The sequence below is a fragment of the Nyctereutes procyonoides genome, unplaced genomic scaffold, assembly GCF_905146905.1.
Source record: "Nyctereutes procyonoides isolate TBG_1078 unplaced genomic scaffold, NYPRO_anot_genome, whole genome shotgun sequence".
NCBI classification, from domain to species: domain Eukaryota; kingdom Metazoa; phylum Chordata; class Mammalia; order Carnivora; family Canidae; genus Nyctereutes; species Nyctereutes procyonoides.
The window spans coordinates 7,916,341-7,988,429 of NW_026575045.1; positions in this window are offsets into that span (position 1 = coordinate 7,916,341).

Consider the following 72,089-nt stretch of genomic DNA (forward strand, 5'->3'; position numbering starts at 1 on the left):
TATGCCTTGTGGTTTTTATTGTGTGATTTTTGCACAACAGAGTAATTTTAGAAATACATATTTTCCAGTATAGTAAACTGGCTGTTCTATACGTATACTCTGTTTCTTTATCTATGCATCCATCCACCATCTATCTGATTTCTCACAGAGAATTCAAAGTTTTGTTGTAGTAGTTTTAAGATTTTATTTATTTATTCATGAGAGACACACACACAGAGAGAGAGAGAGAGAGGCAGAGACACAGGCAGAGGGAGAAGTAAGCTCCATGCAGGGAGCCCGACGTGGGACTCGATCTGGAGTCTCAGGATCACGCCCTGGACTGAAGGCGGCACTAAACTGCTGAGCCACCCGGGCTGCCCGAGAATTCAAAGTTTAACAAGTACTTTAATCAAAGAATGTATCATACAATGGATTCGCATAATGTTCAAATTAATGACTCTTCGGAGATCCCTGGGTGGCTCAGCGGTTTGGCGCCTGCCTTGGGCCTGGGGCGTGATCCTGGAGTCCTGGGATCAAGTCCTGCATTGGGCTCCCTGCATGGAGCCTGCTTCTCCCTCTGCCTCTCTCTTTCTCTCATGAATAAATAAATAAAATATTTTTTAAAAAATGACTCTTCAGTACAGCTATTTTTTTTCAATAATGTTCATGATTATTATATTAAAGGCACATTTCAAAGTAAATACATATATTTTTAGATTTGTTTATTGGAGCACCTGGTGGCTCAGTTGATTAAGTATCCGCCTCTGGCACAGATCATGATCCCAGAATCCTGGGATCAAGCCCCACATCTGCTTCTCCCTTTCCTCCCTACTCATGCTTTCTCTCACAAGAGAGAGAGAGAGAGAGAGAGAGAGAATGCAAGTGATTGAGGGTGGGTAGAGGGATAGGGAGTGAGCAAATCTTAAGTAGACTCCATGCTGAGTGTGGAGCCCAACATGGGGCTTGATCTCATGACCTGGAAATTATGACTTGAGCAGAAACCAAGAGTCTGATGCTTAACCAACTTAGCTACCCAGGTGCTCCTGAAGGTAAATATTTTTAAAATTTCCTATTAGACTAAAACTTTTAGAATTTATGGATTTTTTTAAGGAAATTCTCAATGTTGGATATTCCAAATTTTTTGAAGCACCAGTTTGGAACAAATATGTCTCCAATTTCTTCAAGTAGCAATGTTTTAATCAACATGTTTTTAAGCATGGTCATCTGTCTAGTTGTACCATTGTGAAGATATAAAATCAGCTTTCCTATGAATTATATCATGGAAGCCTACTGTAGGTAATCTTCAGTATCCTGAGAAGAGTGTCTAAAAAAGTCTGAACACTGAGATTTTGCAGACTTGTCAAATTCAAAGGAAAAAAGTACAGAATATTTTTGTTAAAATATTTTTAACGTGAGCTAACTTTGTATTAAATTAATTAATGAAACATGTTTCCCTTAGTGCACAGCATGTTTAAACTGATTAGTTGTCTCTTTTTTATTCTGATTACAAATCAAAAAAGAAAAAAAAAAAGCCAGGCTTCTTATCAGCATTCATTTTATTTTGTGTTCAGTGAATGCTTTTAAAGAATTAAAAGCCATAAATACATCTACATCCTCAATCAACTTAGTACTTTATATAGATAAATTATTATTAGAACTAGAGGTGTTAGCTGACCTGACAAGCATTATAGTAGGTGGAGTTAATTTTCTGATTCTGTGGAAAGAAACTTTTAAGTTTGGTAATTTTTCAACTGATTGAAGAATATGGAAACAAACTTCAGATTAAATGTATAGTGTTGCTTAGTGAAAGCAGAATTCTTACTAACTACTCTTCAGAGGTGACTGATTTTGCGTATATGTGTGTATATGTACACTTAGTTAAAAAGAAAAAAAATTGGGCTTCAATCAATTTTGATGTGTATTTCCTGGAGTTCCAAAAACCACAGGTTCTAATAGACAGTGTAAAAAATAAGAAGGTGTCTTTATTCAACATACAACCCATAATTTAAAACAATGAATAGACAATTGTGTCAAATATCAGATTTTAAAAATGTACTTTGTTGAGCCCTGGGGTGGCTCAGTGGTTGAGCATTTGCCTTTAGCTCAGGTCATGATCCCTGGGTCCTGGAATGCAGTCCTGCTTCTCCCTCTGCCTATGTCTCTGCCTCTCTCTCTGTCTCCATGAATAAATAAATAAATAAAATATTAATTTTTTTTGCTATGTCTAAAACCATATAGTGTTTCCTTTGAGTATTCTAGGTTCATGAAAAACACAAGTGGTTCTGAGTTTTTAATCAAGTAGCTTTTAATCAAGTTACTTGTATAATGGAGTCAATGAAAGCTCAGAATTTATTAGAATGTAGTGATTTTATTTTGCTTTCCCTCAAAAAAATTATGCTTTTGATTGTTGCAGGGATTAAATTATTAAGTCTAATATTTATTATAACAAATATAATATTTTGAAAAGTAAACACTATTCTTTTAGGTTTAACTTCTCAACAAACTTAATAATATCAAATTAAAAATAAAATAAAGTGATGTTTGCCTGTTTCATATGCTTCATATTCCAGATTTTCTTTCAACTACACTTTTAACATTTTGTTCGTTTGTTTGGGGTTTTGTTGGTAAAGGCTAAAATTAAGAAAAATCTTAAAATCGTTAAATGTATGTGTGCTTACTCTCTCTAGTAAGTACTGTAAAAAAAATAAAACCTCTGTTCGAGTATTGTGATATGCAAGGTATTTTGCATTGTTTACCCTCATAAATGTTAATACAAACAAACAGGAAAGGATATTTGGCTAAACGGTATGGATAGTTATCACATTCCATTTTCAGAATAGAAACTTTTAAACTGAGAGTCAAGCTCATATTTAGTGTTCTTAGACAACTAATTTGTAAATGGCAAAATTTATAAAAGGAAATCAAATTTTTGAATAAGAGATACATGTGAATTAATATAATTTGTTTCATGCAACAGATGGATAATATGTGAAACTAGAAAACAAATCTAATTTACTCAATGATAAAAGGATAATTCAGAAAACAATCTGCCAAAAAACCAGGAATAAATCCAAAGAAATAAAATATAATCTATCAGCTGATGAACATTAATTACAAGAACTGACCCTAGGAAAACCACCATCAGAACTTTCTTGACTTCTGAGGGGTCTGTTGACATATATGTCACCCCTAAACATTTTTTAAGTGTTCCTGAGTGCCTGGCACAGAGACAAAGAACCTAAGTAGAAAAGCAGTGTCCTCAGAAAACTGGAGTAAAAATGCCCTTTTTTCTTTTTCTAATTGTAAAGAAATCATTTTCACTTTAAACTTATTTATAGAGATATCTACAATTTAAAAAATCTATGACTATTATCCAGAAAATGATCTTGAGTAAAAGATTTATCAAGTCCATATTTCTTCTGTTTAAACTAATAAACCATTAATTTGTCCTACCAGCTAGACATTAGAAGGAAATAAACATGTTTACATAACTCTGTTCATTTTCAACTTGGGAAAAATTAGAAAAAAAATTTTGACCATTTTATCAACCAGTAATCATAGAAATCTTATCTGGTTGTAAGAAGGAAAACAAAATTGAAGAACAGGGATTTGAGTAGAGATTAAATGTGTGTGTGTGTATGTGTATGTGTGTGCATGTGCATGTATTTACCAACATAATGCCATGCTGCTTTAATCATCTCTTCTAAAATTTTACATATTTCAAAATGACTCTGATATCTAAATAAAGTAAAATACATTTCATTACTGAGAAGCCTACCAGGGTCTAAATATCTAAAAATTATCTTTTTTTTCATGATTCTGTTTTTATACGTGAATTGGCTGCCACTAAATCCACTCACACATTTATACTAGGGCTTCAGCATCTCTGATTGCCCTTTTCCCCATGTCTCTGCCTTGGCCATTTCTACTAAATCATGTTCCTGCCAACCTTTGTCTACAATGAATGCCCTATTATTTAGTAATTGAATGTTTATGATGAGTTGTAATCCCATACTGCAACAAAGTGAAGTAGCTCTTGTTTTGATGAAGGCCCAGTCTCCATGCCAGAGACCCCAGAGACAAATAACAGCAGCCTTGATTCACAACTCTTTACCACTTTGGGCCCCTTTTACATTCTTTTTGAGTTTCTGATCTAATTATATATCCCATGGACTGTTTGTAGTTGGTATACCATCTTCCTCTTTTGCCTGTCTCTGGCATCTTTCTTTCTTTTTTTCTTTTTCTTTTCTTTCTTTTTTTTTTTTAATGTTCATCCTATTTGGCTCACACTTTAATCCTCCATCGGATTCTTTCTTGTCATTGACAAGTCAGTGCTGATCAAGATGGAACCAGGAGAGGTGAAACCCTGAGAATCCCAAAGTGTCACTTTTCAAAGAGATGGTTCTAGCTTGACAAAGGTTTGGCTATGTTTCTCAAGCTTTAGATTGGTTTTAACAAGTCTCCTTTTCCTATATTGGGACCATAAGTGGGGAAATTTTCTCCTCTCTATTCACTTATGGATCTGGCCTTGACAGGTCTTTCCTGACAACTCCAGGAAAGATTTGTGTATCTAATAGAAATCACTGAGATGCATTCTGTAATAACTGATGGAATCTTAGACATTATTTATGCAATAATTCATAGTATTTATAAAATCTTGGATCTTTCGTCCACTGGCCTCCTGGTTTATCCTTCCCAAATTCTTTTTTTTTAAGATTTTATTTATTTATCTATTCATGAGAGACACAGAGAGAAAGAGGCAGGCAGAGACATAGGCAGTGGGAGAAGCAGGCTCCATGCAGGGAGCAGATGCTGGAACCGTGGGATCACACAGTGAGCCAAAGGCAGATGCTCAACCGCTGAGCTACTCAGGCATCTCTATCCTTTCCAAATTCATGAAAGAGTGATTATCTATCTTCTTCCTTCTTTCTTTCCATTCTATTTTTTTAAAGATTATTATTATTATATTTTTTTATTTATTCAGAGAGAAAGAGAGAGAGAGAGAGAGAGAGAGAGAGAGGCAGAGACACAGGCAGAGAGAGAAGCAGGCTCCATGCAGAGAGCCCAACATGGGACTCGATCCCGGGACCCCAGGATTATACCCTGGGCTGAGGGCAGCGCTAAACTACTGAGCCGCACGGGCTTCCCATCTCCTATTTTTATATATCTATATCTGTATTAGTCTGTTACGTGAAATCTATTTTGATTTTCTTATCAATTTTATGTGACTTTTAGATCTCAAATCCCTGTAGAAGCCCACCAACTGAATTAGTACTTTCTTTGAATACAATTCCAAAAAATATTTTGGCTTTTTAGCATTTAGGTACAGACTTTTAGTATTTTAATTTTTAGTAGGGAATTATTCTTGCTCATAGTATGTGTCCTGGGATAGATACTGAGCTGTGGTTAGCTTTGTCTAGGCAAATGATCTTGGTGATATATATGCTTATATGATGTGGGTTAATTATTTCTCATTCTAATTATACTATTTATTTTATTTATTTTTATTTTTTAAAAAAAGATTTTATTTATTTATTCATGAGAGACATAGAGAGAGAGAGAAACAGAGAGAGAGAGAGGCAGAGACACAGGCAGAGGGAGAAACAGGCTCCGAGCGGGGAGCCTGATGTGGGACTCCATTCCTGGACCCAGGATCATGCCCATAGCCGAAGGTAGATGCCCAACCGCTGAACCACCCAGGCATTCCTGATTTTACAATTTAAAGAATATAAATCATCAAGATCTAAAACAGAGTGAATTGTATCTTCACAATTTCCCAGCCAATTATTAAAATCCAAAACATTATTACCATGAAAAATATCTCATAATATTCAAAATACAGTTTATTTAAACATAGCAGAAATTCAAGGAGAAAATGGATTGCAGTCAACAATATTTTCAAACTGAGCATTATTGGTCATTACAGACTCAAATGAGGTTCATAATATGTGATTGAGTAGTGAAAAGCTCTTTATCCCATTATCAATCCCTTGAGGCAAATGAAAATGATTGGAAAAGGAACCCTAACGCACTATAAATAATATGTGTATATGTGTTCAGGAGTAAGGAGCGATCTAATGTGATTTTGTGGTGGTATATATTAGGGGTTTGCATGGCATATAAAGAGAGTTTAAATTCTGTGGTGTTCACAGATTGTGAACCTTCATAAAATCAGTGGTGCGGGCAGTAGGCACCACAAATGTTTCAAGGGAATTGGTGTACTTATCATAAAGCAGTCACAGATGATAATCTGAAAACTCTAATTACAGGCTTATCGCAGTGTGAAATCTTTCATATTGAAAATAATGCCACAGTATACATTTAGTTGGTATGCGTAAATATCAATGAAAATATCAATAGATGGAACCTGTCCTCTTAATATTCCATATTCATTAGACACTCCAAACCACAGTTCACCTTTTTCTGTAAATGATAACTATTTTTTGTTGTTGGCATGAGGAGCTATAGAAAAATACCTTATTTTAATTATAAACACTCACACATTTCTTTGCTGCAGAAGTAGGTCACACTAGCACCTCAGTGTGGTTAAAAAAATTTTTTTATCCTATGGCTTTTTTTTTTTTTCTAACATGTGTTGGAACTCCTTGGCTACCGTATGGGAGCCTGACATAAGCTGCATTCAAAAAAGCTGCACCTGTATGCCTCTCCCGGCCGACGTTGCATGTTGCATGTGTTCATTTTCCAGAGATACAAATGGTATGGAGCGAAGGGAGCATCACCTTTGGGTATTCATTATTCTGGCGATCACCTGGGGGTGGCCAATTTGAAACCACCTTGGAGGTAAGAAATCAACTAGGTTTGCAGAAGAGGGTGACGGCTGCAGGGCTTCACTTTTGCTGGATGTCATTTAACATGGATGAACTGTAAGTGCCTAAAACGGGGGTGCTTATCATGGAGAAGCACTGGGTTTATATGGCCACACAGAAAGCTCAGTGCAATATTGTTCAGCATAAAAAAGGAGGAAGGGCAGCAAGCAATGCAGAAAGTGACAAACCATTAAGCTAATCCTATAAAGATCTGGCCTGTCAGGCAGCACATTTCCTGAATACTTAGAAAGCATGAGAGAGGCTTATTAATGGTTCATCACAGTTTTTACATTGCTTACATGGCTAATATGCAAACACTGCCCTTTCTTAGTTGGGATTTTCAGCACATCAGGACGTCACTTCCATGGCTACTGTATTTTTTTTTCCTCCTGGGTAATTGAAGCATTACCATAGAAGACAATGATTGATGATGTCTTTAAAGGTCTAAAAAAGCACAGGCTATTTTTGAAACTGTGCCATGTCTATATAAGGAGAGAAGAAGGAACAGTCTGAATTCTACAGTCTGCTAGAGCAACAGCAACAAAGCGCTGAGGCATATGCAGAGCACAGGGCTACTTTCGTTTTTTTGTTCCCACTCTGCACCCTTTCCTTCCCCTTTTTGAGTTACTGCCTGCTGCCCATTAGTGCAGGGATGGTCTGGAGTTTGTCACATGCTCAGAGTAATTAGGCCACCGGTGCCAGGAAAGTGTGACTCCACACCTCATCCTTAGGAGCTGCAAAGCTCTTCTCACCTTTGAAGGCTGCTGGAGTGAGTTGAAAACAAGAAATAGTGGTGGTGCTGGTGGGATTACCATAGTTTTGCATTTAGCACAACAGCTTTCTTTGAGGTATTTACAGCACTTTGAAACTACCACCTTATGTCCACGCATCCCTTCCCCTACTTTTTATTTGTCGTTTTCTTCTCTTCAGCTCTTCTGCCAACCTTTATGGGTGTTGATTCAATCCAGTAAACATTTAGGAGGAATCTGCAACACCTTCCTAGGTACTGAGAATATGAAACTCTTTATGTATGCTTTTATTTAATTCCTGGAAACAGGATTGTAAGATAGGCACACATGGTAACAAATGTCATTTTAAAATCACTGTGTTTTATTTTATTTTTTTCTTTTTTCATCCTTGTACCAATAATGGGTAAAGACACAGAGAGAGGACTTATTTTTGAGGGTTTGGAGAGTGAAAGTTGGGAACTAAACATTGGTTTAGGTTAATTCATCTCTATGCCCTCAAAATTACCTTAAAAGATAGAAAAGCTAGGGCCTCGTTCACTAAACCATTTGAGCTGCTCTCCAGTGTTTGATTTAATACATATTTAGTACTTGTCAAATATATAAGTAAAGTCATAAAACCTAAGGAAAACAATAGGAAGCACACTATTTAAACTGGTTTTTGTTTCTGTTTTTGTTTCCCTCAGAGCAATTCTGGCCATGTCAGTTCGGGCAAGTTACCCAAATTTTCTGGGAATCCAGTCCCTCATTTATACAATGAAAATAATAATACCTGGCTTAAAAAATGTTCAGACTATTAAAAGAGAAAATATAGAGCACAGCGTATGACACACGGTAATGAATTCATATTCCCTTTGAAATTGGGCAGAAACTGTTTTCACTCAGCATTATTTGTGGAAAGATTCTTTTATAATAAATACAGAACTGTATTTTTCCTCCTCTTTTTGACTATGAAACTTCTTACAACCAGGAATGATATATTTTATTTGGGGAGTATTTTTTTAAAAGATTTTATTTATTCATGACAGACAGAGAGAGAGAGAGAGGGGCAGAGACACAGGCAGAGGGAGAAGCAGGCTCCATGCAGAGAGCATGACGTGGGACTCGATTCCAGATCTCCAGGGTCTGGCCCTGGGCTGAAGGTGGCACTAAACCACTGAGCCACCTGGGCTGCCCTATTTAGGGAGTATTTTTCGTTGGTTGACTATTCCATATTCTTCATGCATCATAGAACAAGGAAGTGCCTAATAATATTATAAGTGAAAATTAGGATGCAGATGAAGCAGTTGAAGTGATTTGTTTTGCAGAGAAATTGAGGTAAACAGGATTAGTTGCCTAAAGTCACATTAAAAGATAATGGAAGAGAAGAAAAATAGTAGAATAACAGAAAAAAATTAGAGGACCAGAATAGAGGCTTCAGAACCTCTTCAGCTAGTCAGTATTACTTTTGAGGCTTGACCAATACTTTCACAAAAAAAGGGGGGGAAAGGAGTAGTGTTTGGGTGGCCCAGTTGGTTGAGTGTCCAACTTTTGATTTCAGTTCAGGTCATGATCTCCCAGTCTTGAGATGAAGCACCATGTTGGGCTCTGTGCTTAGCGTGGATTCTGCTTGAGATTCTTTCCCTCTGCCCCTTCCTCTACTCCCTCTCTATCTCTCTCATAAATAAATAAATCTGTAAAAAGAAAAAAGGAAGGAAAATTACTCTTCTCTGAATCATAAAATCCTGTAGCATAGCTTCACCACAAATTAAATCAGCTTACAATGTAATGTATCTAAAAATACCACTTTGTGTTTCCAGTTTTCTTCCTCAACATTGTCTTGTGCTAATGCTCCTTTTCATATTTTTCTTCTTTTCATATTGTTAGCTAGGCCTTCTCCAGCTATGTGCTTATGACTCATTTCAAAAAACGGGTGTATGAGTTCATTTGGAATCCAATACCAGAAGTTAGCCCAAATATTCTCTGACCTTCAGGAAATCAAAGCTAACTAAAAAGAAAAGAAAAAAAGAAAAGTTCTCTTCAGACTCAAACCTAATTCAAATACATATTTAAGTGATTATTATACATTTTTAAGTCTCTGACAGTAGTGACTATGAGAATATTGCCAGCATATTCACATTAATCTCTCAATATGTTTATTTTCTCATCTGGGCTCTAAACCTAAAATTAATTTTTTATGTAATTTTAACCAAGTTGATATCATGCATTCTTTCCATTAATAATTTTATTCAACTGTCAGTATACCATGCTTTACATGGCAATGGAAAGTTAATTTGATTCACTTGTGATATGCTTTTAGGCTCTGAAGTTCTAACATAATGAGGTAGTGTCTCCTCTGCTTCAATGTACTACACTGCAGGGTGATCCTGTGGATACCTCAGCGCTCTTGTTAAAAATGCTTTATCTGTATGCCCCATCCCCAGCATGTGCACATACCAGATGTATCATTAAAACTTCAGAAAAAAATGTTCATGGCACAGGGAAAGAGTCTCCAGGATGCCTTGGGAAGAAGAGCAACATGTATAACAACTGCTGTGTACACTTCAAGCATCAAGATATTTTGGCCATTTGGTGATAGGGGTTGGAGATAGGAAACTTCTTTACAAGTCATTTGAGAGGTTTTTCAATTTCTAGCAATCACATTTTTACAGTGATAGGAATTGGATGACTGTTAGAATCCATCACAAACAGAATAAAAATTAAGCCCAGTAGCTGAAAGAATTTTTGTTTTAATTGATAGAAAGGATTAATGAATAACTAGCTGACTACAAGCTCTCCGGAAATCTGGTTATATCCAAAATAAAATCTTTCTTAGGGCCTGACTTGCATTCCTCCAAATTTCATATGTTGCAGCCCCAAACTTCGGTAGCTCAGCATGTAACTATATTTAGTGTTGGGTCTTTAAACAAGTAAGTAAGTTAAAATGAAGCTGTAGGTGCACCTGGGTGGTTCAGTTGGTTAAGCATCTGCCTTCGGCTCAGATCATGATCCTGAGGTCCTGGGACAGAACCTGTATTGGGCTCCCTGCTTGGCTGAGAGCCTGCTTCTCCCTCTCCTGTTCCCCCTGCTTGTGGTCTTGCTCTCTCTCTCTCTCTTTCTCTCTCTCTGTCAAATTAATAAAATCGGGACACCTAGGTGGCTCAGCGGTTGAGCATCTGCCTTTGGCTCAGGGCCAGGTACTGGGGTCCCAGGATCAAGTCCCACATCAGGCTTGATACATGAAGCCTACTTCTCCCTCTGCCTATGTCTCTCTGTCTCTCTGTCTCTCTGTCTCTCTGTCTCTCTCTCTCTCTCACTCTCTCTCTCTGTGTGTGTGTGTTTCTTATGAATAAATAAATAAAAATCTTAAAGATAAATAAGGAAATAAAAAATAAAATCTTTAAAAATAATAATAAAATGAAGCTGCAAGAGTGGGCTCTAATCCAATTCAACTAGTGTCTATAAAAGAGGAATAGAAAACAAAGAGAGACCCCAAGGGTAGGTTGCACAGAGAGATGACTCTAAGGAGATAGCTAGAGGGTGGGTGGCCATCTGCAAGCCAAGGAGGGAGGCCTCAGAAGAAACCAAACCTGCAGACACCTTGACCTTGCACATCTACATTTCAGAACTATCAGAAAGAAATTTTTGTTGTTTAAAGAAGCCTCTCTATTATGGCAGTTTACCAAGCTAATATAATCAGAAACATGGAATTCTTTTATCTTTTTAAGATTTATTTATTTATTCATGAGAGACACAAAGAGAGAGAGAGAGAGACAGAAACATAGGCATAGGGCAAAGCAGGCTCCCTGCAGGGCCCCCCATGTGGGACTTGATCCCGGATCCCAGGATCACGCCCTGAGCCAAGGGCAGACACTCAACCCCTGAGCCACCCAGGCATCCCAGAAACATGGAATTTTTTATTAACATCTACATGAGTTGTTCAAATTATTTACCATATTCCTTAAACTGTAGCATAGCCCATACAACAATATTGATAAATCTAAAAGCCATTCCTCAACCTTGGTTTCTGTTTCATTTTGCATTACTTTTGACCCGTGGATTTTTTTTTTTTTTTGAACTATTTTCAACCACTGCTATGCAACACTGAATGGCTTTTCAAATTAGTTTTTACTGCAGACTTGATGACTTTTTTTTAATGAATTCAATCTAAAATTACAAGGCAAAAACAGTTCTTATATGCAAAACTTACATTGCTGTAAAGTCATTTTGACAACCCAAGTTTTTTGTTTTGTTTTGTTTGTTTTTATTGAAGTATAATTAACATACAGTGCTATATTAGTTTCAAGAGTACAATATAAAGATTTAACAATTCTGTACATTACTCAGTGCTCACCATGATAAGTGTAGTCACCATCTGTCACCAAACCATCGTATTGACTATATTCCCTATGCCATACTTTCCATCTATGTTTCTAATTTTGTTACTAGTTTGCACCTCTTAATCCCCTTTATCTATTTCACCCATCCCCCATTCCCTTTCTCCTGGCAACCACCAGCTTGGTCTCTGTCTTTAGGAGTCTGAGGTTTTTTTGTCTCTTTCTTTCTTTGTTCATTTGTTTTATTTCTTAAATTCCACAAATTAGTGAAATCATAATGTATTTGCTTTTCTCTGTCTGACTTATTTCATTTAGCCTAATACCCACCAGGTCTATCCATGCTGTTGCAAATGACACGTTATCACTCATTTTTATGGGTGAGTAATATTCCATTGTATTTCTATTCCCTTCACTTCAAGATATGATGTTCTGTATTTTCCAACTTTCACACTGACTTTTTTCTCCCTTTCTTCATTGCAGGTTTGTATTTCTAGGATGTTGTGTTTAACTTTTTTTTTTAATTTATTTATGATAGTCACACACACTGAGAGAGAGGCAGAGACATAGGCAGAGGGAGAAGCAGGCTCCATGCACCGGGAGCCCGACGTGGGACTTGATCCCGGGTCTCCAGGACCGCGCCCTGGGCCAAAGGCAGGCGCCAAACCGCTGCGCCACCCAGGGATCCCGGATGTTGTGTTTATATTCTTTATCTCTCTCTACATTCTCTATCAAGGAAATTTCATATACTCCCACATGCAAAACCTCCAATATTCTATGAATATCAGTGCATTGCCTTACTTCTCTTGTGGTAAAATTAGTTTTTTTTCTTTGCTTTTTAGTAAGAGATATCTTGACAGGATTTATTAGAGTGAAGATGATATTCAAGGAAGGCACTGTTGGTGCTGCTGTCATTAGCTTTGTGGCCAGGAAGGACTCTTCATCCACTGTAAGTGTTTGTTTTAATAAAGACAAGTTGTTAACTCCTCCATAAAAGAAGGGTCCAATGGAATCAACATGCTATGTGGGGAGGGGTGGTTGCTCCTGAAGTAGGGTGTTGTATTAGAAACTCAGGTTTGGTTCAGCTCTGACCAAGCAGTGGCTATATTCTGATTGGTCTTAGAGATGAGAGGTTTATAACATTGGGTCAAATATAATTTTTATGTACCATGGCCATTCTGTTATGTAATCCCATTATAAGCCCTAATGTGATTTTCTATCAAAACCCTGGCAACATTGCTATGATCCTCTCATTGAGACATCAGCAGGCTCCATACAACATTCAGGCACTTCCAGTAACATTGAATCTGCTGAGGTTTAAGAGCAAGGAGTAGAGTCATTCATATTACCATGTAGGTTAGCCAGACAACCATCATGTTCTTTGGATTTCACTAAACTTCAGAAGCATATGGACTAGTTCATCACGAAGTAGGTCTCCTACCTAGTGGAAAAAGTTAACTGGTATAGTAACAAAGAATATTCTATTATGACTCAGACACTGCACCCTAGAAATATCAGATACAAGACAGTACTTCCTGTGTGATTCTATGTACATCAAGCTCAGAATCTGACAAAATAAATGGTTATTGAAGTCAGGATAGTCTTTGTCTTTTGAGAAGATGGGTTATAGTGAATTAGAAGATACACAACATAACATGCAGATGACTAAGTAAAAATATAAAGTGTATTAGTTGGTGAAGAAAAAAGAAAAAATATACAACAATAAGGGAAGATGTGGGTATCAGAGATAGACTACTTAATTTAGATAGGAGCATGGTGAGTCTTTGCTGGGAATGAAACAAATGAGGTCAGAGCATACCATGGTGTGATCTAGAGCAGGATCATTTCTGGAAGAGTAAACAGTGCTTTTACCTGTGACATTTGCTGTGTAATGGTCTATTATCACATCAGATTAAAAAAAGTAAAACAACAACAAAAAACTAGAATTGTCCACTGAATTAAGAAAATCATTTGGCATAATATGATTCCATTTATTATGTTAGGGAGATTTTAAATCCATTTAAATAACAGCTTATTACTAGATTTAAAATTACATTGTGCTCTATTTCATCAGTGATAGTATATTGACATGTTAAAAAGCAAAGTTTTAGAATACCACTCTATCAGCAGAATTCTGAGGAAGTTATTCAAGAATGGCCTGCTGAGATATTTTCCCACAGCAATAGCTCCGTTGCTATGTTCATGAAGAGACCCATTTAAAATTCTTTAAAAATATGCTAAATGTGCTACTTCTTTTTATGTGCCAAAAGGTCATTGATGTACATAATTAATTGATAGATGATTATCCAAATATACAACTAGATTGATATTTTATCATAGTCACATTTATTTTGTAGAATCCATTACAGTTTTGAAAATGATCTTAGGGATCCCTGGGTGGCGCAGCGGTTTGGCGCCTGCCTTTGGCCCAGGGCGCGATCCTGGAGATCCGGGATCGAATCCCGCGTCGGGCTCCCGCTGCATGGAGCCTGCTTCTCCCTCTGCCTGTGTCTCTGCCTCTCTCTCTCTCTCTGTGACTATCATAAATAAAAAATAAACATTTAAAAAAAAAAAGAAAATGATCTTATATATTAGCCTTCTTGATCCTTATATTAATGCTGCAAGTAGACAAAAAGGTGTCTGTGCTTTATACATCTCAAGTAGAAATTCAAAAAAATTGAGGTTTCTCAGCTTGCAGGTAACAGTATCAAAATCAGAGCTAGAAGCACAAGCTTTCACATGCCTCTTGTAGTGTTCTTTCTACAAGTCCTGCTGCTGACATATTTCAGAGCATCCAACAACAGAATTTCCTGATAGGAAAAGAAAAATGAATCCAAGTGAATACATTCTTGTCAGTTGTGAAAATTATGAGGTTTCCATTTTCTTTTTCAATAAAATCTTTGTCTTCGTTAGAAATGTCCTAATTACTGTAAGTAGAAAAATATACAATGTACTATGGCAAAGGGAATGATTTAATAGATTACATAAAAGTGTGATCTCTGGATGACTCAGTGGTTTTGTGTCTGCCTTCAGCCCAGGGCATGGTCCTGGAGTCACGGGATCAAATCCCACATCAGGTTCGCTGCTTGGAGCCTGCTTCTCTCTCTGCCTGTGTCTCTGCCTCTCTCTGTGTGTCTCTCGTGAATAAATAAAATCTTAAAAAAATGTGACATAAAATAATGCATAAACTGTATAAAAATATTTATGACAAATTTATATTTTTATATAATGAATATTTTTAAATGCATGATATGGAATTTAAAAATCTCCTCATATTAAAAAGCAAAAGGAGGGATCCCTGGGTGGCGCAGCGGTTTGGCGCCTGCCTTTGGCCCAGGGCGCGATCCTGGAGACCCGGGATCGAATCCCACATCGGGCTCCCGGTGCATGGAGCCTGCTTCTCCCTCTGCCTATGTCTCTGCGCCTCTCTCTCTCTCTCTCTCTCTGTGATTATCATAAATAAATAAAAATTAAAAAAAAAAGCAAAAGGAATGTGTTCACATATCTATGTTTAAGTGTTATTTTTTTCATCTTGAAATCGCTTTGGAAAATTGTATATCCTTTTTGCCCATTAATGCAAGATGAAAAATTTTGTGTTTGTCTTGCTTGGCTGATGTACAATTTTAGATCTGAAGTCTTAGAGTGATATTTCCTGGGTCTTAGAACAAAAATAATCTCAATACTTCATCAAAAGTCAAATGTGAGTCAAATATATTTTAAAAAATAAATGCAATAGCTTCCGGGTTCAAATTTTAACACAATAAATGGCAGACAAGCATAAATATTTCCAAAGGTTATTAGTGACAGTAGCTAGTAAATTAGCTCCTTGTGGCTACTCTAACACCACAAACTTGATTACTTAAAATTCCAAGAAGAATTTTCTCAGTTTCTGGAAGCCAGAAATCTAAAATCATTTTTACTGAGCCAAAATCAAGGTGTTGACAGGACTGTGCTCTTTCTGAAGGCTTATAGGGAAATCTGTTCCTTGTCCCTTCCAGAATTCTGATGACTGCCAGCTTTGCTTGACTTGTGGTCACAGCAAGCCAATTTCTGCCACCCTGGTCATGTTATCGTTGCTTTTTTTGTGTGTATTAAATCTCCCTCTGCTCAATTTGGTAAGGAATGCCAAATTGGATGTAGAGCTGACCAGAATAATCCAGAATAATCTGGCCATGTCAATATCCCTAACTTAATCACATCCACAAAGACCCTTTTTTTTTTTTTTTTATCCCTTACAAGGTAACCTTTACAGGTTCCAGGTCATGAGACTGGGTATGTTTGGATGGTAAGTATTCAGCTTAATATGAGTAGTCTTAAATTAAAAAAAAAAAAAAACTGTGTAAGAGAATGGAAACAAATTATTACAGGGCAATCTCAGTGTTTCTTTTACTACTATTACTGCAGTAGATGGCAGAATGATAGGAGTGTAGCTCTCTACCACCTTACCAGGGACACCTTAGTCTAAGAAGGAAGGTACTCAATAAAAGAAGATAGTATCTTTTATATAGTCATCAACTGATGATATATTTTAATCACATTTACATTTTTTAATTTTTAATTTTTATTGGAGTTCGATCTGCCAACATAAAGTATAACACCCAGTGCTCATCCCATCAAGTGCCCCCTTCAGTGCCCATCACCCAGTCACCCCGTCGCCCCACCCACCTCTCATTTATAATTTAGAAACTCTGAAAATCAAAACGAGAGTCCAATTTTCATCTATTAACACTTAATAAAATATATGATATTATAAATTATGGCACAACTGCCAGACTTTGCTCACAGCATTTTACATTGGCATAAACTTTTTAAAATATTATAGGTATATGCGTTAAAAAAGTTTATAATTTTTTTAAGATTTATTAATTTATTTGAGAGAGAGAGAAAGAGAGAGCAAGAGCAGAGAGATGGGCAAAAGAGACAGATAGAAGCAGACTCCTCACTGGGCAGGGAGCCCGATGAGGGGCTGGACTACAGGAACCTGGGATCATGGCTTGAGCAGAAGGCAGACATTTAGCCAACTGAACCACCCAGGTACCCTTGTTTAAAATTTTTGACAAACTAATTCACTTCTGGGAATATTTCCTAAAGAAATATCCTTAAATACAGAAAATTATAGATTTTCTGTAGAAAATTATAGATTTTCTGTATTTAAGGATATATACATTTAATAATATTTTATTAATAATGTTTTTATTATTAATATATTTTTAATAATAAAACTTTGGAAACAATCAAATGACTTTAAAATAGAATGTCACTCATGTTATGGTATAACCAGTCAATTGAGTAAAATGATCCATTGAAATTATGGTTTTGAAAATAAGGAAGCAACAAGGAATAGAATAATAATAAAATAGTGAATGTAGTGAGATAGTATAATAACTGACTTTAAAATCTATTTTTATTGTTATGTTTGTATTTTATTACAAAAACATTTTAAATGTATTTGCTTTGTTTACTGATGTCTTATCTTTAACTCACAATTTTTTAGGATCTTCATTACAGTGTTCCTAAAATCATTATTATACATGCATTTTGTTTTGGAAAAGTCATTATTGTATAGATTTTTTTTTCTGGCATCTTTCCATGAAACTATTAGCTCATTTTTTCAGCTCATGTTTTGTCATTACAAGCAGAGAACACTTTCTGTGAATTCCTATGCTCATGTTTAAAGAGGTAGAACTTTCACAAACCAAAGACAGATACAAATTTTCTTTGGAAATCTAGTCCACAGTTAGTAACTGCATACATATTTATTGCATCCATAAGTTTTAAATAATAATTCCAAATATATCCCTTTATGAAATTGTCTTTTTACACAAAATTTTATACAAAATGTTAAATATAAATACAGAATTTTCCTATTTTTGTCCCTATGAATACATTTCGTTATCTTAATGTTATTTTAAAAGTCACTTCATCTATCTAACCATTTTGAGAAATCTGAAATCATTGGTTTATTCATAACTTAATCATGCTATTGATTTTTTTAAATTTGTTTGAAGAAAGTTCTACCCATTAAAGTCATAATCTGGTTTGACATGAACTTTTTCTAAATGACTGTACTAATATTTTTAAATGCCCTTTACAAGTATTTTAGGAGATTTATTCTAGTGTTTGATCATATTCAGACATAGATTCTGGTTTCTTTATATCCTAACTCATATTGAGGGATTCATCTGGGGAGAGAATATTATCTCTTTTTCCTTCCTTTTTTCCTCCATATGGATAGGCCAAATCGCAAATTAACCAAGTAACCCTGAATGATATGGGAATAGGGACAAAGGGGACCCAGACAGCAGAGGTCCCAAGCATTCACTGGCCAGTTTCTCTAGAGTTCTGAAAGTCTTTAAATATTCACACAATCAATGGACTTGAGACTTTAACTGCTGACTGGTATCTAGAGGCTTAGTTTATCCGATTGCTTAATAGCTAATGCCTATACATGTTTCAAATGTCCTTGTCTCTGTACTTGTGTTACATTTAGTTGGCTTGATCCTTACTATTGCTCATGAAATTCTTAGATCAATAAGTTTAACATTATAGCCCTATACAGCTTGCAATTCTGCAGACAGTTGGATTTCTTATGCAAAACAAGTCACCTATAAATAGATCCCATGGCCAAAACTTTAGCCTGGATTCTCAGAAAAGTAATGTTTCATGTAAGTTTCATGTTCCTCAGAGTTTGTATTCACTTTGTCTTCATCATTTATCTGCAGTGTTAGTTTTAAAACAGTAATATATTAAATAGTATGGATTTGATCATTCTTTCTAGGTTGCTCTACCTAATCTATTTCGACAATACAATCTTAATGCATCATCGTAACTTCCCTTAGCTTTAAAGGAAATCTGTCAACATTTTCTCAGAAGAGAAAGCTTCCAAAGTTTCCCTGAAGTAGAAAGTTATTTAAAACTAAATGAGATCCTTAGACATCTCTATTTATGTCTTTTATATTCTTCATAGCACTTGGTTTACTGTTAAGGGTGATAACCAAGTTTATGTATGAAATTATGAACTAAAATGAGCAGAGCTCTTAAAAATATAAAATGAAAAATTGGCACTATTTTAATGATTTCTAATGTCAACATGGAAAAATCATGTACAAAAGAACGTATGGAAAATAATTTTTGTTCAGAGATTGAAGGAGAAAATAAAGATAACTTTGTGGCTTTCTGAAGCTATTCAAACAGCATCAGATAAATTATAGGAGGACCTAGCCCCCTTATTCAGAATTTCATAGATTTTAATTGTGTGCTTTCTTCTCTGCTATCACAATGGCTATTGTATCCTTTAGCTAATGCAGGACCAAGATAATTATTTTAGAGCTTTCTTCTATGTTAATTTTAGAAATTTATGGCTCGAAAGACTACTACTAGCTTTATAATGTATCTCAAGCTACTGCAAAATTCATTTATACTAAAGATTAAAGACACAAAAGATGCATTGTTCTGAGTATATTAAAAGCACTAGATTTTTTAAGAATTACATTTGAGGTTCAAAAAGTTTGATATTTTATGCCATGTAATATAGACTTACTTATTGTGATAAACTGTACAGATGTAGTAGGTAGGTAATAGATGAGAATGCAGATAGAGCAACCAATAGAATATACTTTACTTTCAAAAGACCCATGAGAAAATTTAACACTTATTAATTTGTTTTCCCTGTATTCATATTTTAGGTAAAAAATTTGTATTACTAGAAAAGTAGATGGTTATTTCTAATTAAAACACAAATACAGTAATTACAGTTTATATGCTATTATCCTGAATCTACACTGGATGAGTTTAAACAGCCAAACAGCTATTAATTTTACTGTTCAAAGAAATGCTTGTAATCTTTTTAAAATGTCATATAAAATATTCATTTCTAAATGCCCTACGGTGATTTTTGAATTTATTTAAAGTGGGCTGTTGATAGCTCTTTTTATAAATAAGCAATTACAGTGAATATATCATGGCCCATCACATTATACATTCTATAATTTCATGGATGAAAGGCCTACAGCTGATCTGCATAAACACAGTGCATATCTCAGCAGGTGAAGGGTTTGATTACACAGGATAATCAGTGTTATTATTTATAGTAACTATTTATGTCTGTTATTTATTAAATCTCTACAAATCAGGTATCTATTTCCCTAGAAGATATATTCAAGGAATATATGAAAAAGGTTATAAACCTTTTGAATATTTTACAAAATGGCCTGAATATGGCCTTTTACCTCTGAATTCCCAGTTTCAAGTACTGTTAAGCTGGACATAAAAATTAGCTTTTAAATAATATTGGCTTAAATTAGGTTTTAAATAATATTGGCTCCCCAGGTATTTTAGAACTTAAGTATGTTTTTATGTATTCAATGGCAAGAAGAATTTTCAAATTCAAAATACCTACCTGATTTGATAAGATCAAATTTGGTACTGGTAGAAATCTCACCCCTACTTGTTGTGATAAGTCACATTTCTTTGTGCACTTCCTTTGAGTTGTTTGCTTAATAATATATATGGAGACAGGAGCTGTGCTGCTCACTGATAATGATGTTAAAGAGATAAAAGGACTCCCATTTTTATAACATTTATCTAATTACAGTCATTTTGCATCTTATGAGGAAAAGATACAGTGAGAACAATAGTAGGACTCACATAGGTAGCAAGAGAGTGAGAGAGATCTGAAATATGGGTAAAGACTAGTCAATGTCCAGGGAGGTGGGTGTATATATGTGTGTGTCCAGGGAACTGGAGAGGAAGGAAGAAGATTGGAAGCTCAGGTCATTGCAAAGAGAAAGAGCCTCCTTAGGCTATAATGTAGTCTCATGTTCTCATTCTGTTTCTGTCTTTCTGTGTGTGTATGTGTGTGTGCAGATGTATCTGTGTGTGCACAGGTATGTGTGAGTGTGTGTGTGTGAGTGTATCTCTTTGGTTTGGCAGTATAGCAGGTTAGTGACCCGGGGATACTTTATTTACAAATGTATAGAGCATACTTTTAATGCATTGCTGGGTTTATAAGAAGTAAGGAATACACTCTCCCCAAAACAAACAAAACTTGTAAATTGACACCAGCTGAGAACCTTAAACAAAGCAATATGCTGGTTGCCCTCAAAGCAAATAACAATGTCAGCAACAGCCTGATGAACAAGACTTGATAATGATTTTCACAGTAAACTTGAGACTTCAAAGGAGACTGGCATCCTACTCTACCCATATTGGATTCCCCAGCCCTAGCTCAACTACTCTCTGTAGACAAACAGCTTCAATTTAGAACTTCAAGTCTCCCAAAGTTCAAAAAAATAAGTTTATAAATAAAAATCAATAAATACATGGAAATTTAAGTCACCTTGGATGAGATTCAGTAGAAACAAAACAAAACAGACTTAGACATTCAAGAATATTACAAAATGAAGTTGCCAGTTTAGAAATATGGCCTAACTATGGATTAAATGTTTAAAGTACTAAAGTCAAATGAAATAAATAAATGGATTACTTAGTCATCATGCAAAAAGGTTCTATTAAATAAATGACCAGACAGATTTAAAACAAAACTATAAAGATACAATAAAAACATACAGTATTGAAATAAAAATAAAGCCTTAATAAAGGAGATAAAGACAAATTAGTCCCAGGTGAATGATGCTAGAATATAAGACAATCTCAGAATACAGGAAGAGCAATAAAGAATTGAAAAATAGGAAAGCAATGATAAAAACATAAAAGGTCAGCAGAAGATTTTGTTTATTTATCTATTTATCTATTTATTTATTTATTTTAAAGATTTTATTTTTTAATGAGAGACTCAGAGAAAGAGGCAGAGACATAGGCAGAGGGAGAAGCAGGATCCTTGCAGGGAGCCTGATGCAGGACTCCATCTCAGGACCCCAGGATCACTACCTGAATAAAGGCAGACACTCAACAACTGAGCTACCCAGGCATCCTTCTATCATGTATTTAATTGGAATCCTCAAAGGAAGACATAGAGTGAAGAGAAGAGAGTAATATTTGAAAAGTTAATTTCTGAGACTTTTCCAGACATGTATCTACAGATATAGTAACTGAGTATATACCAAACAGAAAAAAACATTTTAGACTCAGTCACATTTTAGTAAAAATAAAGTACATTAAATCAAAAAGAAGATATTTAAAACAATAATGAGAGAGAAAATAATGAAACAGCTATGAAGGAATAACATGCCACTAGCAGTCTGTACAATATCCACAATAGAGCCATAAAATACAATTACACTTTCTTCAAAATGTTGAAATAAGGTAGCAGTTAACTTAGAATTCACTTAATAACAACAAAGAATCTTTTAAGAGCAAAAGGATATTAAGGACATAGAGATAAATACAGATTGAAAAGACTAACAACAACAGATATTACTAGAAGAATTACATAAGAATGCTCCTCAAGTATAAATATAAGTTATCCTAGTTAAGAAGATGGAAATATAGGACATACATTCAGAAAATGAAAATGTAAACGTTTAAGTAGACCTTAGCAAACCATATAAGTTATAACCAAACTAATAGCTAATAAGGAGCTAAGAAAAGACAGAACAAAAATACAGAACATAAAACTATGTAAATTTGGAGAGGGGTAATTGAAGTAAAAAATGTTTCTTTTTTTATATATTTTTAAAATTTTTATTTATTTATGATTAGCACACAGTGAGAGAGAGAGAGAGGCAGAGACACAGGCAGAAGGAAAAGCAGGCTCCATGCACCGGGAGTCCGACGTGGGATTCGATCCCGGGTCTCCAGGATCGTGCCCTGGGCCAAGGGCAGGCGCCAAACCACTGTGCCACCCAGGGATCAATTCCTCAATTGCTAAGACAGATATGTAACGTAAAAATACTGTTCATTTTTAAAGATTCATTATACTTTTCAAAGTTATCATTATAATTTTAAAAATTAGGCTGCAAATTTTTTAAATGAGAAAAAGGAAAACAGAGAAATGAAATGCCCCCAAATCAAATATAACAAGGCAATAAAAGAGGGGGGGGGGAGACCTAAAAGTTCCACAAAGGAAAACAAAAAGTAAGATAAGAAAAATATACACTGACCATTATAATTAATGCAAATGGGTTAAACTCACCAGTTTAAGGCCAGAGATGTCAGATTAAAAAAAATACATTCAAATATTTCATTAAAGATCCAAAACATGAAAATTAAAGATCTAAAACATGAAAATATGAAAAATAAAACAACAACAAAAAAAAGACAGCAGAATTCTAACCAAAGGAAAATGGAGAAACATAGAGATTTTCACTACATAATGACAAAATTTCTGACTTATCAGTAAGGATATATAACATCTCTAAACGAGTAATCACATAATAAAATTGCCTCAAATTATACTGAACTATATTCCAGAGAAATAGCAAGAAGTTTTTTTTTTAAATACATTATCATACTTAAAGATTTCAATGTAGCTTTCTTATTTATGATCACTTTAAGACAAAAATTATCAAAGACATTTAAAACTTGAACAACGGGACGCCTGGGTGGCTCAGCGGTTGAGCACCTGCCTTCCGCCCAGGGCATGATCCTGGAGTGCTGGGATTGAGTTCCACGTTGGGCTCCTGCATGGAGCCCGCTTCTCTCTCTGCCTGTGCCTCTCTTGTGTCTTTCCTGAATAGGTAAATAAAATCTTAAAAAAATAAATAAATGAAACTTGAACAACATGGCGAATTAGCTTCATTCAGTAGATATATATAACCCAGAAACCAACAATTAACAAATAAATATTGTTTTAAGGAATACATAGTCATAAAAGCCAAATTCTCTATGAAATCAATAAACCAGCAACGTTTGAAACAAATAAAAAAAAATAAGTAGGATGCCAATAAAAAAGAACATACAAAAATATCTCCATGTGTTTGGAGATTACCAATACACATTAGTAAATGTGATCAAGAAGAAATCATAATGGAAATCAAATCTTACTTTGAAATTTTTTTAAGATTTATTTATTTATTTGTTCATGATAGACATAGAGAGAGAGAGAGGCAGAGACACAGGCAGAGGAAGAAGCAGGCTCCCTGCCGGGTGCCCATTGCAGGACTCCGGAGACCCCAGGATCGCGCCCCAGGCCAAAGGCAGGCGCTAAACCACTGAGCCACCTAGGGATCCCCCTTACTTTGAATTTTAATGAAAATAGGATATAAAACTTTGGACTCCGTGAAGGTGGTTCTTTGAGGAAAATCCTCTAGTGTTAGATGGGTTTGTTAAAAAAACAATTTTCTGGGCAGCCCTGGTGGCTCAGCGGTTTAGCGCCGCCTTCAGCCCAGGGCCTGATCCTGGAGACTCGGGATTGAGTCCCACATCAGGCTCCCTGCATGGAACCTGCTTCTCCCTCTGCCTGTCTCTGCTTTTCTCTCTCCGTCTCTGTGTCTCTCATGAATAAATAAATAAAATCTTTAAATAATAATAATAATAATAATAATAATAATAATTTTCTGAAACTGAATGACCTAATTTTTCAACTTAAGAAGTTAGAAAAGAAAAAAAAGAAGATACATATACAAATAAAAAATAATGAAATTTTCAGATATAACAAAAAAGCAAAAAGTTAGTTTTTAGCAAAAATAGAACTAGAAATTTGGGCAAAACTCAGAGAAAAAGAAAGGGAGGAGTATGGGGTTGGGGGGATATTAATAAATTCTATTATAAGTTAAACTGAAGATATAATTATAGCACCTACTAAGAAGTTAATAAGGTAGCTTATATCAATAAACTTGAAAACTTAGATGTAAGAAACAAAATCTAGGAAATATAATTAAAAGTGGAATAAAAAATAGAAAGATTGAATTGAAACTGTCATTTATTTTCCAGAAGGAAAATAGGTCAAAACTGCCTTACAGACAAGCCCAACAATTTTGAAAGGGTATCTCATAGCCAAGTGATACAAACACTTGTGGAGAGAATATTCTCCAAATCATTCTATGAAGATAGCAAAAACCAGTCAAGGACAGTGTAAGAATCAAAAATCACAATTCAAAATTACTCGTATACATTTATTCTAAATCATAAACAAAATATTAGCAATCTAAATCCAGCAATGTAAATTTAAAAAGCGTGATAGATATATATTACTTTCCTCAGGTTCGTATAAATATTGCTTAATCTTAGAAATTCCACAAATATAATTAATAACTTTTACTAATTAAAGGAGAAAAAAGAGATGATATCAAAAATGCAACAAATGCATTTGATAAAATTCTACATCTATAGATGGTACAAACTATATGATCTATAGACTTATAAAGGTTGTTACCAAAACCTACACATCATTAATGTTGAAAATTAGAAATATTCTCTTTAAAAAAAGGAACCAAACAAGGATGTGCATTACTACCACCTTGAAGTGGCATTCTAGTGAAGGTCCTGACTAGTTCAGTAAGATTCAGAGAAGTAGATAAAGGGTTGAAAATGAGGAAGAAAAACTTTATTTACAAAGAATGCATGATTACATAAAAAGAGAATGAGGATCTATAGAAAGAACTAATCTAAATTACTCTGTATACTTAACTTGGAAGACAGATTTCAATGAAGCCTGAGGAAAGTGGAAGGGTGGTATGAGAGTGTCAATTCTTTTGCAAAACTAGGTTGTGAAAGGAATGAGAAGAGATTGGGAAGCAGTTAGAGAGAGCTCAAGTGTTAAGTGTAGATTTTGTGTTCTCGTTTTTCATATTGTTTTGTTTTGCTTTGTTTGAGACTAAAGCATGCTTCTATGCTGAGAGGAAAGATTTGACTGAAATCATGAGCTAGGTTGTAGCCAAGTACCCTAAGCTAGAACTCATGACCAGTGGTTTGTAGTCTAATGCTCTTACCACTCTATTGCTCTGATTTTCCTTATTAGTCATGGTAAACACCTGTATGTTAACATGATTGTTCATATTTCTTTTACATTAATTTTTACCCAACACATCCATCTTTGACTGGAAGTCAGATAATTTGCGGTCATTTTATTAAAATAATCTACAGTATTTCACATATCTTCATTGTATATATGGAAACCTGCAAATAATTTTCTCATTTTATAGAAATAAACTTTTAAATGTACACATTGTAAAATGTAAAACTTAGATATTGGGATCATTTACAACCTTAAGTCTATATCCGGTTACTGTGATCATTGCAATGATTCAACAGAGATATTCGTGTTGCTAAATTCTTTTCTACAGATAGTCTCACATCAAGAATTAAAAATCATTTGGAACTTAGAGAGCTAAATCCACCTGTTATTATCTTTCATCTTAATATTATTTAAAACCATTCTGACTTGTCCAAGAGAAATTTCCAACCCTGCTACTAAATCAGTAGCTCTTGGGTGACAAGAATTGGTTTGTGGGGCTGGCTGTCTTCCCTGCTCACTGTGCTCCTTCTCACTGGTTCACGGTGTAACCTTACTCAGTGTTTACTAACTCCTATCTGCCATCAGTTTAGTGGGGGAACTAAATTTTCTGAAAATGTAAAGAATATTCAGGTAAAATATATAAAATACTCTGGTTTAAAATAAATATATTTTGTCATTTTTTTTCTTTCAGAGTAGACTATTGCCCTCATAGAACAACATGGGAACAGAAATAAAAAGACCCGCTGATAAAAGAAGAAAAATAATTGCCAAAATTAAAGGAAGTATTAAGAGTTGCCATCCAAATTCTGTATCCAGTGAAAATGTCTTTCAAGAATGATGGTAAAATCAAGACAGTTTCAGTTGAAGGAAAACTAAGGCAATTTATTGTCAATAGCTATATCTTAAAGAATGGCTAAAGAAAGTTCTAAAAATAGAATGAAATAATGAGAGATGGAATCTTAAAGTGTTAGCTATGAGTGAAGATGAAAAGAAATAGTAAACATATAAGTTAAATATACTAAGCAGTCTTTTTTTACTTCTTTAAAATGTGTTTGACAGTTTAAAGCAAAATAATAAAAATAATATTTTTGTTTTATGGAGTTTTCAGTGTATGTAGATGTAACATATAAGACAACTATAGGTTAAAGTGGGGATAAAGCAATCTGTATGTCAGCAACTTTTCTACATTTCAATAAAAGTCAATTTTGGTTCTAAATAGAATGTGAAAAGATAAGCATGAAATTTGTCATCTTTAGAACAATCATTAAAAAGATTTTACATAGTTAATCAAAATCACAAGTGATAAGGAAAAATGAAATATTTAAAAATGTTCACATAGCCCATAGAAGGCAGTGAGTGGGATACAGAAAAACAAACACAATGAAGAAAATAAAGTAAAGTGGTAGACTTAGATTCAAACATATCAAATATTGTATTAAATGTAAATTGCACATGCCAATTAAAAGAAAGAGATTCATAAAATGGATTTTTTTTAAATTAACAATTCTATACTATCTACCATACACTAACTTCAAATATACTGATACAGGTAGCTTCAAAGTAAAAGGTGGAAAAAGATACCATAAAATATTTAAAAAGCAGAGTGATTATATTTAATATTAAGGGAAAAATGATTTGTGGGCACAAGGAAATTATCAAGAACAAAGAAAAACATTACTTAATTATAAGATTAATGATACCTTTGATAAAAGGATTAATAAGGTAGCAATCCCAAATGTATACTCACCAAAAGACTTCAAAATACATGAGCCAGAAACTGATAGAAATAAAAGGAGGAAAAGAAAAATTCATAATCCTTATTGAGAACATGAACATCTCTCTCTCTTGTTAATTGATAGACTCACTACACAGAAAATCAGCAGAGAATATAGAATAACACCATCAAACAATGGGATCTGATTGGCATAGATAGCATACTCCAAAACAGCAGAATACACATTCTTCTCAAGTTTACATGGAACATTCACCAATACAAGCCCTCTCTGGAATTATAAGACAATAGATTTTAAATAATGAAATTATACAAAGTGTACTCTATAACCATAATGGGATTAATTGAACTCACTCAGAAATCAAAACAAAAAGAAAATGCTCATTTCATTGGAACTTAAATAACACAATTCTAAATAATCCATATCATGGAGTGAACTGTGTCTTCTCAAAATTTATATGTTGAATGCTTCTGAATGTGATGGTATTCAGAGATATTTAAAGAGGCAATTAAATTGAAATGACGCCAATTACAATGGATTGTAACCCAATTTGACCAATGACCTTTTATAAAGATATTTGGATACAGAGAGAGATACCAGAGTTTCCCTTGCACAGAAAGAAAAACCATATGAAGAGGCAGTCAGAGGGTGACCCTCTGTGAGCCAAGAACAGAATCTTCAGGAAAACCAACCCTACTTGTCATCTTAATCTTGGACTTCCAGCCACCAGAACAGTGAGAAAATAAATTTATCTCTTTTAAGTCCCATCAGTCTGTGCTATTTTGTTTTGGAAGCCCTAGCAAAGTGATACAATTTGAGTTAAAGGAGCAAATCTTAGGGGAAATTAAAAAAAAAAAAAAAAACAGTTGGGTAGAATGGAAATAAAAATGGAATATTATTCATGGGGTTCAGGTAAATGGGTACTTAAAGGAAAATTTATAGCCTAATATAGCTTATATTATAAAAGAACAAATATCTCAAAAGAATGCTCTGTTTCTATTTTAATAAATTAAGAAAATAAGGTCAACATGTACCCAAAGCAAACAGAAGGATGAAAATAATAAAGTAGAAATCAATGCAATTTAAAACCAAGGAAGAAGGAGTGTGTGTGAGTGTGTGTGTGTGTGTGGGGGGGGTTAAAAGAGAAGGTCCTAGAAATCAAAAAAGAGGTTCTCTAAAACAATCAATAAAATTGGTACTCCTAGCAATTCCGACAAAGAAAAAGAGTGAAGACATCAATAAAGGAGATAGAACTACAGACCCCAACAGAGATTCAAGGTGTTTAAGAGGAGAATGCCATGAAACACTATTATTCACAAATTCAACAACTTAATATTCAAACTACGCATGTTCTTGAATATTAAAACAATGACATTTAAAACTGTATTTGTATAGGATTCATTCAGTTGCTCGGAAACAAAGTCTAAGGCCTAACTCATTTTTCTGTATGAAACTGTGTGTCTTCCCCTCAAGAGAAACCCTGAAGCAATAAATTCTGAAAACTCAGGGGGGCAGACATGGGGATATAGATGGGGAATTCTATGGGAGAGAAATAAGGAAAACTATTTAATCACTCTAATTTTCATTCTATAATTTTAATACCCTCCTGCATTCAGAAGCAGATGAGCTGATCACTTCTCCTTAACAACCTAATTCAATTACAGTTGTAAAATCATACCTTTTTACTCTCTCTCCTGAAAGATGAGGAAATACTTGTAATTTTCACAAAATTTTTACACCAGTTTGCAACGTAACCTCTTTTGCAATAGAGTTGGTCAAGGAAAGTGGCTGCAGGGACTTTTTGAGCTCAATCATGCACTACTTACTCTATCTTGCACTCCTCAATCCATCACATTCAGGTAAAATGGATTATACTTCCCTCAATGATTTTAGGAAAAATTTAAAACTGGGGAACTACACTAAAATGTGCATTTCCTTTTCTCCTCTGCATCTCAGAATGTGAAAAAGACCATAAAGGTGATTTTTTTTATATATCTCCTAAATTAGCTACAGGCTTGAGACATCAGAAGAGAAACTTTTGCAGCTCTTGAGAGAGTTTTTCACTTTCACCATCCCAATTTTTAATGTAATTGTGTTTAATAACCCACTATTTGTCTTAATAGAATGGCTTAATAGGGGGCAAATGATGAGGATTTCTATGTTGTGCATTTAAAATAGTGCTGAAGATAAGATCAATTGAAACATATTCAACTAGATAGATGCCTGCCTTTATAGCTTCAGGGATACAGATATAACATTTTAGCATATCAGAAAATTAGGAATTTAAATGACAATTTTAGCTCTAAACACTTTTATGTTATTGATAATACACAGATAAGCAAATGGGAGGCTATATGCCCTTAGCACTCTTCCCATGTTCTCAAAACTCCTCCTACAAATACCCAAATAACAAAATGTTTTCACAAATGCATCATCTTGGGTAAATATTTAAAATATCTGCATTCTTGCAAATCTGAAAATGATGGTTATACAGAAAAAAAACTTTCATTGAGTCAGTATTTGCTTTCTTAACCATTAGCAACGTCAACATTTTTAATATAATATCCATGTATCCAGAAAGCAAATAAAGGCTTATGGATATAAGCCTCTATTAAATACAACATGGACTACAAAGTTATCATTTGTTTTTTTTTCAAAGTTATCATTTGAGTAGTATATATATGTAAGTTATAGATCAAAATGTTTTGTTGATTTTGGGGAGGATAAAGCAGTTTCTGGGGTAAAGTGTTTCCATAAAGGCATCATCACAGGATAAGCCTTTGTTCCTTTTTGTATATTCTCCTTTACTATGGGGCCATGGTTGTCAAAAATAACATGAAAAGCAGTCCCAGAATCAGAAGGGATACCCTGAACTATGAAAACTGGCTAAGACATTTCCTGGTTCAGCTTTGAATATTCCAATCACTCTGTTTCTTAGAATTTATACTCAGTTCTGTGACACTATTTCCAGGTATATAACAGAAAGAATTCTAAGTACAACAACAAAAGAAAAAAACAAAGGGAATGGTCGATACAATTTTAGGTGCCAATAACCATAAAGTTAACTTGATGCTATAAATATCTTTTGCAAACTATATTTTCCACATGTTGTTGCTTTTCTGACTCCTAAGCAAATATTTTTCAAAGGAAAGGGAAGATTAGAGCATCATTCATTTTCAGGGAAATCATCCAGTAGTAACCAAGTCTTGTGACCTATTCTTATCAGAGCAAAAACAAATAAAAACATAAACATGGGATCCCTGGGAGGCTCAGCGATTTTGAACATTATTTTCATGCAGGAAATAATGCAGGAATTATTTTTCATACAGCAATCTCAATTCATCTGGCCTTGTCAATTCCGATGCTCTTCCTAACTCTTAGAATGGTTATTATAAGTCAGCTAAACTGCGAATACCTACCGTGGACTACATGTTCCACTTACTATCTAGCATACAGATCATTTGTCATCAGTTCATTTAAAAGTTGGATGCCTGGGCAGCCAGGATGGCTCAGCGGTTTAGCGCCACCTTCAACCCAGGGCATGATCCTGGAGTCCCGGGATCGAGTCACACGTCAGGCTTCCTGCATGGAGCCTGCTTCCCCCTCTACCTGTGTCTTTGCCTTTCTCTCTCACTCTCTCTGTGTGTGTGTGTCTCTCATGAATAAATAAATAAAATCTAAAAAAAAAGCTATAAAATATATGTGTATATATACATATACACATTTGCATGTATGTATGCATAACTAGTCTTGATTTACTAAAGCAGATAAATTTTTAAGTTTTAAATATTTCTAAGATTAAATTTTATTTTTTGATTTTTTTACCTAAGATTAAATTTTAAATTAAAATGTTTTCTAAGGTAGCATATAATTTAAAGATCTCTTACAAGTTTTTTCCTGTAGAAAAAAAATAATTTATTAACTATTCCAGATTCTACTCTAGTTGCTTGAAAATTAAATAAATGAATGCATGAATAAATAAATAAATGAAAATTAATAAATAAAAATGTGGGGATCCCTGGGTGGCGCAGTGGTTTGGCGTCTGCCTTTGGCCCAGGGCGTGATCCTGGAGACCCGGGGTCGAATCCCACGTTGGGCTCCTGGTGCATGGAGCCTGCTTCTCCCTCTGCCTGTGTCTCTGCCTCTCTCTCTCTGTGTGTGTGACTATCATAAATAAATAAAAATTAAAAAAAATGTGAATAACACTATACCATTCCCACCAGAGTTCATGCTTAACGTTAACATAACCTTAAAGGACAACTTTAAATGAAATAGGGTAAGTGCTATGATAAAGACATGATCCTAGAGCTAAACACACAAATAAATGAAAATGATTTTTCCTACCCAGGCCTTCCACTAAAGGCTCTCCTCAGGAAAAAGTGGGGAAGACAGAGCCAATGTGGGCAAATAGGTAGTTAACCAGGACAAGAATTAGATATTGTTTAGAGACACTAGGAGCCACATGAGCAAAGGCATAATATATTAGTTTCCTAAAGCTGTTATAACCAACTACTTATACTTTATTGTCTTACAACAACACCAATTTATTGTCTTATACATCCAAAAGTCAGAAATTAGAAGGTCAGAAATTAGTTTCTCCAGGCTAATGTCAAGATATTGGTAGGGCTGGTTCTTCCTGGAGGCTCTGAGGGAAGCATCCAATTCCTTGCCATTTTCAGTTTTTAGTGGATATTTGCATTCCTTGGCTTGTGGTCACTTCCTCGATTTTCAAAATGCATCACTCCAACTTCTGCTTCCACCATCCTGTCACTCTATTAGCTGTTTCTCTTTCTATCTGAAGCTTCCTGCAACATTATAATGACATTAGGCTTCACATCATTCCAGGATAATTTCCTCATCTCAAGATCCTTAAATTAATCACATTTGTAAAGTCCGTATTGATACATAAAGTCACATTTACAATTTCCTGGGATTAGGGTATAGGCATAGGCATACTTGGTGGTCATTATTTAGTGTACCACATACAGTTTGGCAGGTTTAGACACAGAGAATTCTAGATTACTAGAACGATGACAATTTGGAAGGTAGTTTAATGAATCTGAAGAAATATTAAAGATTAGATGAGTTTTTCTCAAAATGGGAGTCAGTAACCACTACTAGTTCAAAGATACATGTCATTGAATTTGGGGGAGGAACACAGCATATGAGACATGAGAATCCTACAGAAGATGTCTTTTTAAAAAATGTGTTTACCTTTAGAAGGGACTAACACACAATATATGCACAGTTTAGATCTTTTGAAGGTATATTGATAACTGAGCTATACAATTATACATTCATATATTGAGTATCTTTTTTTTTAATTTTTCATTTTTATTTATTTATGATAGTCACAGAGAGAGAGAGAGAGAGAGAGAGAGGGGCAGAGACATAGGCAGAGGGAGAAGCAGGCTCCATGCACCGGGAGCCCGATGTGGGATTTGATCCCGGGTCTCCAGGATCGCGCCCTGGGCCAAAGGCAGGCGCCAAACCACTGTGCCACCCAGGGATCCCCATATATTGAATATCAATGACTCTTATGTTCAACTGTTTGGTTTTGTGGTACACCTTTAATTAAGAAGGTTAAACTGGACTTAAAACATAAATGATATTCCTGCCAGATGAAGCCTAATTATATCGTGTGTAGTTGAACAAAGGAACTCTCACATAGAGAAGTATGTTTGGAGGGTTGAGTCATCATATGGCATATGAGCTATGTAATATGGACATAGAGAGCTCAACAAAAGTACATTGCTGCTTTCAGCTTATCTTAGGTCTGTATGTTTACGATGAGCACTGATTCATTTAAGAAAAAACAACCTCATTGCTACATTAAATTAATATATTTATTTTGAATTGCTTTAGTTTTTTGTCCACTGATTTTTGACAAAGTTATATAAAAGTTATATAAAAATAAGAGCATCATGTTTGTACTTTTCAATAATGCTTTAATAAAATAATCAGTTTCTACTTGGCTTTTTATGAGATTTGTTTTCCTTCAAAAGTGATTTGTTATTTAAGTTTGAGAAAATTTAGAGTATTAAATGTTTATGTTAGAAAAAAAGGCCTCAAAATAATAACCTAAGTTTCCATTTTAAGAAACTAGGGAAAAAAGATCAAAATATACCCACACCAAGCAAAAGGAAGAAAAGACAGAATAGGAATTGAGAGAATAAAGTCCAAACCTGACTCTGGTCTTTTTCAGCCCTGTCACATATAACCTCCAAGACCTTAGGCAAGGTACTTACCCTCTCCATGCTTCCACTTCCCAATCTGCAAAACAGAGTAATAGCACCTACGATAATTTTAAGTTCTGTGAAACATAAAACCTTAGAAATGAAATGCAAAGTGCTTAGAACAGTTCTTGGCACATAATATGGTGGATCAAAATAGGGCAATCATATGTTCCAGCTTGTCCAGGGTAGTCTTAGTTTAGAATTTGTTATGAGTTTTTCATTTAACAATGAAATGGTAGTGTTAATCATTGCATCAAGAGAAGCCACTCCTACCATGGCCTCATCGATGAGTCTGAAAAGCACATTTACTCTTACATGTAGAAGAACACCAATGATCCCTGTCTGTTTTGTTTCAGTGAAGGGCAACTAACAGTTTCCCCCTCAACAAAAACATATGGTGTACATCTGGTAAAACAAAATATTAGATTATGCTTATCTGTAAGCTGCTTGGTATAATAGTTAGCTGTATTGTGGTCCATAACAAACTTATGAGAGATAGTAAACTGCAAGTTGTAGAGATCAATGAAAAACATTAAAATTATAGGATAGAGATAATAAGATAATTGTGGGAAATAAAGAGTGGGCCATCTTAGAGTGCAGAATAAACCCTCTTGGCTATCATAGGATTACCATGAATATACATTGAAATTTTTTTTAAGATTTATTTCTTTATTTCAGTTCAAGAGAGAGAGAGAGAGAGAGAGCAAAGAGGGGAGGGACAGAAGAGGGAAAGAGAAACTCAAGCAGACTCTGTCCTGAGTGGGGAGTATGACATGGGGTTTGATGTCCCTGCCCTGAGATCAGACATGAGCTGAAATCAAGAGTCAGACACCTAACTAACTGCCACCCAGGAGCCCCTGAAAAATTCTTAACAAAATATTGGTAAGCCAAATGCAAGCATTGTATAAAAGATAATACATTATGCTTAAGCCTTACAAGTTTACCGATTTAAAAATAAATTACTGTATTATCACAATGATTATCCTAATAGATGCAGAAAAATTTTATCATAATAAATCAGTTATCAACCTAAAAATAGAAGAAAATTCCTTAACTTTGCAAAGTCATTTACAAAAATGCATGCGGCACATATCACTTGCTATATATAAGCACTGATAGTATTCAGGAAGTAAACAAAGCAGTCAGATATCATCATCTATTCAGTACTATACTAGATCCTTAAAGCCAGGATATTAGTGGCAGGTACAAATGTCAAGAAAAACAAATTAAAATTGAACAAATTCATTTTGCTAACATCTAATTATCTATGTAGAAAAAAACAGAAGAAATTACTGATAAATTATTGTAAGGAATTAGGAAATTTTAGCAAAATTTTCAAAACCATAAGGTATAAAGTCAAAGCACAAAAATCAACTGCATTCATATACACTTGTCTTAATCAAATGGAAAACAAAATTGTGAAAGTAATATATAATAGGATAAAAAGTGTAGCTCTAATTTCTAGTTTAAATTATTTTCACACACAAATAAATTTCATTTAAAGTCTCCACAGGGGGCAGCCCGCGTGGCTCAGCAGTTTAGCGCTGCCTTCAGCCCAGGGCTGAAAATCCTGGAAACCCAGAATCAAGTCCCTTGTCAGGCTCCCTGCATGGCGCCTGCTTCTCCCTTTGCCTGTATCTCTGCCCACCTCCCCCTCTCTGTGTCTCTCATAAACAAATAAATAAAATCTTTTTAAAAAATAAATAAAGTCTCCACAGGATTACTTTTATTTTGTTCATTTTCTGTGTTCTTTTTGTGTGTGAAACTTAAAGAATGAGTTTAAGTTGATATCAAAGAACAACCAAACACTCCTAAAGAAGAAAAATAATGGGGTTGGGTAGGGTAGATTTGTCCTACCAGTTATCAAGAATTAATATAAATCTATAATTAATAACACCATGTACTATTGAAACAGATAGAAAAATCAAACAAATGAACAGACTTACACATATGTGAACACTTGATTTCTAATAGTATTTTACTAAGGATTAGTGGAAAAGAATAGACTTTTCAACAAATCCTACTGACACAATTGGTTATTTATATGAAGAAAATATAAAATTGGTCCCCTGATTGTATATAAATGACTAAAAGATAAAAATAATATTTTATGACAATTTAGGATCATATCTTTATGAAATTAAACAGAATATAATTTTTTAAACCCAATATCACTGACGATTTCAAGTACATTCAGTATCAACCACTGTAGTATAAAAAAAAGAAGCCCTGAAACAGAAGAAAATACATATGACACATAGAAGTGATCAGTACAAATATTCAGAATGAAGGAATACCACCTATCAAACAGGTAAAAAATACACACTATGATGGAAATGAGAAAATGTATAAACATGCACTTCATACAATAGAAAACCCAAATGACCAATAAGCATGTGAGAGGATTTCCAATCTGATTTATAATCAGGAACATGAAAATTAATAATGACATTTGCCATCTTATGCCTACTAGGCTGGCAAATATGAAGAGTCTGGCAACATTAAGTGCTGGTGAGGATATGGAACAATGGGAGCATTTAGATACAACTGTTAGAAATGGAGATCACACTTCGAGAAAAAATGTGTTGTCATATGGGACATTTGAAGATGTTCCTACTCTAGAGTCCCAGAATTCTGAATGTGCCCCAGGACCCTATAGTGGAAGAACATCCTCCATAACACATATAGTGGCAAATATGAGAATTAAAAATATATTAAGACAAAATCATAGAATAGAAAAATACATATTCATGCATGCAATTATATAGATGAATTTTCAGAACATAATGATTAAGGAAAAAAGCCAACTGTGAAAGAGCACACACTGCACAATTCCCTTCTATGCAAAAAAAAAAAAAAAAAAAGAAAAGAAAAGAAACTAAGCAGCATTTTGCTTAGAAATACAAATTTTGCGGTTAAGTATGCAAAAAAAAAGGAAATTATGAACACATAGTTTGGGTTACTGGGAAGCAAAGGGTGAGCTGGGTAATATACACGGAACTACAGTGATGAGGGTCTCACTTTTTCTCTTTAACATTGACCTCGCTTCACTACCATGTAAGCAATTGTTCATACCATCAATGTTCCTTAACACACATAGTTTAAAATATTCCTCTAAATCTACCCACTGTTTCAAAAATTGGAAAAGAAATGTTCCTAACATGTATTTTAAGCTTTAAAGTAAAATAGCATACCTTTCAATAGGCTGCCATAGAGATGCAAGCTTTTGTTAATTCCTTGTCTGTTCAGGTTTCTGGGATGTGTGAATCTCATTTGACTTTCGCATACCCCTGATGGAGCTCAGAGCATATCTAAGGCATTGTGTTTATTTTAACAGTGTCAAACAATTAAAAAAAATTTTCACAGATAGTGTTGTTCTTTTATTTAGTAATTTATTCATCTGTCAAGTATGTACTATTTTTAAGTCTCTTCTGTATGTTGAGCAAGAGGAAGGCTATTGCCCTCTCACTGTTTACAATTTTAGCGGCAGAGATAAGACTAGTCCAAAGACAGCTCTTTTGCAAAGCAGTAAGGGAGAAGCACTGCCCGAGGAGCAAAAATGCAGGTGCTACAAGAATTTAAAGGTGAAAGAATGATTGCTAAGGTAATCATGCAGCTGTTTCAATACTATAGTGCCCGGGGAACTTCATATGCAAATCTCTAAGGCTGGGATCAAGAACTTGGAAAGTCTCAGGAAGGAAATTGTAAGGTCATAATAAGGAAGTGAGTGGAAGTCAGACTTCCTTTAAACAACAGCTGTCAGATTCTCTCTGATGAAGCAAAATACTGCCTGAGACTGATGGAGTGGTGACCATCATCTCATCTGTGAGTTAAATTTAAATTGACATTCTGACCCTATCTCACTATGCAAGCTTCGGTGGTGTACTGTAAGTTCAGGTACACAGCATGCTATATGCTGTATCTGCAGGGATTAGGCAAAGTTGTGCATGTATGTGCACGTGTGTGTGTTTGTGTGGGTGAGTAAAGGTATGGAAGTATGTATGGGTATGGCATGGGATCCCTTCACAGTGAGTAAACAAAAATGCAGCAAGGAGTATTCAGTACACTAGGCTAAACACTATATTCTTGGGATCCCTGGGTGGCGCAGCGGTTTAGCGCCTGCCTTTGGCCCAGGGCGCGATCCTGGAGACCCGGGATCGAATCCCACGTCGGGCTTCCGGTGCATGGAGCCTGCTTCTCCCTCTCCCTCTGCCTATGTCTCTGCCCTCTCTCTCTCTCTCTCTCTCTCTCTCTCTCTCTCTCTCTCTGTGACTATCATAAATAAATAAAAATAAAAAAACAACAACAATATATTCTTGGTCCAGTCTTTCCTTTGGGGAAGTCAAGCATTACCCTATCTTAAGAATCATGCCTAAATAACTGATTTCTTGATGTAGACTTCATATCTTAAATATTTGCCTGATCTTTAGATCTTCAGTTCAAATTTCTTGTTAGACATTTGCACATGATTTTACCAATAAATATTTCACACTTGATATGTTCAAACAGAAATTTTTCATCTGAGGATGCCTGTGCCTTAGTGGTTCAGCGTCTGCCTTTGGCTCAGGTAGTGATCCCAAGATCCTGGGATTGATTCCTGCATCAGGTTCCCTGTAGGGAGCCTGCTTCTCCCTCAGCTTATGTCTCTGCCTCTCTCTCCATGTCTCATGAATAAATAAATGAAATCTGTTTTAAAAAATAAATTATTTATCTGTCCTTCTATTAAGTTCTCCCTCATCTTTTCTTAAAATTAATGTTCATGTCATTTTCTCAATTCTTCAAACCTACAGAGACATCTGCAGTGATTACTTTTCATTTACCACTTGCGGCCAGTTGCTAAATTACTTGGTTTGTCTCTATAAAGTCTTCTTCATATATCTCATCCTTGGCATTTTCATTGACATTGCACCGATTTATGTACTCATGATTTTTCTCAATGTATGTACAGTTTCCCGTTTTTCTATACCCTCTCTCATCCCATCCAATCTCCTTCATAATCCCTCAAATATTTTGTCTAAAAAGTAAATCCAACTGTATTTTACTCCTGTAGAAAATTCTTTAATAGCAGTCTTTTGCTCTCAAGTGAAGACTCTGTTCTTCCTCAAGGCCATCTAAATATGGCCCACTCTAAATTTCCTCTTGTCAGGTTTTCTATTCTCTAATCCAACTAGTCAGTTTGATAGTGCACAAAATAGTCTATATTTGTCTCTTCTGATTCTGTCCATGTTCCTTCTATATGGAATTCCCTCACTCTATATTTATCTGTCAAAGTTGTATCAAGCCTCAAGTCTACCAGATAGAAAGGGCTTTTATTTTTTATTTTTAAAATATTTTATTTATTTATTCATGAGAGACACAGACAGAGAAACAGAGGCAGAAGGATAAGCAGACTCCCTGTGGGGGGCCTGATGTAGAACTTGATCCCAGGATCCCAGGATCACGACCTGAGCCAAAGGCAACACTTAACCACTGAGCCACCCAGGTGCCCCTAGAAATTCTGTATTTCTTTAAATCTTAAAACTCTTGTTTGCCACTTAGCTATTCATGACCTTCCCATAAGAGCACTTACCTTCTTCTTGTGAAAAATTTTAAGCTCCTCAGGCTCAGACACTTTGTCATTAATACCATAAAATTCACTACACAACCTACACATACCATGCACAAAATGAAATGGAGAAGCTGGAAAGACAAATAAGACAGTCCTACAGGCAAATATGCCATCAGTATTATGTGTATTATCTCAGCAGAAAGTCTTAGATGTTATAGGTATACATAAGCTATTTTGCGTTTTTTTATGTTGATAGTATCAGTGAGGCCACTCACTAATCAGTTAGTGACACTCTCCTTTAGTCTGTGATTAAGTTTCTTTACATCTTCTTCCTCCAAAATTTCAATATTTCTTGATTTAAAAGAAAATTCTCTCCCCTGATACATATTTCTGTAGATTTTTATTGTTCTTAGATATACTGCCCAATATTACATCTATAGCACAATCCTGAGAGAAAGGTACATTAATAGTTCATCTGTTTGTATCAGTAAAAAGAAGTAAAATTATAGCAACAGATATTATTTTGAAGGACAATGTCCAGGATGAGAGGTTCCAGTCAATAACGCTAAGTCATTTGACTTGCTTATTTCACTTCACAGATATTACCCAACCTATCTACTGAGTTTCTTTAAACCTTTTGGAGAGATCAGAAACTATTGTTTACTCCACTTTTCCCTTTATCAGAGAAATGAGCATACAAATGTTAAAAATATTTATGGAAATTTTTAATGCTACTAATTATGAAAAGAAAAAGACAACAGGTAACTAAAAAATGTCAAATATTGGTCTGCATTGAAAGAGAAGAATAATTATGAATCTCTTTCCCCAGGGGTTTTTGACTTATTAATCTATGGGTTTTTTCAGATTGAAATAAAATACAAAACTAAATGCTCTTTAATTCCAAGTGTTATTAATTTTTATAATATTTCTTAAATATATATAAACAAAACTTATTTTACTTGTAGCTCTGAAACACTATTAAACCACACTTTCAAACACTGAAACTTCCCACCAAACCAATAAAATTCAAATTAACAGCATTGATTTAATATGACATATATTTCAAGATATTAAAAAAACATAATTAGTAATGAATTTAAAAGTATAAAATGGTGCTTTTTCAGTTTTCTCATTTTTATTTAGAACATACTGCACCATTATTTGAGTTACAATTGTATGATTGCCATATTTTTTTGCCTCAAAAAAAACTAATAACTTTAACTATCAGGGAATTATTTTGAAGATTTGGTTAATTTAATCATGGTCATAAAATATAATAAAAATAATTTGAAGTGTGAAGCCCTTTATTACATATTTAGTATCATAATTACTTGTACAAAAATTAAATCTAACAACACATCTGGTCATGAAATGATTATGCTATTGACTGCTATAGGACGGGTTCTGTTGAGTTCTGCAGAGTTCAAAGACTATGTGCCATTTGATGACTTAATTTCCCCACTACTCTTCCTCATGTAAATGATTGTAAAAGCTTTTATTTATACAGCTTGCCATGAGGTAATTTGTCCTTTACATGGGGCCAATGAAAATGCAAACTCCAGAATTGCAATAAAGTAGCAGAACATGGTCATAAATTGATCATACACACAATTTGTGATATGCTTATGTATATTTTAAGATTACTAAAACAAGTGCAGAAAATTCAATAATGTTTTTAAAACCAGCAAGTAAATCTCTAGAAATACGTGTAGCAATCCCTTATTTTATAATCACTCCTTGGGACTTCCTCATTTTCTTAGTCCTATGAAGATAAATATGTATATATTTAAATATATATATACACACACACGTATATATATGTGTGTGTGTGTCTGTATCATTTAAGATTTCTCCAGATTTGAGTGTTATTTACAGCACAAGGTAGATCCAAATTAAAATTAGAGCTTTTTTTGTTTTCACACAGGAAATATCTACTTAGGTCATTTCCTGAGAGTTGTCCAATCCAAAATAAACTAAATATATCTTAGATATTTGAAGGAAAGATGGATTTAGGGAAGAAAAATGAAGAATGAGACTTGTGGAAGAGCAAGATTTATCTGTTAATTAATTAACAAACAATCCATCCAGTAAAGGTTGCTAGAATATCTATCATATGACAATTTTGGAGTAATTTTTTCATCAGATAGCTTTATATCCTTTGATTTCCATTCCCTGGAAATGTTACCACAAAAAGTAAGCAAATAGGGCTCTATGTTCTGTAATTCTATTTATGTTCTATTTGCATTGTTTTCCTCTCTTTTCAATAAACTTCACAGTGTTTAAATATATAGGGATGTATGTGTGTATGTATCTATGATTCTACCATTGTTCCCAATATATGAAATTCAGTACTGTAGTATATTTTACACATTTTCTAGACAAAAATAAGATGTAATGCATTATTACATATAGTAGAAATTCTCAAGTTCTGAGGCTACAGATGAAGATTATGTGAAATAAGGCACAGAGAAAGAATCTCAAATGTCATAGGCAGGTAAAAGAATAGAAATGTGATAAAGTTGAAGGGAGAGTAAACTATTATTATTATTTCTATCAGATTACTCCTGCAAGAATTTTTTTTTCAATTAGCAGTGGAAAAGGATGGCCCGAATTCATATTATTCTCTCTGAAACATGTTCAATTCAGGCTCTTGGCGCTCTTTTGTTTCAAGAAAATGAGCTTCTGATTTAATAATTTGGGCAAAAATAGTATTAACTGTATCTTCAGTGTAACTCTATACTCATAAAGCAAAAAGCATTAAAAGGAGAAGAATTTGTTAATATATAATGAAAACATAGAAGCAAGATATTCATTCAGCTCTGAAATATAATCAATTTTTAAATAATAAGAACAAATTTAATCTTGGAGACCAGACAACTTAGTTTACTACATATTTTAACTGTTTCGTTTTGGTTTGGTCCTGGTAAAATAGTATGAGAAAGAAAACCATATTTGGTGTTGTTAAAAAGAAAACCACAGGCCCAATATGCCACCCCTTGTGTTAAGGCCCCAGTCAGTAAATTTGCTGAGAAATTCCCTCTGCTCCCCTTAAGAAGATGCTCTTGACTAAAGCAATGGATTGTTTGCTAATATTTTTTTCTACTCCCTCCATACTTTTAAAAATCTTTCCTTTGCTGTAGCCCTTTGAAGCTCCCCTCTACCTGCTAGACAGGGTACTGTCAGATTCATGAATCAATTAATAAAGTCAATTAGATCTTTACAATTTACTCAGTTAAATTTTAGTTACTTAACAGTATTTACAAATTCTGTTTAACGCATGGCTGATCTTATGGTATAGATTAATTTCTTTAGCAAATGGCTTCTTAAAAGCAAGCTCTTGGGGATCCCTGGGTGGCGCAGTGGTTTGGCGCCTGCCTTTGGCCCAGGGCGCGATCCTGGAGACCCGGGATCGAGTCCCACGTCGGGCTCCCGGTGCATGGAGCCTGCTTCTCCCTCTGCCTGTGTCTCTGCCTCTCTCTCTCTCTGTGACTATCATAAATAAATTTAAAAAAATTTTAAAAAAAAAGCAAGCTCTTGTTTTTAGATTATTTTGCAAGTCTATCATTGATGAGGGGGGTGAGTGAAAGGACATATCTGAGTAATAAGAAATCCACCTATTGCACCAAAGTTTCATTCTCCAGACTGAATTTGATTGCTGATGCTCTCTTCATGACCATCATTTTATACCCTGCTACCTTCAATACAGCCTTTTAAGATTTAGGCTATTATTTTAAAAGTTGCTTGTCATTCTTCCTCAGTTATCCATTTTTCTTGATTTTATAGGCTTACTGAAAGTATCTCAGAATTAAATATGGCCTGTAAAATCTATGGCATATGCAAATTCACTGGCATATGGCATATATAAAGTTAGATGTAAAAGACATTTTTCATAGATTACATGAAATGTTAAGAAAAAACTGAGTAAACTATTCAATCCATTGTTATGAAAATGAGATCTATTCTCTCCCCTTTGATCCAAGGCAATATTACTTTAAGTAAACAACTTGATTTAAAGACATTTGTCAACTTTGCACACTGTTCAACATAGTCAGTAATATTTCCCTCCCCTTAAACTGACTGTACTCGTGCCTCTAGGATATAATGTAGAGAGATAAACTTAATGTTATTAAAAAGGAGTATTTAGCAATTTCCCAATTAATTTGATCAAGTACTGAAATGAAACTTTATAATTCATGCCAATATCTGATTTATTTTAAATTATCTTGTTTGCCCATAGGCCTTGGAAAAATTAAACAGATAGCAATATCCTCTTCTACTTTTTCGTACTGTAAAAACCATAGTCCAAATAAAATGAATCAACACAATAAGGTGGAAATAAGGTTTGCTGTCTTGTAATCAATCAGCATTCAGGGCATAAATATATTATTGACAAACTTATATGTATTATAAGAATTTTTTTAAAGATTTATTTATTTATTTATGATAGACACACAGAGAGAGAGAGAGAGGCAGAGACACAGGCAGAGGGAGAAGCAGGCTCCATGCCGGGAGCCCGATGCAGGACTCGATCCCGGGACTCTAGGATGCCGCCCTGGGCCAAAGGCAGGTGCCAAACTGCTGAGCCACCCAGGGATCCCCGTATTATAAGAATTTTTATCTGCATACCATGTCAAGAGCAACAAGATCTGTTCTCAGGAGTTAATTTTACTATAAATAATTAAACAGACTTACATAAGCTATTAAAACTGCAAATCATTACAGTTGATTATGTCCTCTTTTACCCAAAACAGGTTCACTCACTGCAAACCAAGATGTTGAAATAAGCTAATTCTCTTTCTGTCTCCTTATTTTGCCAATGATGAATTTTGCATATGTATTACCCAAATTACCTTAATTTTGTACAGATCATTGTTTTCAAGAGATCAAAGGATTTTTTGAAGATAAAAATTTAGATAGTTTCAGCAATGCTTACACCACCTCCTAAATTTGGTAGTAACTAATCATATTATAGTTTGAAGGATAAATGATGCCAGTTGTAGAGCTAAAAGACTATCTTCTAATGTTCTCTCTAAAAAAAACATAATTGCCTCTTATTTCATTTAGTTAACTCTTTAGCAGTCTACATTATCTTGCCTACATCTGAAGCATGGGATACTTTCTGGGAAAAAATTAAATAATATACATACAACATAACATTTTAGTGCTTATTGAACTCAGCCACTCTAGGTACTTTGTGAGTCCAGGATGCAGGTGAGCTCCAGCTGCTGCGGTCTCCAACACCAGGTCACAGGTTATTGGCTTCCTCCCTGGTAAGCGATGCTGAAAGATGATGAGCAGTTGAAGAAGCAAACCATTTTACTTCTTTGTTAAAAATGAAAAATTAAAAAAAAAACTAAAAAGTTTCCATTTTAATATGTTTCCCTTGTCCTTTTAGAACGATGAATCTTTTTACTACAATCATTGAAATTAATTCCCAAAATGGAATCTCTTTGGAGAACAATTGTATGAAAATCAGTAGGAACAAATTTTTATCATCAGAAGTTTATCAACAAAGGCAAGTATGGAGTATGTTCCTTCTCAAACTTGAGGTCATAGGTTGACTGTTTCGTTGACTGATAATTTTAACTTTAACTTATACTTTGAAAAGTTCAATGTTCAAATTGCTTTAAATTTCTAATAAATTATTGAATAAAATGTAGCTTTTGTTGCTTAACCAACTAGGTAACTTATGGTTAATTTATGTCTGGAGTTTCAGCTTTATGATCTGTAACAGAGGGCTCAAAATACTTCTTCCCTCACAAAGGTGTTGTGAAGATAAAATGCAACTACATAAGAAAATGTTAAAAGAGTGGCTAGCATCTATTCCATGCTAGGTAAACTGTAGGCATTACAAATGCAAGTTCCATTTAATGTACATTTCAAAATTGTCAAAGGAGCTATCTTGAATATAAGATTTGTTTTTTATTTTAAAACTTTAAAAAGTAAATGTCACCACTCCGCTGGGATAGCCAATCCAAAAGGAAGAGAGAGAGACAGAAAGATAGACCTAGAGAGTAAAGTAAGTAAGCCAAACAGGTGTGAAGAATCCTGTCAATGGACTTTGCTCCAGACTGGCGTCCACTTGGAAGTCTGAGTCCAACACTTGATTTCACAAAGAGTTTTTAGAATGTACATTCCCCAACCATTTCAGTGTGCACACAATCCACTTACCAAAGCCTGGGGAGAAAAGGATTAGAAGTAGCCTTTTATTAAAACTAAAAATAGCAACTAATAAAATATTAACAAGAACAAATCTGCACTAAACACAAACAGCAATCTTTTAAGAATATAGGCAGCTTTTCATGAAAAGGGAAGTCAAGCAGAAAAGGAAAATTCATGAAAAGCAACAATATGTACTTCTGAGATCCTTTATACCAACATATTGTAAATTGACAGAAATCCACTTTTCCGAATTGTAAATTCATGTGATATTGAGTTCATATATGCAGTTTCACAATAAGATGACTGCCAAGTATCTTATGAAGATGTTATTTTACTTACTTTTGAAGACAAGTAAATATTGGATTTTGATAATTCTTAAAAGATTTATTTATTTACTTTAGAGAGAGAGCATAAGCAGGAGGGGCAGAGGGAGAAAGAAAGGGAGAGAGAATCTCAAGCAGACTCTGAGCTCAACACAGAGCCTGATGTGGAGCTCCATCTCAGGAACCTGAGACCATGATCTGAGCTGATATCAAGAGTCCGATGCCTAACCAACTGTGCTAGCCAGACATCCCTGATTTTGAGTATTTTCAAGGTTTTTTTTTTTTTCCCTTAAGGCATATCATGTATAAGATGATGTATGAAGTAAAAGTTAGTCTCTCTTCTGTACCTATTATGAGCTAAACCATTTATCTGTATCATCTTTAGTCCTCCTACCTCCATAAATCAATTATTTTTCCCATAAATCAGTTATTTTAGCATTTGGCAATGGAATAACCTGAGGCTCAGGAAGATTCTACCTCAAACCATGTTAAAAAATAAAATACAGGGGATCCCTGGGTGGCGCAGCGGTTTGGCGCCTGCCTTTGGCCCAGGGCGCGATCCTGGAGACCCGGGATCGAGTCCCACGTTGGGCTTCCAGTGCATGGAGGCTGCTTCTCCCTCTGCCTGTGTCTCTGCCCCTCTCTCTCTCTCTGTGACTATCATAAATAAATAAAAATTTAAAAAATAAAATAAAATACATAGAATTAGTACATAATACTTGGGGATCCCTGGGTGGCGCAGCGGTTTGGCGCCTGCCTTTGGCGCAGGGAGCGATCCTGGAGACCCGGGATCGAATCCCATGTTGGGCTCCCGGTGCATGGAGCCTGCTTCTCCCTCTGCCTATGTCTCTGCCTCTCTCTCTCTCTCTGTGACTATCATAAATAAATAAAATTAAAAAAAATATATTTAAAAAAATGAACATAATACTTTTTAGGAATAAAATATATCTTAATTTCAATATGTATTGTTGTTTTCACTCAGGGAATGTAAGTTACTTTGCTTTTGTCCATAATTGATCAAAAACAAGTTACAAAGTTTCATAAATTTCTGATAGTGATATTGAGTAATTTTTCCATATTTTTCAAAAGAAACATGAAATTGGTTTCCTGATAGTTTCTGAAGAATGTTTCCTTATTATTTGACAATTTTAGCATATCTTATTTATGTAATAATATACTCATCATGGAAACACAGTGCCCAAAAAAGAGAAAACTGTAATGGCCGCAAGTTCAATAACCAATCAGAATATCTATTTTCTAAATCAAACACGTTTCATAATGTTTTTATAACATGATCTTTAAAAAATTAACAATATGTCAAGTACATTTTCTGTGTCAGTATGTATTCTAAATGAGTAGATTTCATATTTTGGTGGTAAAATTCTTTGTTCAAAGAAATCTGAAGGCAAACTCTTAATAGATACAACCATAGATGTACAGCTGATCTCTTTGAAGGGAAGAAGAGGAAGAGTTTGCCTTATTTTGCTGCTGCTCATGTTGTGTCTCTTCCCACCATGGCTACCTGAAGAATCTCAGTGGAACTGGGCTTTCATGGGGAATTTTTTCTTTTTTTTTTTTTTTAAGATTTTATTTATTTATTCATGAGAGACACAGAGAGAGAGGCAGAGACATAGGCAGAGGAGGAAGCAGATCCCCCCTGGGGAGCCTGATGTGGGGACTCCATCCCAGGACTCTGGGATCACGACCTGAGCCAAAGGCAGACACTCAACCACTGAACCATGCAGGTGCCCCTTATGGGAAATTCTTGGAAAACTCTTCTTCTGTATCATGTTGTCTAATGTTTATAACTCTATCTGGTTGAATATCCCTAAATAATTTTAACACAACAAAACTGCTATGAAGACCTAGAATAATTAAAAAAAGAAATTCATTTTTATTAAAAACAGAAAAAGAACTAATGTCTGTTCATGACTTAAAAGAGATAATCAATTGATGACTAAAGCATTCCTATGCAATAAACATGAAGAGATTGTGGAATTGAAGTGCTGTAACTCCTGAGAGAAAGGGAAAAGCCTCACATTCTACATGGAGGAACTTTCTGGGACTTAAGACAGGAAGGGAAACTCAAGCAAAGCACAGTGATTTCATTGAGTAGAGAAGACAATAATCAACATCTTAAAACGCTGTTACAGCTGGAATTTATGGACCCGAGCGTGACCCTATACAAGGAAAAAGTTCTAGAAATCTGCACACGGGTTTGGCTCCACATGCTGAGGCAGGGTGCACCAGGCTGAGCAACAAACTATTAGCGATCTGTAAACTGAGCAGTTCCTAAAGATAATATGGCCGAGATATTTGAGATACCACCGCCAATGGGGAGATATCTTGTTGAACATTCACGGCTTCCAGTAAAGGACCTAGAAGGAAAAACCTAACAGGGTTAAACCTATCGAGTAATGATTACTCTAGACTCACCATTACAAAACTCAAAAACAAACCTTGAAAGGACCAAGCTGATTCTTAAGTTATTCAACTGCCACTTGCCTAAATAAACTTCAGAATCCAGATAGTAAACAATGTAAGCATCAGGATTGTTTGGTTTAGTATCTAACCATAAAATAACTAAACATCCAAAAGAGCAAGAAAATATGACCAATAAACAGGAGAAAATAAATCTCAGAAATGTGAGAGACAATGGGATTAGCAGTCTAGGACTTTAAATGATTCAATTTTGAAAAAAAAAAAAGATGTACAAATTTAGTGAAATTTTAATAATGATTGCAATATTTATTATAAAGTTGGTATTAGTCAATGCAGTAGGACATGAGGATAGATAAATAGATCAATGCAATAGAGTAAAGAATTCAGAAATATGCCCACACATAATGGTCAATTGATTTTTAAAAGCAAGTGCTGAAATGAGTCATTGGAGAAGGGCTGGCTGGCTTTTCAACAAATAATGAGAGAAGAACTGGATTTCTATTTGTTATTGGAATGTTATTTGGTGAAAGAATGAAACTTGATCGTTAAAAGATAACATACCCCCAAATTAACTCAAAATATAAAAATTAAAGATTCTAAATAGAACAGAAGTAAATTTTGAGGTAAACTTCCTTGAGGTCTCTTTCTTAAAGGGGACTTTGAGAGTACAAACCATAAAGAATAAATTGATAAATTGGATTTAACTAAAATTAAATATTTCTGTTCTTTGAAGAACATAATAAAATGGCAAGTCAGAGACTATTATTTCATATAAATATATATATCTAACAAGTCTTGTATTGAAATATATATAAAGAACATTTAGAACTTAATATTATAAAAACAAACCATTTATTTTAAAAATAAGCAAAATAGTGAACAGCTTATGAAGAAAGATAATGACTAGTCAATCTGCATATGTAATTGGGATGCATAAAGTAAAACTAAATGAGGTATAACACACGCCTTTTAAACAAAATAAAATTTAACAGACTTAAGTATATGGAGCAACTGAAATTTTCGAAAGTTGCTGGCAAAAGGATGAGACTATGTGACCATTTGGAAAACATCTTGTCATTTTCTTGTAAGATTACACATGCATATACTATACATTCAATCCTTCCATCTCTAAATACTTGCCCAATAGGCTTTTTAAAATAAGTCTACACAAAGACTTGCACACAAATGTTCATGGCAACTTTATTCATAATAGCCCCAAAGTAGAAACTACCCAAATATTCAGTAATTAATGAATGAATCACAAAAATATTATATGTCTAATAAGGATGATACCCCTTAGCATGAAAAACCAAATTACTTACATATACAACACAGATGAACATCAAAAGTTATATATTGAGTGAAATATGCAAGACATAAAATGGTACCTACTATATAATTCCATCTATATGAAATTGATAGAGGAAGAAACTAACTTCTAGTAAGAGAAAACTTATTGGTCAATTTTGGGGCCATATATGGAGCTTAAGAATCAAATGTGAAGAGGCATAAGAGAACATTTTAGGTGATGCAAATAATATATATGTTAATGGTGGAGATTACTTTGAGCTCAATTATTTGCCAGTATTCACTGAACTGTACACTTCAGATGAGTCACATTCTTGAAGGTAAATTATTCTTGAATACATTGTTAAAAATACATAAATTAGGAGACTCTCTTTTCTCGTGCTATAAAAGGAATATAATAAATGATTTCTTTCTTGAAAGTCTGAAAAAAAATCACCGGGGAAAGCATAGTGTTTAGGTAACCCTGTTGAAGTAGTTGGCTTTTTGTAATCTTCAATTTTCTCTAATAGTTATATTTTCCTCCTTTACAAATATTTTTTAAATTTATATCTTCTAGACAATTAGCTTTTTCTTTATGCCTTCCTTATTTTATAAGCAAACAAAAAAGTACCTTCTTCTTTTAAAAAATATCTTTGTTAAAAAAAATCTTTGTTACCCATATTCCACTTCTTATTTCTAACATTTCACAATCTGTTTTTTAAAGCTATTTTTTATGGGATAGACAGCAGAGAGGTAGTTGAGGGCACAATTAAGGATACACATTTGTGATTCGGAGAAACTGAAGTTCAGTTTCTTTCCTCACTTGCTGATAGTACCCAACCTCACCATGATTGGGATTTAGCCTTTGCTCACCTCAGTGTATAGGTGCAAATTCATACCATTTCCATAATTTAGTTTACTGCCTCTTTACTTTTTGCTTTTTCAGTTAGCATGATCATTATTTACATATTATCCAGTCTCTTTTTTACTTTCCAGTTGGTTTCTCTAAACCTGAGACAAAAATATCTCTAAAGTCCACCTTAGTTATTACAAACCTATCCAAGTCTCTAATCTGTCCATGAGGACCATATAGTGTGCAATCTTTACATAGCTTTTCATATCTCCATGTTACTAATTTTATTATATAATCAAAACACCTTCATGAATAGACTAGTGCAAACTCCTCAACTTGATTATGTGTTGAAGATGACACCAGATATCACTGAAAGTTATTTTTTTCCATTTTTTTTTCTTTAAGGAAATAACTTTGATTTGTAATTCCCATGATTTTTGGTACTAATAGTCTCCATAACAAAGTGCTATCTAAATTTTTTTTATTTCTTTTTTTGTTAATAATGCCTCTCTCTGATTCTATCTCAATATAATAAAGCTTCTCTCTCCTTTTTTTTAAAATGACTCATTTTAGATTAAAAAATAGAGCTTTAAAAAGGAGTTGCGAATATCCATAATCCCTGGTTTCAGAATGATAAGAACTTGATTTTTTAAAAAATGAATAAGTGATGCAGTTAAAGATAGTTACAGTGTGGTAGCCATCTCTTTCCTGTGAAAAGACCACTTTCAAGAGCTGACAGCAGATAGGTAGTGTCCCATTCTGAAGGTTTTACCAAAAAAAAAAAAAAAAAAAAAATACTGGCAGAAGAAAGGCAGCTGGATTGAGTGTCCAACATATGTATACCTATTTCCTTCATATTTATATGTTACAGGCACATTTCTCTGTGGAGTGTAATCAGTGAAGCATTTAGGAAAAGAAGGCAGGTGATAGAAAAATATATCAAAGTCATAATGAAAGGAAAAACAGAAAAAAAGTTTTAACGGGAATATAGGGAGAAGAGAGTTAAACTATTTCTCTCTTAGGGATGACCTCATATTGGTTCTCTCTTGTGATCCAGGCTTCTTCATACTCTCATGAGTGGCTTCTCTTAAAGAGAGCATTTAGATGAAGCCAGAGGAAAGGAACAATGAAATCTCATTGGCATTTCAATTGAAAGCAGGTGAAGGACATTCTCCCTACACAAATATTAGTAGGTATGAGTTTTAAATCAATTTTGGTCATGCTGCATCCTCTGCTTTATTCATTGCTTCCAACATGTGGAAGTGAGATATCTTCCTCCTCATTACATACTAAACATCTACAAAATGTGTAAGGCACTCCATATTGGAGATGTAGTTCAACTTGAAATTACCATTGTTGATTTAGAAAGACACATTGAATGATGAACAGTCTCTCTCAAGATTCTGTTCTACCTTCTATTGCTTTTTTGCTTTGAATGTCATACTAACAGGCTACAAAAGTATTTCAGTAATTTTAACATCTACAAATAAAATCAAGACCTTGAGATTCTGACCTTTCATTCTTTAATATTTTAAAAGAATTTTCTTGGAGAAATTGCTTTGAAAAGCAATGAATAGATGCATTGACAAATCTTTTCTACATGAACTAAAAATATGTCAATGATAGACTTATTTAGGTCATATTAAACTTATTTCTCATGTTAATAATGGTTGCATATTTGGAAGTATTTCCTGGGAACTCTACTTACCTGGTTGTGGTTTAAAATATTACACATTTCCATATTTATGAGATGCTTTAATAACTCTGGTTAGGAACTGAACAATGAGATAGATAACTCCATGATAATACCCAAACTTTCACATTCTTAGGTACAATGTCAATTCTGCCTATGTGAAAGAGAAATTCTTGTCACTATTCATTTAATGTTTAAATCAATAAGTACTGATAATGGCATATATCTGAAAGTTTTACATAAGCTTCAAACCAGAGTTAAACTGCTAAAATCCATAGGATTTGCAAAGATAAACTAATTACATACTACTCTTAGTTTACATATTATATATTTTGTTACTCAAAATCACTAGAGGGCCTTATTCCAGTTTGTGGATCTTCAAATTTGCAATTTGAAGTTTTTGTTTTAAGATTTTATTTATTTATTTGAGTGAGAAAGAGAAAGAAAGAAGGTGAGAATGAGTGGGGGGAGGGGCAAAGGAAAAGGGAGAAGCAGATTTCCCCACTGAGCATGGAGCCAGATGCAGAGCTAGGTCTCAGGACACTGGGATATGACCTGAGCCCAAAGCAGATGCTTTTAACCTATTGAGCCACCCAGACACCCCTAAAGCTTTGTTTTATTTTTTTAATGTAGTGATTATTCTAATATAAAAAAGAATTTTGTTTAGTCAACATATAAAATAGCTTTTTTAGTGAATTGTTTGATATTTAAGAGAATAAATAATGTACTTAAGTTTCATTAATTTGGGCTAATTTAACCCACATTGTTACCAAAGCAATATCTATGTTGCAAATGAAACCAAGAAGAAGTTTTATTATATATTCTATGAATATGTGAAATCAGCAAAAAACTTCAAGGAAGAATAGCTTCTTCTTTTTTTAAATGTAGCTTTTGTTATAGTAACCTTCTTATTTACCATTTCTATTTTGCTTCATTTGGCCTGTGGATTCAAGTTACTATCTGGAATCATTTCCTTAGCTCAATACTTACTTGCAAATACCATCTTTGTGACGTTATTGGCAAATATATTACATTTCTTCCCAATACACACTCAACAAAACATTATACACATATTGTCCTATTTAATTGCTTTCTAAATCAATTTAAGAGAAGAAATGCAAAATATATGCACTTGTACTCTACTTTATGGTTCCATAATTACCTTTTTTGATGCTATTTGTTTTTCTTTGTGGATTCAAAATACTATCTGGGGGTCAGTCCTCTTTAGCCTGAAGAATTTCCTTTAGTATTTATTTTAAAGTGCTCCAGCTAGTAACAGATCTTGGTTTTTTTTGTTGCTGTTGTTCTATGAGCACTTTGAATATGTTAACCCAGTTTTCTAGTCTTCACGTTTTCTGATAAGGACCCTTGTTAATTTTGTTGGGGTTCCCTTGTGAGGAGTCATTTTTTCTTTTACTGTATTCCATATTTTCTCATCTTTGGTTTTTAGTATTTTTATATGTGCCTGTGGATCTTTTTGCATTCATCTTGATTGGAGGTCATCAAGCTTCTTAGATGTGTAGATTATTGTTTGGCAATAAATTTTGAAAGTTTTCAGTCATTTCTTTGAACATTTTTTTTTTTTTATTTTTTCTCTCCTATGCTTTTAGTGTTCCCATTACTCATTTGTTGTTGTGTTTAGTGGTGCTCATGTTTCTATGAAGTTATCTTTTTATTTTTCTATCTCTTTTTCAGCTTGCATGATCTCTATTAATCTATTTTCAATTTCACTGATTTTTTTCTCCTGCCAGTTCAAATCTACTGTTGAGCCCCTCTTATGCAGTTTTCATAATAGTCATTGTACTTTTCAACTGCAGAATTTCCATTTGATTATTTTATAATAATCTCTTTATTATCATCACAATTATTCTGTAATCATATTTCCTTTATTTCCTTGAATATTTTATAATGTATACTTCAGCATCTTTTGTTGATGTTATTAAATGCTGCATTTGCATACACTCATAGTTTCTGTTGCACATTTATTTGTTTTTTCTGGTATATGAGTCACTTTCTTATTTCTTTGGATTTCAGAAATTTGTTGGAAATTGGATATTTTAAATAATGTATAGTAGAGTAACAATTCTAGGTACTCCCTGACTTCAGGCTTATTATTTTTGTTTATTTTTTTGGTTTAGGGTCTGGTTGTATTATTTTAGTAAAGTCTATTTCACTCCCTTAGTATTAAGCTTTTGATTTTATACCTTAGGAGTACCCTAAGTCATCCTGAAAATAATAATTGTTTTTGCAGAGCTTCCTTTTACTATATCTTCCTTTGGACTATGTTGAGATCCATTAATTACTGTTGAAATCTAGTAATTGAGATTCTCATGGTTGAAATCCACCACTTGCTAGCTCATTGCTTTATCTTTTCTTTTTCTTTTAAACTCAAGTTTCTTTGAAGGCATGGTTACAAATATCAGCTTTTGAGATTTGTTCTGACCCCAGGAAGGCATCTTCTAGCACTTTTCTCCTAATTCTTTCTGGAAAATGAGCCAGTCAAATTTAGCCTAAATCTTTAATGGATTTATGAATCTCCTCCCTCTTTCTTTCCACTACATTCTTTTCTGTTAGCGACAGCACACTTAGCTTCAATTTCTCCACACCCTATTGCAAATGTAGTGTGTTATTTTTGGAAGAGACACAGAGGTGTTTTATGATTTTCTCTCCCTTCACCCTCACAAAAATTATTTAAGCCACATCTGTGGATCTTGGGGCAGAAACAATGTGCATTTCTCTCTTAGTGACGTCCCGGTTTAGGAACTGAGTGCCTGGTGGAAGGAAGAGTAGCATGAAGTGTTCTCAGCTTGCCTCTCCAATATGGAACCATTGTTTTATGGACCTACAAAAGGGTAACTGGGGCCCCAAGCTCAAGACAAAACTTCCTTCCATCAGTGTGGGCTAGGCCAAAATAAAAGAGAGCCATCACCTCTTGCCTGGATATTTGACTAAGTTATTTGTAGGGCAGGATGAAAAATACTAACATTCTGACCATCTGGAAAAGTAGACCTCCAACTAGAAGATCAGTGTAGAGGGAGTCCTGAGTTCTTAGCTGCACTAATTTCTATTGCCTAAATTCCTTTTGCTTAAGTTACTGAATTACTGAATTTTTCATTTGTTTTCTTGAATAAATATTTCTGTGATGGCTATATAACTTAAACACCACTTCCAGATATTTTAATGGTTGTTGTCTTGTTTTGTTATGTGTATGTATATGTGTATGTGTGTAATTTTTCACTTATTCCACTGGTAAGTGAGTCCACAGACCTCATCATGCTGTTATGCCAGTAATTGTTCTTTAATAGATCACTTTTCCTTTTTTTATTTTACCTGTTTTGAATAGCTTTATTTTGGTGAGTAATCTTCAATCTTCAAATGTCTCTTTAACTTGGTATTTTACAAAATGGAGCATAAGACTTGTTTGTCATGACTCATACAGACTACATCATTAATTCCATATTCTCTTTTTGTAAAAACCCATTAAATTATTATATTAATCAAGAAAAGTAAATAGTTTTATAAGCACCAACAATTAATGTTAACACCAGCACTAAGAAATAAATGGTTAAACTGCAGTAATGTTCTTGTTTTAGAGGTTCATAGAGGCAAATATGTTTCTAATAAATGTTTAACGGTCTTCATTAAGCTCTCTTAGAACATTAAAATCATCTAAAATTGCTACAATAATTAGTCTTCTAAATAGCAGAGTGAGCACAAGTAGGATTGATCACTTGCCCAGATTAAACAATGCAGCCTCCAACATTTGATGACTCTCAGTAAAAACAGAAGCCATCATCATATGCCCTTTTATATAGAAAACAATAATGTCAAGAGAATATCAATCCTTGGACACTCATTCTTTCAGACAATATCATATCAAGCAATAGATGAAATATTTCAGCCCAAGTACACATGGAAGATCAACACGCTACTAGAAAAAAGTATTTTTTTGGAGCTAACATAGCATGAAAAACAGAGAAATAAAATAACAATCTGCACTGCCATTGTTAGGGTTGCAGTCACTTGGATGATTATGGAGTTTTGAAAGATGGACATATTTTGACTATTTCAATCATAGAAGATATGGTCAATTGACTTGTAGAAATGCTAGAAATGGAGTTTCAGATTCCTCTGCTCTATTTTTACCAAACTAAAGGAGGACAAAACCATTTATGACTTATCTTCAGTGTTTTGAGGTTATTTTATGGGCATTTGAGTTGCAAATTGTCTATTATCATGGAACTTAACCGAGGTTACAATTGCAAAAAAAGGTTTTGAATTTCATGTAGAAAAAGAAATAAAGTTGCAATCAAAACAACTTTTCTTGATATTGGTTATCTATTTCCTGAAGCAAAATGAATTTAAACATCTCTCTTTGCTCAAACTGAATCAATGCCAATTAGTCCCAGTAGTAATAATGTAAGTTCATATGAGTTTCAAGACTGAGGTAATTTAAGAGAAAATATCAAAAGTCCAATGGATGCTGATAATATTCCTTCACTAATGACTTAGATGTGCACTGATGACTCTCAGGGAAATGGTGCAGAGCAGTTTTCTGAACCTACAATATATCATACAGAATGCTCCTCAATATATCACCCAATCTTATTTCCTATTGGGGTGTGTTTTAGTCTTTGCACATTTTTGGATATTAAAATTTTATCCATCTGAAAAATTCAGCATCCTTTATAAGAGATGTTTGTATTTCCTTTGGAACATTTTGTTATTTATAGCATTTTATGGCCTTTAAACATTGGAATAATTGTCTTGAGACATTCTTTCCAGTGGCTAAAAGGACTAGATTTTTACCCCCTATCATGCACAAATTAACCATCTCTTTGAAAACCAGGTAATGATTTTTTAAATGTGCAATTTAAAATTTCAAACCATATTACCATTTTCCTCCCAGAAGCTTCACTGTCAGTGACTTAGTAAAACCATCATTAATCACAAGATAAGCTACAGTCATGTGGTGATTGTAATTTGGTCCCACGGAACCAAAGACAAATGATATGGAATACTATTAGCAATGATAGCTTTAATGTAGACATTCATCATGGACTCAGGTTCACTTGATGTGACTTTGGGATAAAAACAGGGGAAATTGCCTAGCTGTTGAAAATTCTATTGCTATTAAATCATAATTTTGACAAAATTGTACAAAATAAGAGTGGTAGATTTTGTGTTTCCCATTTTTCACTCTTAAAAGACAAAATTGCAGGGGGCTTTGAAGAACACAGATGCAGTGCAATTAGAATAGTGAATCCTGATTAGTTCTTATCTATCTAATTGCTAATAATAGAAACTGAAGTTTTGGCAAGCTGGCTATTTATAGGAATCACAAGGCTGTTACTGCCCCTCAGAACAAGTAGCCTGCTAACAGAATCTAAGACACACACATACATACATGCACATGCGCATACGCTGCACATGCAATCCCCCCATACACACAGATTCTTTCATGAGTGAAGTATTTTACTGGTCATAAACTTCTTGAATATACTGCATTGTAAGCTCCTAAAGCAAGAAAACAAACACAATGTTTAGGAAGAGACCTTTGTTACCTACTTCAACTTAAGTACTATTCAGTGGTCACATTTAAGAAGATATTTACATTTACAAGGACCTACCCATTATTATTAAATACTTCCCCATTAAGAAATCCCTAATGTGAACTGAATGCAGTATCAAAAGTAAGATTGCTGTTCAGAACTGGAAATAAAAAATGACTATGGCCTGCAGCCATCTCCTAAAGAATATATGAGTTGAGCTTTAATTCTTCCTGTGGAAAAAAATAAAGTCTGCTACTTTAGGAATAAATTCAGGCAATGTCACTGTGTACTTTATTTCAGTTATTTTATTTCATTTATTTTGATTGTTTCTGCCACCCAGCCTACCTGTGTAGCTTGTTCAACTATGCTGGGTCTCTGCAAAAATTTAGCTGTTTTTTTTCCTTTGCATTCTTTAGTTGGGTTATCCAATAAATTTCCATATTCCCAGGGAATCAAGGTAATTTTGTGACATAGATGAAGCAGATCTGTAGTTAAACCATAAGATCTCTGCAGAGTCAGATTTGAGGTCTGGCCCACCAAACCTTTTGGTCTTTCAGAGTCGCATTCATGAAGAAAGTGAGAAGGACTCTAACATTTTATATCCCTGAGTATTTTAAAATGCATATGTTTTTGTGGTTTAGAAAGTGTCTCAACATTTCATTTGTATTGCTGCCATATAGAAATTTATCTTTTAGTTTCAATGGATTTATCTAAATTGAATTTAGTTTAATTTTATCTATACTTTGCCAGCTGAATTCTTAGATTATAGGGAATATTCCATAGTTTTGGGGAACCCTGAAGAATCAATGCTACATGTGCTTGAACATATGTCTTGCAATTGGCCCTATGATCAAGTTCTTAGCATCATGAAAAGGTGCTTTCAAACATCTAGACTACAAAAAAAAAATATATGAGCTTTTTAAAAACTGTTAAAAAATCTCTATGGCGAAAGAAATTTGAAACTGAAGGTGCCTAATTTTTAATTCTCTTAAAGAATCTGTCTGCTGCAGTAACATAAACGACAGAAGGGTCTAGTGGTAAGTATAACAACTTGGAATCTAACTGCAGACTATTATAGACACACTATAGATTTTGTGAAATTGGAGAAACTATTAAATTTATACAGCAGATATTTGTGAGTACTGTCTTATTTTATTAGGGCTGCCATGACAAAGTACCACACAGTGGATGGCATAAGCAACTGAAATGTATTTCTCACAGTTCTAGAGACCAGAAGTCCAATATCAAAGTATTAACAGGGTTAGTTTCTTCTGAGGTCTCTCCTTGGCTTTCAGATGGCCATCCTGCTGTTGTAATCCCCACATGGTCTTTGCTCTGGATGTATGTATGCATTCTGGTGTCTTCCTCTGTGCGTAAATGTGTCTCTCTATGTGTCCACATTTTTTCTTTTGGAACTACACCAGTCAAATTGGACTAGGGCCCACCCTAATGGCCTCATTTTTAACCTATCACTATTTAAAGGCTCTATCTCTGAGTAGAGTTACATTCTGAGATACTAGGGGTTAGAGCTTCAACATACAAGTTGGTGGGTAGCATAAGTCAGCCTATAACATTAACCTTAATGTAACACTGAGAATACAGTACTGAATGAAATACAGAAAATCTCTGCCATCTGGGAACTTACATCTTTCTACTTAATATCTGTTAAATCCTCAATTTCCTCATTTATATAAAAACCTTACAGATTGTCACTGGCATTATGCTAGATAATGGTGGAAAGCAATTAAAATAGTTCCTGGCCCATAGCAAATCTCAACAAATCATCATGTGATAATAAAATATGTTGATAAGCACAGAACTGTGATAATAAAACACGTTGATAAGCACAGAAAGGTTAGATTTTTAAAACCTTCACGCACCCTCTCCTACAATTTCAAATGAGTTGGTTGCCTTCAGGCAATGACAAGGTTGCTGCCCCAAGTGCTTTATTCATAGGCCCTATGCATTATTTCACAAAGTCTCACTAAATTTATTGCATTCACCACTACTACAATCATAGGAGTCACTGAGTTTCTGTAAATGATATGAGAAATTTCATCTAATTGGATGCTTACATTCCTCTTTGTTTCTTCTTGAAGGGAGTGTAAAGTGCTATTTGTTTAGTTCTAGTTTATTATGCTTGGGTCCAAGGTAGAATGGTACTGACCCCTTCTGGTTAGCTCTATTACAAATTCTGGGAAATGTATTTTCATTTTGTGATATCTCAGTTCAAACGATTCCTTTCAACCTTGGTATCTTTGGTTACAAAAATCCTTCTTAAGAAGTTTTCCCCTTATTCACCTCGTATATCCACTTACTCAACAAAAATATAATTTGTGTCTACTATGTATGGGCAATGTTCTCAGTGTTGCAGATACAAAAGTAAATAAAACAGATGAAAGTCTCTAATTTCATGTCCCTCATAGTTAAGTGATGATTGGTAGAAGTTTTTCTGTGGAAGATGCAGTGTCCATACACACTGCTCCACTTTTAAGCAGTATCAATCATTGCTGTAACTTAGAAGGTACTGTAGTCTCCACTGCAAAGTTGAATCTAAATAACATACTTTCATTTTTTTTGTATAATCTTTCATCTTGAATAATAATCTGAAAATAAAAAGAATTGCAAATGTAGTTTTGTCCAGAATCATTTTGCTTTAGATGTTTGAACATGATAGAATTTCTTAAATGCACTCTTAGGAAATTATCAAATTGCATTATGCTAAATCTTAGCAACTATATCTCTTAAATATCACTGATTTCTTACTGCTGTTTAAGATCATCCCTCCCATTATTTTAGTTCATTCAATTGTCAGTTCTTATATACATTAATGCAAGTTTTCAGTCTTGATCTGTACACATTGCAGAAAAGATTTCTGTTTCAAAGTTGTCAACTGACTTTCACTTCTCACTACCCCCTCATCATACTATCATTTTCAACAGAAAAAAATAAGAGGAACTTTCAGTTCCTCAAACATGACTATCTGCATACTAACTATATTTCTGAAACAGAAAATTGTACCGGAATCCATTGGTGGATTTTTTTTTTCTTTTCTGTTTTTAGTGGTATTGGGCAGTGTTTTGTGGCTATCTTGTCTCTCTCACTAGATTCACTAAGCTGGGAGCTAATAAAGGTGGTGATCCTCCTCTACTCATCTTTGTATGATCACTTTTTTTTTTAAGATTTTATTTATTTATTCATGAGAGACACAGAGAGGGAGAGAGAGAGGCAGAGACACAGGCAGAAGGAGAAGCAGACTCCATGCACGGAACCTGATGTGGGACTCCTGGGTCTCCAGGATCATGGCCTGAGCCAAAGGCAGGGGCTAAAACTCTGAGCCACCCAGGGATTCCCTGATCACTTTTTTCATAGTTCCTTCTTCCTCCCCCTTTGTTTATTTTAATAAGCCTTCTGAGGCATATTTGCCTATCATATAATTCATTCTTTTAAATGTACAATTCAGTGATTTTTTTTGTAAATGCATTAATTATTGTGAACCATCACAATAAATCCACTGTAGAACATTTTATCCCCCCCCCAAAAAATGAACATGTACTGTTTATGATTATGCATTGTTTATCCTTCTTCCTCCCTCCCCAGTCTCTGGGTAACCAATAATCTACCTGCTGTCTTTATAACTTCATTTTTTCTGTGGATTTCATATAAATTAAATAATAAAGTATGTGGACCCTTGTGTTTGTACTTTTTCACTGAACATGTTTGGGTTTTTTTCACTAAAGTATTTTTGAGATTAATTCATGGGATAGCATATATCCTTAGTTTGTCCCTTTCTTTCTGAATAGTATTTTATTTTTTACATTTGGACTATTATCATATCTATAATAGAATACATATAGATATATAAAAATAAAATGAGAGAATATGTATAAAGTCACTTCTACCAGTCTCTACTGAGTCAAGGATGTCTTAATTTTTCCTTTATTTATGAAGGATAGTTGTATAAGATATAGAATTCTTGGTTGACAGTCTTTTTCTATTAAAACTGGAATATAAATTCTTACTGCCCTGTGGCCCCCATGATTTCACATGGATCAGCTGCAAATCATATAAAAAATCCTTCTACATGATAATTTTTTCTCTTTATGCCTTCAATCTTTTCTCTTCATCTTTAGGGAGTTTCATTAGGTTGACTAAGAAGTATCTAGGTGGGGATCTCTTTGAGGTTATTCTACTTGGAGTTTGTTGAGCCCCTCATATATTAGCTAAAATATTTTTTATTAAATTTGGGAATATTTCATCCATTATTTCTTCAAATACCGTTTCCTGTTGATTTACCACTATACATTTTTGGTTCCTCCTTTATTCATACGTGCATCCTTGATGTTGTCCCTCTCATCTTTATTCTCTATTCTTTTTTCTTCTTTGTTTTTTTTTGTTGTTGAACTCAATTTGGATTATATCCCTCAATCTATGTTCAAGTTCATTAGTTATGTTTTTCTTCCAGCTCAAATCCATTGGCATATCCCTCTAGTAAATTTTTCATCTCAGCTATAATACTATTCAGGTTCAGAAATTCTATTTTTTGCTTTATTTTTATTATAATGAAATCGTTACAATCAGAATAATTATTGTTATTCTTATTATTTCTATCTTTTAGTGACATTCTCTCTTTGGTGACACATAGTTGCCATACTTTCTGTAAGTTTTGTGTGTATAATTTCATTTTACTGAGCATTTTGAGATCAAAACACAGCTATACATAGTCTTTGTGCAATTCACTTTAAATATTAAGGCACGGATGGTTAAAATTAGAGAGACAGCACCAATCAAAAGAAAGCTGGAGTAACATATCTTAATTTTATGGAAAACAGACTTAAAAATAAGGAACATTTTCATGGATAAAGGGGCACTATATGTTGATAAAAAAAATCTATTCCCCAAGAAATCATAACAAATCTTAATGGCTATGCACTTAACAACAAAATACACGAGAAGAAAACTGATAGAACTGCAAGGAGAAATAAACTAATCTGCTATAATAATTAGAAACATTAACACTTCTCTGTCAGTAATTGATAGGTCAAGCAGGCAGGAAATCAATAAAGATGAAAATGAACTGAACTGCACAAATCAATCAACTTTATGCAATTGACATTTATGGAAAACTCCATCCAGCAACAGAAGAAAACATATTTTTCTCAAGGTTACTTGGAACATTTGGCAATGTAGGCCACATTTTGGGGCAGATGACCCACTTTAACAAATTTTAAAAAAGTTGAAATCCCACAAATTATATTCTCAGATCACAATGGAATTAAGGTAGAGATTAATAGCATAAAGACAGCTGAAATATCCCTAAATATTTGGAAATTAAAAAAAATACACTTCTCAGTAGCACAAGGACCAAAAAGAAATCTCAAATTTTTTAGATGTTTTGATTTTAATAAAATAAAAATACATGCTATCAAAAATTGTGGGATGCAGCAAAAGAAATGCTCAGAGGGAAATGTATAGTATTAATGAGTATATTAGATAGAAAGATCTAAAATCAGTAACCTAAATTTCCAACTTAGAAACATACAGAAAGAAAAGAAGATTAATTCAAACATGCAGAAAGAAGGAAATAATAAAAATTAGAGCCAAAAGAAGAAAATAATAGAGAACACTAACAAACTAATAGTGGTTATTTGAAAAAAATCAATAAAATTGGAAAACATTCAGACATGTTAAGCAAGCAAGAAAAAGAAGACATAAACTACAAATATTATAAAGAAAGAGGAGTAATTCTGACTAATCTCATATTTTTAGGTTTTATTCCATGATGTATTACATGACCAACTGAGATTTATGCCAAGGATACAAGCCCAAATCACATTAAAAAAATCAGTAAGTGTAATAAACCATATCTATATGCTAAACAATGAATATCATATGATCATTTCAATTGACTCACAAAAGATTTGACAAAATCCAACTTCCATTCAGGATAAAAATTCTAGCTAACTAATAATAGAAGGGAACTTTCCTGACTTAATAATGAACATCCACAAACAATCTGAAGCTTATATTATACATAATGGTGAGAAACTAGACATTTTTCCTCCTGAGATCAGGAACAAGGAAAGGATATCCTCTGTCACCATTCCAATTTAACATTATACTAGAAATCTAGAAAGAATAAGAAAAACAAAGTATATATGAATTGCAAAGAAAAAATAAAACTCTTTATATACAGATGACATGATTGATTATGTAGATAACACCAAAGAATCTACATAAAACCTCCTAGAATTAATAAACAAACATCACAAGATTGGAAGATACAAGATCAATACAAATATTAAAAGATAAATAGCTTTCTTACATACCAGTAAAAAAAAAAACTACTGAATTTTTAATTAAAAAGAACCATTTATAGTAACATCTACCAAATGAATATATTTCAGTATAAATTTAGCAAAATACCAACCAGGGTCTATGTGCACTAAACTAAAGAATAGATTAAAGAAATCAAAGACCTAAACAGAGGGAGAGAAATTCTGTGTTCATAATCAATATTGTTAATATGTCAATTTTTCTCAACTTGATATACAAATTCACCACAATTCTTGTTACAATCTCAGCTATTTTGTTGATACTGACAAATTCTCAAAGCTATACAGTAAAGTAAAGGACTTTGCATAGCCAACTCAGTCCTGAGAAGACCAAAGTTGGAGGACTCACATGACCATATTTCAATATTTATTATAAAGTTATGGTAATGGTAAGACAGCATCATGTTGGTGAAAGAACAGATACATAGATCAATGGAACAGAATAGAGAGCCCAGAGATACAGTTAACTGATTTTTGATGAAAGCACAAAATCAATAAAGGAGAAAGGAAAATATTTTCACCAAATGATGGAAAAACAATTGGATTTCCACATGCAAAAATATGAATTTAGGCTTATACCCTGCATATTACACAAATATTATGTCAAAATTGATTAAAGAACTAGAATAAATGGAAAAATATAGACTTTGTAGAAGAAAAAAATGGAAAAAAAAAAAAACCTGTGATTTGGTTTGGTAATGAGTTTTTAGACATGACACCAATATCAGGATCCACAAAAAAAAAAATAACCAGGCTATACTTCATTAAAATTAAAAAAATTCACTTTGGGGGATCCCTGGATGGCTTGGCAGTTTAGCACCTGCCTCCAGCCCAGGGCATGATCCTGGAGTCCCAGGATGAAGTCACACATCAGGCTTCCTGCATGGAGCCTGCTTCTCTCTCTGCCTGTATCTCTGTCTCTCTCTCACTCTCTGTGTCTCTCATGAATAAATAAACAAAATATTTAAAAATAAATAAATAAAAATAAAAATTCACTTTAATGAAATGAATAGAAAAAAAAGCACTGATTAGGAAAAATATTTACAAAATCCATGCTTAATGAAGATACAAAGAAATCATAACCCAACAGTAAGAAAATAAAGAACCTGAATTGGTTTCTTGTTTTTATTGTAACAAATTGCCACAAATTTCATGGCTTAAAACTACACAAATTTATTATCTTAAATTCTGCAAGTCAAAAGTTTAAAAAAAATTGCAAGTATGCACTCCTTGGGAAGATGTGTGGTTGGAAACTCTCTCTTGCCTTGTCCACTTTCTAAAGGCTAATACTGGTCCCAAACACTCCAACCTTTTCTTCCACCATCACAACTCTTTCTCTGACTCTGAATCTCCTGTTTCCCCTTTGTGAGCAAAATTACAGTGAACATTACAATGAGCATATCCAGATAACCCAGGTTAATCTTTCCATCTCAAGATTCTTAATCACATCTATAAAATCCTTTTTTCCCTTGAGTGTAATATTGTTCCAGGGATTTGGATGTTGACATATTTCAGGGTTGGGGAGGCCTTATTCTTTTTATCACAAAATCCAGTTAGAAAAGGGCAAAGGATTTGGTTAGACACTTTACTAAAAGAAAGATATCCAGATATAAACATATATATATATATATATCGTATATGTAACATATATCATAAACATATGAGAATATCCTCAACATTATTTGTATTAAAGAAGTGCAAATAAAAGCAACAATAAGATACTACTACACACCTGTTTGAATGGCTGAAATTAAAAAAAAAAACTGACAATACCAATTGCTGGTGAGGATGTATAGTGACAGGAACTCTGATGTACTGCTAATGGGCTGCAAAATAGTAGAGCTATTTTGAAGACAATCTCAAGCTAAATATAGTCTTGTCATAGCAGTTACACTCTTAGATATTTACTCAACTTATTTGAAAATGTATGTGCATACAAAAACCTACATGTGGGTTTTTATACCAGCTTTTTCATAATTGCCCAGCCAGGAAATAACCAAGGCATCCTTCAATAGTTAAATTAAAGCAAGCAAAATGACAAATGATGAAATACTGAAATATTATCCACTGATAGTAAGGAATGAGTTATCAGACATGTAAAAACACGGATAAATCTTAAATGCTTATAACTTCCAAATGAAAGGAGATCTTTTGAAAAGGCTATGTGGTATAGGATTCAACTCATATCACATTTTGGAGAGGGCAAAACTGTAGAGAAGATAAACAATATAATGGTTTCTTTTACATCTGTGGTCAGGCTTTTGTCAATCCCAACTGTGGTGATGTTATCAGCAAAATCCTATTGTTTGCAGTATTTTCTAGGAATAGGGTTTTTGTTTTTGTTTTCGAGTTTTGTTTGTTTTGAGAGCTGAGTCCTAAGTTGAATCAGATGGCTATAAAGATTTCAGATAGCTCAGGAAATAGAGATTTTCCAGAAAGTTTTTTTTTTTTTTTTTCAGACTATAGACTATGTTCTGTGACGGAGTTTCAACAGAGCTTCAAAAGACATCAGTCATCTCTATTGACTGTAAGTCTACTGGCTTTCATGCCTACGATGCTAGTGAGCTGGAGAGTGAGGGAGAATAGGAATAGCTGTAAGTCAAAATGACATAGTGTTGCTGTTTTTACTAACGTCCACCAGTGTTTCATGAGAGATGCTTTCCATTTATTCCATGAATTTGGTTAATTTCCAGAATTCCAAAATGCTTTTTAAAAATTCTTTTCTCAGTAGTTTCATTGCTTTTTTGGGAAAACAGTTTCACTGATGTCCTTAACCCCTCAATTCAGAAAATAATCTCTCACAAGCATAGATCTTGATGCTGTGTGTGTGTGTATGTGCATATATACATATACATATACATATATGTGTTTGTGTGTGTATATATATATATATATATATATGCATACACAAAATGGATTAGAATAATGGATACAGCTGCACAGTACTGGTACAACAAATTGAAGTCGGAGTCTAGGGACAGGGAGCAGTTAGGCGCCAGTATTAAAGGTTGAGATTTTTTTCCCCAAAAATAAGGGAAAATCCTTCAATATTTTGAATAGAGGAACAATCTGAAAAATAAGATTTGTGGAAAAGTATTCTAGTGACTGTAGAGCCATGGAAGAATGCTTTGGTGAAGAGAGGCAGGTTGGGAGGTTTTTAAAAATATCTGGCAATAAAATGATAACTCATGAGTTAATGGGGTCAATAGAAATATAGAGATTTACAAGACACATTTTTAATGGAAGTTTGAGGTGAGTGAATAAGAGGAAGATTAAAAGCTAAATCTGTAGTTTTTAAGTTTGAATTTGGAGAAATTAATCCATTGACATAAATAGGAGGTTAGTATTAACAGAAGGAAAACTGATTGAAGAATTTGAGTTTAAATACTGATGGAAAATGCAAGATGAAATTTTCAGGCCAGACGTTGGAAATATGCAGCTTAAAATTCAGTTTAGAGGTTACAGTTTCCTAAAAAAAGATTTGCAAATAAATGGATGTGTAAGATTCAAAGCTGTGAGAAAAGAACATTACTGAAAAAGAGACATGATATTTATAAAGAAGGACCTTGTAACACACATAAAAGCACAGTTTTGAAGGTGGAAATAGAGTCTGAAGATAGAAATTGTGGATAATTTGCTGTGCTCTATCAAAGGTGTGATGGTTTCTTGGGAGGATAACACTTTAGAACATCTTGACTACAGTTGAATCCAAGAAAAACACTTGGATAAATGAAGTGGGAGAAAAGAGTACAAAAGAAAGGACACCGTTTTTAGGATTTATGCAGCTTTAGAAACAATCTATTGTTACCTTGGATTGGAACATAGGAAGGGGATCCCTTTAGTGGCAAAACTGATGAAATCCTATTCATACCTGGAGTTTAGTTGATAATTAATACGAATATTAATATTAACAAAGGCATTGCTCTGTCTCTCTAGTAGGTAACTACTTGTCTGCTATGGAGAACAAAAACATAAGTAGAACCAAAGCAGTACTGATGTGCCAATGAACTACTTGGTGTTAACAAATTAAAGACATAGCTTTTTATTTGAGTTCTTATATTTTCTATTCTCATTAGGTGGAAATGTGAGATGTAGCGAAGGAAGAATTGAAATTACATCAGCTTTGAAGAATCAAAGCTAAATATTTATTTCATAGAGCCCAGTTAAAATTTTAGATAGACCTCTGTAGAATGAAGTAGTCAATTTATAAATATTTATTTTATATTTTGTAATTGCAGTGACACTGAATATACATTTCTGACTTGTAATGATGGAGCTCAAGCTAATAATTTTACTAGAGAAGTATTATTTTTAATGTCACCAAATCCACAACCAGAATTAAAACATGTAATCACATTCATACTTGGTTTGATTCCACTTTAAATCAGAATAATAAAATACCAAATTTTTTTTATTCACATTCAATTCGCCGTCAATTGAAAGTATGTATAATTTTTCATTAAAATGTGTGTTTTTCACAGTTTATTGCTTTATTATTGAAAAGACATTCCCTTATATGAAGTGCAAAATGCTAATGTTACTGAGCCAACAAACTATACTCAAGTTCTGACTAATATAATTCAATATAAACTCTCTGTTCCATTATCTCATCAGCATGGCTACTTATGTGTTTAGGAAACAATATTATTAATAACATTGATATCAACTTTAAAATTACAAGTCAAGGGGATCCCTGGGTGGCGCAGCGGTTTGGCGCCTGCCTTTGGCCCAGGGCGCGATCCTGGAGACCCGGAATCGAATCCCGCGTCGGGCTCCCGGTGCATGGAGCCTGCTTCTCCCTCTGCCGGTGTCTCTGCCTCTCTCTCTCTCTCTCTCTCTCTGTGTGACTATCATAAATAAATAAAAATTAAAAAAAATTAAAATTACAAGTCAAATATTCTCTTTCCCTTACTACATTATCCGAAGATCTACCTGATACAGGTCACAATCTCCTTTATTTATTTTTCCCAAATAAACAAATAGTGAACGTTTGTCTCATTTCATTGATTCCATTTGTTGTTTACTATCTTCCTAACTTCTCTTTAAAATAAATCTTCACAAATTGTTGACTTCAACAATGTCAACCCTGAAACTTTTATTACTTAATGGTAATAAAAAGAACTAAAGATAGATTCTTACATGTATGCTCTTTTCGTTCTTAAATTTTTGAGATACAATTTCTGGAATTTGTATTTTTACAATTTGCTATATATACAGTACAAAAATAGCCTGCTTCTGTGGAGAAAACCTCTGCCAAGGACTTTTTGTTTTATCTTTATGATGAATGCAGATTCTCCATTAAAAAGCAAACTTTTCATTTCAAATGTTGAATAACTTAAAATAACCCAGTTGGTTAAAATTAGATGCTGAGGAAAGAAAAAGACACACACACATGTGAATATTTTCTGGTTCTATAGCAGTTTTGGTTGATTGCAAAATAAAACTGTTAATCACTTAACAAATAAAAAGCCAAATGAGTCTTCATATTCATGATGATCTGTGTAATGTGACTTTCTTCACAAATGCAAAGTATTAAGCACACTTTTTGATATTGCATATTAAATTAAGCCAGCCTTATTTTTAGACAATGGAAAAAATTACTTAGCAGTATGACTGAGCTTTCTTCCCACTACAATAGTATTCATTTTCTTATTTTAGTCCATATACTGTTTGTCTTGAATGATGTCATTTGTAAATTCAGGGGCTAATTTTGTCCAAGAGATATCCATTCTCTGGATATTTCTGTTAGACTTAACTATATCTCTCCCATTACATTACCTACCTAGTTCTTTCACTTAAGCTTTTTGTGTTTCCCACTCATGGAAGGGAAGTTTTTAATAAAACCTAACGTATAGCTCACAGCTAAAAAAATATTGATTTCTTTAAAAACATTTATTGTGTACATAGTGCAGCCAGGTCTTTAATAAAACAAATAAACAAACACAAACAAAACCCCTAATGACTGAGCTATTTAATGGGTGGAAAAGAAACTGTCAACTTCAAACCAATTGGATACTATGATAGATGTATTTTTCAAAGTTTGATCCATGGATGAACTTCATTCAGAACCACCTGAGGGTGTTTGTTAAAAATGATTGTTCTGTGGCCTTTTCCTAGATCTCATAAATGAGAGTGGCTACATTTAAAACAGCTACCAAGAACACTGTTGTATGCATGAAAGCATGAGAATCATGGAGTTGGAAGACAAGCCAGATTCTGGATGTTCTGTATCTAAGTCAGTTCTCTTTGGTAGGCATTTGAAATTGATTTGACAATATTCTTCTTTAAGAAAACTCCACAGAAGGCTAGTTGTGCTGCATTTCATTACCTCCCCAAGATCCCATACATCCAGTGCTCAATTTCTTGCACTCATCCCATTTCATTACAATATTCTCAATTACATTTGTTTGTAGCTTATTATTGGAATATCTCTCAAATATTCTGTTGAATTATTTTCTCTATTTTTAAGCATTCTTAAAGACCAGTGCTGTATTTTCACTGCATTCTAACTTTCAAGACTTGATTCATAAAAGCAAAAGAGTTTTCTTAAATATATTCTTTATTTTTTTATTTTTATTTTTATTTTTTTAGAGAAAGAGAGAAAAAGCATGTGAAGGCAGAGGAAGAGGGAAAGAGAAAATTCAAGCAGGCTCCATGCCCAGCACAGAACCCCAGCACAGACCCTGATAGCATGACCTAAGCCAAATCAAGAGTCAGACACGTAACCAACTGAGCCATGCAGGCTCACTTTATTTATTTATTTATTATTTATTTATTTATTTATTTATTTATTTATTTATTTATTTTATAAATGATGGTAACAAAGCATTAAACCAAACATGGAACTCTATGAGCTCTCACTAGGTTGCATGTCCATAAAATAGTCTCTGCCAAGGGAATATTCATATGAATTTTACTTAGTAAATAGCCAAAATATTGTTTGACAAAATTTAAAAAAAAAGAAAATGAAGACTTCTCATTTAAGAATGAACTATTTATATGCTCTTTTATGGTTATTTGAAATTTGAAAATATTAAACAAAAGTAAGTCTGCAGTTATATAATGTCATCCTGAAGTTGTATTAATTTTAGAGAATAAAGTCGAGTATTTTGAAATACTTTTGAATAAATTCACTTATGACAATTGATTTCTTCAACTGATTGCTTATTTTTAAGTGAATTCCCCATCTTTTCAACCTCATTTTACTGACCTCCAAACTATACTAACCAAATAAATCTAGGCTTGTAGAATACTGCTCCAATAATAAATATTTAATTTGACAGAAAATAGAAACAAATAGAAGATGCCCAGGTAGGTCTTTGGCATCCAGTTAGGATAGAGCTAAATGTCTCAGGAGTGATACGAAGTCTTTTAATGAAAATAGAAGAAATATTTTAAAACCAGAATACTAATGTAATAGAACCAGAAGAGGTATTTAGCACATAGTTTCCTGCTTTTCACTTATTTTGCCATTGTAAACACATTTTTAAAATTCCAGTGTTTCTAAATCCACACTCCTTTCATATGTTGTACACAGAGACATTTAAATAAATATGTAGTATGGGTAAAACAGAATAACCTTTAAGATCTCTGCCAGCTGGCACTGAAATGAACCTTCAAAATCATTGTTTTCCCTTTTCTGAAGGACTCCCTGAGGATTACATTGAAAACAATTCTGTCTTGCTGTCTAACACAGTTCATGCATCAACTCCAACCTACAGTGACACAGAATTTCTGCAGTCTATTAGCCTGAATGATACACAATGTATGCTCAGAAGACAACTTTAGCATTCATGTTCTCTATATTCACGTGTTGAAATCTAGATCTTACTGACATTTACCGATGTAAGCTATAATGGAGAAAAAGCTTAAGAAAATATACCTAATGGACATAATTAAATGTATGAATGCAGGTAAGACAATTACAACTCAGTGTTCAAACAGTTGCATCAAATCTATGCCTCACTTTATCTCGTTTCAGAAAGATGGACACTATATAGTGATATTTAAAGAATTGTACTAAAAAAAACTTGTTCTCGCTCTCTTTTGCTTTATACTCTCAACTTGATATATCCCCTTTCATTATGTCTTAATTGCCATATTTTAGCTTGATTTTATCTCATATATCATCCCTTAGTTCTCAGATAGTAACAAATAATTTTATTTGTATTTTTGATAAAAAAATTTAAAACTATATGCCCCTTT